Source organism: Hordeum vulgare, chromosome 2H, assembly GCF_904849725.1.
Source record: "Hordeum vulgare subsp. vulgare chromosome 2H, MorexV3_pseudomolecules_assembly, whole genome shotgun sequence".
Taxonomy (NCBI): Eukaryota; Viridiplantae; Streptophyta; class Magnoliopsida; order Poales; family Poaceae; genus Hordeum; species Hordeum vulgare.
In genome coordinates this window covers 56,465,572-56,537,660 of record NC_058519.1, presented here as the reverse complement: position 1 = coordinate 56,537,660, position 72,089 = coordinate 56,465,572, and the positions used below count along the sequence as shown (strand labels likewise).

Sequence of the window (72,089 nt, the reverse complement as noted above, 5' to 3'; positions counted from 1 at the left end):
TTTTTATAATTTAAAATATTCAAATGTAGAATGCACTATTTTAAATGTGATCTGTGAGTGTCAGTGGACGTAAAAAATGCTAGACATACAAAGAGTTAGATAAGGTTACATGCTGACTAGGTTTTTTTCTTTCTAACTAACCATTCTCCCCTGATTTTTAAGGGAGTGGGACCCTCATTCCCTTTAATCTTCAATCAAAATTTACCTTTTTATAAAACCTATGTAAACTTATGTATGTGGAGCATTGCTGCGTGGACGTATCCGGAGGACGCATCCGCGCACGGGTTTGTGACGCCGGATTTACAAGGTCCTGTAGGTGCTCTAATTGGACCTGCGTGCAAGCTCGTGCGAGTGCACCGTGTGTAGCGAGACCGTGAGGCGGTGAGGGGACATGATCTGCATGCCGCGCTTCATTTCGCGCGTTACTATCGGATATGTCCTTTGCTTAGCTAGGACCACAGACACGGGCGGAGCAACGGCGTAACTCCCCGTCGCACGTCGCACGGCGCCACGCGACGCTGCACGGTGCAGGCGGCGACACCCGGTCCCCGTCACGGGCAGCTCCAAATAACTCCGTAGCAGCTCACTCAACAAATGGATCGAGTACGGAATAGGAGTAACGTAGCAGTGGTAGCTGACATCGATCTCCCGGTAGCTATAGTCCCTCCCTGGAAGATCCACGGGACAAGCTTAATGGAGGCCTTTAAGGAATGAATGGAGGAAGGAAGGAATCCAACTTCCAAGCCAGGCCACACGAGATCAATCACCCGCATGGCCGCAGATACGTCCTACTCCCTCCGTTCTTAAATATAAGTCTTTGCAGAGATTTCATTAGTGGACTACATACGGATGTATATAGACATATTTTAGAGTGTACATTCAATCATTTTGTTTCGTATGTAGACATCTAGTGAAATCGTTTAAAAGACTTATATTTAAGAACGGAGGGAGTACTTATTATACGGCTACTGGATGCATGCATGCATGTATACGTGCGTGTGTGTATATATATAGGGACAAATTTTATCTACCATCGGTGGTAGATACCACCACTTGCGTTTTGTATGCTGTATGTAGTACTCTCTCCGTTCCATAATATAAGTCTTTGTAGAGATTTCACTAGTGGACTACATACGGATGTATATAGACATACTTTAGAGTATAGATTTACTCATTTTGCTCCGTATGTAGACCCTTAGTGAAATCGCTTAAAAGACTTATATTTAGGAACGGAGGGAGTATCTGTCAAATCGGAGAGTATGTACGCGTAGTACGTTGTACATAATAATGTTTAGGTAATATATATACTATTTTTTGGTAGTATGCATCATATTTTGTGTATGTTCTTTTTTAGTACAAAAATATATGTATTTCACAAATATAATAAAAACTATGGGCTAACTTGTATTTTTTTTTCATGTAACTCATTTAGAAAAATCTTATATATAATATATAAACATAATAAAAATAATAAATTAATATATATACTATCACATGATAGTATATGAAACATGCGGGGTAACTACCCCGGGTGGCATGTGCGTGTGCGGTGCACGGCAGATACCGAACAGGAGAGCTCTTTTTTTTAGTAAGAGGTTACCAATTTGATGCAAGGTTTTACGGATACGTATGCGCTCCGGCTACGAACATAGATCACTTGTAACCATACCATCACTGCTACGAAAACCACGTACAGGAGCGCGTGCGTTTTGTACCGGTGGCTGCAAAGTGGGGAAGAGCTAGCCGGCTCGACCGCCGCGCCATCTGCAGTGAACGACTGAGGAGAAGTCTGAAGCCATAGGCATCCAGTTCCGCGACACGTACGTGCGTCGTAAATAGTGCGAGCTTAAGTGCACGCGCCGGCCTCCGCCTTCCATCATTTACACGGCCGTGCAGCTGCCGGCCGGCCGGCCTCCCAACATATGGTAGTTATCCACCTCCATCCGACCGTTCTCCCACCTTTGCCACACTATCATACTCCCTCCGTCCGATGAAAAGTGTACATATAGACATTTTATGATAAATTATAAAGTTAAGTAAAAAATGCATTGAAAATGTGCAACACACCATCTCTTTTCTTTTTAATTACCTAACCCCCAATGAGCCAAGTGCGTCTAGAAATTAAGAAGACTATGTGTAGAATATTATTGGTTTTGATTACGGTGTGATGAGAGAGAAACATTTTTTATACTTTAAAATTCATTAAAAAGATAAAAATACACTTTTTTATAGACAAATTTTAAAATCAAATGTACACACTTCACCGGACAGACAAATTTAAAAATCAAATATACACACTTCACCGGACCGAGGGATCGCCTGTACACACCATCATACATGGCCATGCATGCACTGCAACGCCACACCCCAAACCCCATCTCCCCCAACAGTGAAGGAGGCATGGCGGCCATGCATTTCCAAAGCCCGATCTGCACAGGGGCACGTATTTTTCTCCCCATGCCCGGGAACAGCTCGCAGATCATACTACTACTGCCACACTCCACAGGAGGCGGTTGTTTTCAACGGCGCGTCTCAAAGATCAAAAGTTTCAGTTCCCAATAAGTCACTTGGCAAGATGCGGCGACAGACGACCAAGTTTACGAGCTGTTAACAAAAGGGAAAAGACGCGCCAAGCCTAGCTTGCGCGAGAAGGTCGGCGAGAGCAACGACGTTCGTGTCGGGCGGTAGTGGTTTCGTTCGAGCTAGGTAGGAACCGGGCCGTGTCCCATCCTTGCCGCCCTGTTGACTGCACTCCACGTACGTGGGATCCCTAAATTAACAAGGCCTACCATACGTGCCTGTCAACAAAGAAAACAACAACAAAAAACCCGTCGAGATCATGGTTTTAGTGGTAGGGAGAAAAATGAGGTCGGGACTTGAGAGAAACAACAAAAGGAAGAGTCATTGTGTCTGCCTCCCTGTCATGTACTCCTCCCTACATCCTTTGCTTAATTATCGGGCTAATCTTGACTCCACCACGGGGCCGGCCGGCCGGGGTCGCCGCTACGCGATAGACCACACTGTCAATGTCACCCCCATGAAGTGCCATGGAGTGTATTATATGAAAGAATATCGAGTCGTAAAAGAAGTGCGCTCGTGCAACGAACACGAGAAAATCTAGAATGCGGTCATTGTCGGTGTCCAGGAATCAGATGCAGTCGGTTTCGTCATAAACATGCTTGCACGACTTGGGGAGGTGACATGATCGTGCTGTTTTTCTAAGCAAAGTGGGCTTCTCTTCCGGATTCTCTTCATAGGCTCAGCGACAGTAATCGATGGATCGAGATTTTGCTAAGCCGAAAAAGAAAAATGCTCAGCGAAACAGCTCTCCTATTGACAATGAGTAAATTCCAATTTTACTCTTTCCTCAAAAAAATAAATTGACAATGTTTATTTCTTAGATGTGACAATGTTACCAAAACTTAGTTTCCGAACAAAAAAGTCTCTTAGTTTTTTCCTGCGAGGAAACTTTCAATCTATTCGTCATGACATGACAGCACGAATAACACGTAAATAATACTTCCTTTGTTTTTAAAAATAAGTCTTTTACAGATTCCATTACGGAACTATAATAACGATAGTAATCGATGGATCGAGATTTTGCTAAGGAGGAAAAAAAAAGCCCCGCTCCGGTACACCCCCGTAAAACATAAAAGGATAGGAAGGTTATTTTCCTTGAAATGTATTCGCACACAACATACGTACACCGCCACGTCGGCCCGCCCCGCCCCGCCTCGCCACGTCGCCACCGCTGACGTGGAAAACCGTCCCCTCGTCATGTCGCACGCCACGCCCCTGACCCGGTTGACTCGTCGTGCATGCTGGCCCAGCCCGTCGCTTGACCTAATTCAGCGTCGCACGCGGTTAACCTCGCCGCCGCCGACGCCCATCACGATCAGCCCGCCGCACCTCCTCCACATCGCCGCCGACGACACCGCCCCGTTCCCGACCACCACATCGTCGCTCCATTGCCGAACACCCCCGTCGCCGGACCGTCCACGTTCACCGCTGCCACACGTCTACCCCATCGCCGCCGACGACGCCGCCCCGTTCCCGACAACCACTTGGCCGCCCCGTTCACGATCACCATGCCGTCGACCCGTCCACGTTCACCGCTGCAGAACGTCTACCCATCGCAGCCGACGACGTCGCCCCGTTTCCGACCACCACTCCGCCGCCTCGTTCCCGATCATCACGCCACCGCCCCGTCAAGGATCATCCCCTGCCGTCGGAGTCATCGTAGGTTTGTGACCTAAGCTGTTGAAATAAAACTGAGTCTTATACAAAATTTAATTTGTAATTATATGTTTATTTTTGTATAGTGTTTGAGGTGTGTTTGAATGGTCCGGCAGGAGATTGAACTCCCGCGGAACCATTGGCGGGGCCGCCGGCGGGGCCTGGGGGACTGCCGCCCGTCTCCTCTGGCGGAGCTGGGCGATGACGGCGTTGTAGTTCTTGCCGTCCTAGAAGACATACCGTCCGCGGATGTTGTACCGGCCGCCGCGATGGGTGCGAAGCTCCTCCGCCGTCGGGGGGTCGCCCATCGTCGCGTAGCCGTCCTTGTCGATCCTCCACGGCTTCGCAAGCCGACAACCCGGCGGGACGAGGAGCCCGTAGCGGTGGAGCTCCTCCGTCGCCGGCGAGTCCAGGCTCAACGGCCAGTTGCTCTCCGGGGCACTGATACGTCTCCAACGTATCTATAATTTTTTATGGTTTCATGCTGTTATTTTATCAAACTTTGAAAGTTTTGCATGTCTTTTATTTATTTTCTGGGACTAACCTATTAACTCAATGCCAAGTGTCAGTTCCTGTTTTTTCCATGTTTTTGACCCCTTTCAAAGGAGATTTTGAAACGGAGTCCAAACGGAAGAAAATCCCCGAAAAGATTTTTTCTGGAACGGAAGAAGATCAGAGAGCTTGGGGGCCAAGTCAGAAGAGCCCCACGGGCCCCACAAGCCCCCACCCCACGGCCAGGGGGCCGCGCCATGCAGACTTGTGGGCCCCTGGAGGTCCCCTGACCTAGATCTTGCGCCTATAAATTTCCAAATATTCCCAAAAAAATCAGGGGAGCATCGTAATCACTTTTCCGCCGCCGCAAGCTTCTGTCTCCGCAAGATCCCATCTGGGGCATGTCCTGGTGCCCTGCCGGAGGGGGGATTCGGACACGGAAGGCTTCTCCATCAACACCATGACCTCTCCGATGATGCGTGAGTAATTCACCATACAAAGTTCTCCATGATCTTCATGGAGATCTATCCGATGTAATCTTCTTTTGCGGTGTGTTTGTCGAGATCCGATGAATTGTGGATTTATGATCAGATTATCTTTGAATCTTATTTGAATTTCTTCTGATCTCTCTTATGCATGATTTCATATCCTTGTAATTCTCTTCGAGTTGTGGGTTTTATTTGGCCAACTAGATCTATGATTCTTGCAATGGGAGAAATGCTTGATTTTGGGTTCATACCGTGCGGTGACCTCACCGAGTGACAGAAGGGGTAGCGAGGTACGTATCGTGTTGTTGCCATCAAGGGTAAAAAGATGGGGTTTTCATCGTTGATTTGAGATTATCCCTCTACATCATGTCATCTTGCTTAAAGCGTTACTCCGTTCGTCATGAACTCAATACACTAGATGCATGCTGGATAGCGGTCGACGTGTGAAGTAATAGTAGTAGATGCAGAAAGTATCGGTCTACTTGTCTCGGACGTGATGCCTATATGCTAGATCATTGCCTTAGATATCGTCATGACTTTGCGCGGTTCTACTCCACACCATATTTTCAGCCTTACACTTTTTACTTCGTTGCATTTTCCGCCTTCACATCTCACTATTGCAAACAATCTTGAAGGGATTGACAACCCCTTTGAAGAGTTGGGTGCAAGTTTGTTTGTGTTTGCGTTGGTACTCTGGACTTGACGAGACCCTCCTTCTGGATCGATACCTTGGTTCTCAAACTGAGGAAATACTTACTGCTCCTGTGCTGCATCACCCTTTCCACTTCAAGGGAAAAACCAACGCAAGCCCAATCTCCGTCAACGTGTCAATTTCTGGCGCCGTTGTTTGAGAAGTAGCAGGCACTGCCGGCTTAGTGGGCCATCGTCGTGCAGCGGAGCGATGGGGCAGAGGAGGAGGGAGGAGAGCGATGGGCCAAAGGGGGAGGGAGGAAAGCGACGATGGGGGGATGTGCTTGGGGGCGCCGGTTTTATAGCCCAACGGGGGGGGGGAGGGGGGGAGGCAACGAGGGTGGTTGGCCGGCGTTACTCCGGTGGAGTAAACGCGGTGCCTCGAGAGCACGGCGGCCTCGGGAGACGGCGGATACCGACGGCCCGTTGGCGGCGGCATCAGGGAACGACGCGACTGGGCACTGATGATGCTGCCGTCATTAATGGTGCCCCTCGGGAGACGGCGAAACGACGGGACGTTGGCAGCGCGACGCGATTTGGCACTCACGACGCGGTCGTCATTAATGGCGTCCCGAAACGACGGGCGAACACGCGATGCAGCCTGCGATTAAAGGCGGCGTCCTTGGGAACCGACGGGACGAACTGGAACCGTCACGACCGCGGTCAGGACGACGTGGAGGCGCCACGTCACGACGGTGGCCGAGTTGACGACATGTCACTCCGGTGCCTGTATGTCGCCCGACATTCCGTTGAACTATCCTGCCCTTTGTTATGAAGAGGTATCGGTTAATCTCGATCGTCCTTGTGTTTTGTGGGGTGTACCAAAGCAGAAGTGAAAAGAAAAATGCTCAGCGAAACAGCTCTCCTAGTGACAATGAGTAAATTCCAATTTTACTCTTTCCTCAAAAGAAATGTGACAATATTTATCTCTTAGTTGTGACAATGTTACCAAAACTTATTTTCCGAACAAAAAAGTCCCTTAGTTTTTTCCTGCGAGGAAACTTTCAATCTATTCGTCATGACATGATAGTACGAATAACACAAAAATAATACTCCCTTTGTTTTTAAAATTAATTCTTTTACAGATTCCACTATGAAACTATATATAACGAATGTACATAGACATATTTTAGAGTGTAGATTCATTTCTTTTAATTTATATGTATTCTGTGGTGAAATTACAAAAAGAAATTATATTTAAGATTGGAAGGGAGTAAAAAATACATCTATGTCCGTAGACTACCTAACGTGGTTGCAATCATCGGGTGAGCTGAAGGCGCGTCAGTGTCATCATCACTACCTCACCGGGTCCGGACCAAACTTATTGTAGTAGATAGTTGTCTTAGTTGGGACATTTTGATAATGTTTTCTCTCCTTGTAACCTTGTGTGTTATCCCTTATTATTTATTTATTTGAATTGGTAAGATAGATAACATGGCAGGCAACTAGACGGACAATTTACACTCGTCTTAACTAGTATTTGACGCAGGGGGCATGCGATGCAACTAGTCGTGACGGTGTCAAGAATCAGATCATGTGTGGTCAACTGAATATTTTCCAGTTAGGTGTATGCATTATTAAGATTTTTGGCATTATTTTCACTTATTTATGTCGTTTCTCCAAAAAGCTCCATAGTCAGTTGACTACCCAGCTCAAGTGTGGCTTCACCATTGGCTATTCGCAAAATTGATTTTTTTTCCCTCCCAAACAACTTGATAAATTTGAGGGAGGCTAACATTTATTTGGAAATACCCCTAACGCCGTGTACCCGGTTAGCTATCTCCTAATCCTTACACGTGGATGTAATTTTTCAGTTTCAAAATAATAGAATGGGATAAAAAAGTTTCGACATGTCGCGACTAAAGGTAAAACGTGACATTTATTTCCAGATGAGCTAAAAAGTTATCACAATTTTCACAACTAGAATGTACTATGAGCTAAAAAGTTGCCAACGTACCATCACTAATGTGACATCTGTTTTCAGATAAGATAAGAGTTGCCATCACAATTTGACAACTACTCCAACTGTTCCTAAATATAAGTCTTTTAAATGATTTCATTAAAGGAGTACATACAGAGCAAAATAAGCGAATCTATACTTTAAATTATGTTTATGTACATTCGTATGTAGTCCTCTAGTGAAATCTTTAAAAAGACTTATATTATGAAACGGAGCGAGTAGAAGGCACCAAGTGGACTATTTTACTAGAAAATGTTGGTTCCTTTCTTTTCCCCTCTCATGTATGATGTTCTTTTGCTGCACTTTTTTTTCTTCTGTCGAAGGCAACGCACACCATATGTTGGAAGCTACATAGGCAGAAATAGAAGTACGGAGGATGTGAGCTGGGCCCCGAGCAAAATCCTAACAGGTGGGTGCCATAAGGGCGACCAACCAACAGAGGCGACACCCGCTTAATCGCCCGTCTTTTCACGGTGATATGATAGGTAGGTCGAGGGCATCCACAATTAAGAACACGGATGACCTAATCTAAATCGTTAACCCCAAAGTAAAGCGTGATTGTAAACTACTAACCCCCATGTACTTATTTTTTTTTCTTTGGGCAAGTTGGTTACGATGGGCATGATGGCCCTAGATGACCTCTGCTGTCCATTTGCCCAGCCACGTGGGGCCTCGCCAGTCACCACGGTGCACAATTGTAACACGCCCACCTCCTCCTCTCCCTTTGTCTACTGGACTATCTTCACGCATGATGAAACTAGACTAGACTATAGTTAATTAGGTGATGGTGATGATGGTGAGAAGAAGTAGTGAGAAGAAGTTAGTGTTAACCGATCCCCAAGTGGGAAGATTTCATCACCCCTGGAAAGGAGAAGCAAAAAAGTTAACATGGTGGGAAGTGGGAGCATGATGCATGATCTGATGGCGTTCCTTGTGGCAAAGGACCAGCGTCTCGTCAAGCCAGGATTTCACTCCACTAAAAATCCATTAGGATAAGTGTTGGACTTGGGAGAGTGTTGGCGACGCTCTGGCCACTGGAGTTAGGTTATGTGATGCCAATGTCAATCACACGTTGGAATGCTGCAAAAACCCACGTGAACCCTACCTGGTGCCATGGCGCACCGCACAAACAGTTCAAGTTGCGCACTAGCCCCCGCCAAAAGGCCTCGGTTTTTTTGTGTTCGTGGACGTTAACGTACTCATCCACACCTGATTGACGTAACAGTTTCGTGTAGCCAGCCAGCCGTAGTCGACAAGATCAGCGTGCCGCCACTTGTCAACTTGCCCGATACCATGTACTACTACCACTAATCCAAAAATGCAATATAATAACCTGGCCGCGTAGGAGGCGCATGGAATGGAGAAGCTTGCGGCAAACGTTGTGCACTTTGCGGCAGCAGGCGGTGGTAGCCCGGGAGGAGGAGACGAGACGAACACGCGGTGTATCGACGGCCGGGGTCGCTGTCCGGCGGGTACGTGGTGGTGGCGCCGTCTCCTGATTAAGCAAACAGCGTGGTGGGGGCCGGGCGAAAGGAGAGGGGGGAGGCAGGAGGGGGACAGCGGGATGGCGCGGTGTAGGGCGTGGCGGCGGCAGGGGACAGACACTGCTGCTGGGCGCTACAACGCGTCGCTCCCTCTCTCCCGTCTCCGGGGCCGCTGGCAGCGATCGCCCGCCCATCATCATCGTCGCGTCCATTTTCGCCGTCTACCCTTGCCTGTTACAGGCGTACGGCAGCCCCGGGGCCGGGCCAACTTCAACGGAGCAGTTTTATATCCAGTTCTCGCACAATATAATCGTCCAAGATGAGGGTGATGGTGTACCCTAAACCAACGATTTTAGAGCACCTGAAGAACAAGTTCAAATCCTAGAAGATTAAGATGCATATGCATCAGAATCTCCGAGATAATCAGATGCATGCGTAACTATTCAATGATCTGGTTGAACATATGTAGACCTGCAATGAAAATCAAAAAGGCGATGATTAATTATGCACTTTAAATAAATTTTATGTGAACACTACTTATGTTCGATACCAACATTTATTATTTACATGTGATAATGATTTGTGTGATCGACGTGTATCATATTTCATTGATTTAAGAGTTCGGATATAAGATATGTGAATGCGGAGAGTGAAATACGAATGACTGTTCGGATGATGTATGGACGTGCTCAAACGTGTCCACGGACATATAGAGGACGGATTTACCGAATCCAGTTGTAGATGCTCTAAGATGCGACCTACCTCGTCCTACGTATGTATGTGCCCTTACATATGATGCGTGTGTGGTCCTTGACCGTTTTGGATATATTTTTGGACCTCTTGTAGAGTGTCTACCAACTACCAATTACCAAAGTATACTTGATCGTCCTGTTTGAACGTATTCTTCAAATTGAGTATAGATTTTTTATCGACCTGATCGATCTCACTATATTCTACCGCTAGTTTGCAGCTACCAAACACTGGTCCCGCTACTTAACCATTTTGCATTGTCTATTTACTACAAGTGCGGCGTTGCAGAGACCGGGCTCCAGTAAACCCGTTATATAAAAGAATAAAAATATATTTAAAAGCTTTCGAAAATATTATTTTCTTATACAAATACATATATATGATAGTCAAGTATGTACAAAAAATTATCAGATAACTCGGCTGTTTGCGTGCTACACAAAAAAATAAAAATCTGATCCAAACACAACAAAGATAAGGCTCATTTTAATTTATGAATTTATTTTTTTGTATACGCTATATAAGAGCATAAATACTTGTAGAAATTTATACGCGTGTATTATAAATATGTATCTAGGCATATACATTTTTTAGATTTTTTTAGTGTGTGAAAATAGCATTTTCGTTTAAAAAATAAAGGTCTAACTGTAGCCCGGGAGCTGCAATGCTTTATCGGTTTACTACTCGGTTTTAACCTAGCCGTCACGACGGCACACTCATCCATCATTCCTGCATCCAGTACTAGCTAGCCTGGAGACAATTTGAGCCGGGAGTCCCGCTACTCATTCTGACAAGCCAAAGGTGCGTGTCGAGTGATGCGGGAGTATACCTGTGGCAACACATGGCCTGTCTCGAAACTCGTCCGGGGAAAGCACTTCACTGTGATCGTGCGTGCGCCGTCCTCGCCAGGGATTTATTCACGCTAGCCAGCTGCTGGATCATGACCAGGGTACAAGATCCAGCAACTGCCAACAGCACGCACCACGCTTTAGATCCTTCCGCCATTGAAAGCTCTCCATGGTTGGTCCATGCTGCTGCTGCTACAAGTAAATAGTGATACTCAGCTATGGGCATTTCCAGCTGGGATTGACTTTTGCCGGTGCATGGCGATACTGCTACATGCGGGCTAGGGTGGTAGTACAAGGACGCGGAATTATCACTGACGCGTACGCTTCACTGCCCTGGTTAATGATCGGCTGCGATCGTGCTACGAATTAGCGATTCACGTGCAAGCAGGGCTACGGTCGGGACCATGCATACGCATGCATGGTGCGTGTTTTCCCGGTGCCGACAGTGGCAAAGCTAAATTCTGGTGGAGCACAGTCGGCTGTCTGTCTATGCACGGTTGGACCTTGGTCGCACGCACGCACGTACGTACGTACGTACGTTATCATCCTCAAACCATTGCATTGCATCCAGCATGAGCACCCGCGATCGAGAGGGCAATCTTCTGCCATGGTGCTGATACACATGTAGTAAATGTACATGCACTCATCTGCCTGCGGTTTCCCGAAATACAACAACGAAACCCAGGAATTAAACATGCATAGAGTAGAGTGTAGGCACGCAGGTGCTTGGATCCTCCGCATGCTAAGATTCCGACACGAGCCGAAGATATGGCAGGAACCTGCGAGCGTGTCCCGCCTTTTTTTCCCGTTTGGCCATTTCCCACGTGGCGGCAGGAGTTGGCGAGGATCCACCAAACCAGAGCCTCTGCCGCCCCATCACCGCCAAAAGGCAGCGGGACAGCGAACCCCGAACCCCACCGCAGCACACGGAGGAGCGCCACGCCACGCCCACGCCATGCCGGTCGCGGCGGATCGTTGGATCCGTCTCCCCGTATCGAACCTTCCCGATCTGCCGAGGCAGGCGGGCCAGAGCACGCTCCCGGCCCGCGGACGCCGCTCCGTTTCGGGGTCCGGGCACGGGATCGCGCGAGAAAAACGAGTGAGCGCGCACGTACGCACGCTCTCGGGGATCCGCCGACGCGATCACCCACCACCCCGACGTGCCCGGTGCGTCCGGTGCGCGCCGCAGTGCGTGCCGGCCGGGCCGAGCAGCTGGGCAGGCGGGGTCGGTGTCTCAGGGCGAGATATACGCAACGACGCGATCTGGTGGCACGCACTGTTGCTTCCCTTTCTACCTCGTGTTTTCCCCTCTTTTCTTGGACATCGACGTTTTGCCCTTTCCTTCCTCCGGATATTTCCGCGTGGGGCTACTTGCATTCAGCGGGCCGGGGTCCGATTTTCCGAGTCATCATTGGTGCTGAGACTAACAAGGAGCTGGTGTGATTTCACTGTACAGCGCGGCGCGTCGTGGCACTACCCACTATACGTCTATACCCATGGCAGGGAAATTTTTCTGGTAATGGGAACGGTTGTTGCTGTACGCTGTACCTGTGCGAGAGATGGTCCTGCCGGGGAGAACAACAAATTGAGCTGCCACCGGGATAAAGATCATCCGGGCCGCTGATAGATCATAGATATATGGCACTGAGATCTCTATTGAATATCCTTACAGGACGCGTCTCTATTATGGCCTTTTTTTGGGTACGTCCATCTCTGCCATTTGTGCCAGGATCTTCTTCCCCACAAACAAAGTTAGCACGAGGATCTCCTATTATTATGACGTTTATTGCATTGGTTTTGGGTTCACTTGGACACACATATGTCATCCGCCGAGGAACAAAAATCCACCTTAATAGGAGAGGTGATATACAAAACGTCAAGCATGGATTTTTTTATGCTTGATGGGCTAAGATATGCCTACGCCACCCCTTTTTATAAGGTGTATTAGTTTTTCAAATGTCAAAGATTCATACTTTTCAGCTAAATTTATATAAAATTTACCAATATGAATACTAAATAAAAAAATAAAAAAATATTTCATGATTAACCTAATAATAGAAATTTGGTATTGTAGATGATGATCGCTTTTCTATAAACTATGTAAAAGACATAAACATTTCACTATTAAAAGTAACTAACATACTCCTTTGTATACTAATATAAAAATCATCTAGATCACAAACAATCAAACATGTGCCAATTAATCTTTTAAAAATCTGGACTTTTCACATGCAGATATTAGAATGAATGAACAAGATTATGAGAAAAAATGTGTTGATTTACAGCTTGCATAAAAGAAAACTCGAAGAAGGAACTAGATGGTTAGTATTTTTATACTAACCTACGCCCGCATTTCCCTCGGCCGCCCTCACCTTCGCCATGGACGACCTTGTCTAGCCGCCATCCGTCATGATGATCAACCCGTCATGTGTTGCCGCTCCCCGCCCTTCCCCCCGACACTTCGCTCCCGGCCGTTCCCTCTGGCGTCACCGCTCCCGGCCCTGCGTCGCCGCTCCCCATCCTTCCCTCCAGCACTGTCTCTCCTGGCCCTTCCCTCTGACGCCCCTGGTCATCTCATCCTAGTTCGTCGCCTCCCAGTTCGCTCTCCGCATCCAGGGTGTGGCCTCCGAGATCGAGCTACGCATGGCCGAGCTCGAGCAGTGTTCTGATTAAGACAGATCATCGACGACAGACTGCATTTATTGTTGAGACTAAATATTTTTGTTAGTGTGTTTGCTTGTGTGTACTATGTGAGAATTATTTCATTCTTGTGTGTGCTATGCAAGACAATGAGCATATTTGATACAGAGTAGATTGAAAGAACGTGGATGTCGCCTAGAGGGGGGGTGAATAGGCGCTTTAAAATGATTACGGTTTAGGCTTGAACAAATACGGAATAAAACTAACGTATAATTTGTCAAACACATAACCTAAAACAACTATGCTCACCTATGTGCACCAACAACTTATGCTAAGCAGGATAAACAACTAAGTGATAGCAAGATATATGACAATAAACAATATGGCTATCACAAAGTAAAGTGCATAAGTAAAGGGTTCGGGTAAGAGATAACCGAGGCACGCGGAGACGATGATGTATCCCGAAGTTCACACCCTTGCGGATGCTAATCTCCGTTGGAGCGGTGTGGAGGCACAATGCTCCCCAAGATGCCACTAAGGCCACCGTAATCTCCTCACGCCCTTGCACAATGCAAGATGCCGTGATTCCACTAAGGGATCCTTGAGGGCGTTCACCGAACCCGTACAAATGGCAAACTCGAAGAAGGTCAAAAATGGGGGAAGAACACGAGCTTAAGAGATGGATAAAGCCAAGGGGGAAGAAGACCCCCTTTATATAGTGGGGGAAGGGATGAGGCCGTTACCCCCACTTACAGCCCGAGCCCAGCGGCAGCGGTACTACCGCTGGCTGCAGCGGTACTACCGCTGAGCCATGGTAGCGCAAAGATACTACCGAGCCAACCATCGCTAAGAAAGTCTTCGCAAAAAGTCCGACGTAGTACAGCCGCAAGGATGACGGTACTAAAGTCCTGGAGCGGTACTACCGCTGACTAGGGGCGGTACGACCGCTGGGACAGTGGTACTACCGCCAGCTCTAGCGGTACTACCGCTGGGACGCCAGCTCTAGCGGTACTACCGCTGGTGTTAGAGCATATATCTCCATATGTGATTTTGGTAATTGACGACAACTCCTATGGACTAATGGTTGCTTTAAGTTATATTTATAGGACTTGTCCATAGGCACTTCTTGAAGTCCATCTGTTGGGTTCAAGGAGTTTATATGTTGACCAAGATGTTATTCAAGTTATTATCCAAAGAATGGTCATAGAAACACTAGGTTGATCAAGATCTCAGACAAAGAGTAAATCAAGATGATCAACACACAAAGCGTATAAGATGTACCGAGAGGGATCAAGTGATCCCATGGTATGGTAAGCATTGTCCATTACGTGTTTGTGTACTAACCCATGGTCTTTGTGAGACTCCTATGTGGGGGTTAGGTGTGTTTCCATTGGGCTTGCGTCAAAAGGAAGATATCATACAACCCATGAAGGATGACGTCAAGTGGTGATCGTCATCAAGATTGTGGTGTGCAAGTTCAAGTAGATCAACACGAATATATCATTGAAACTATTGTCAATGATCATGTGTTGATAAGGACAATCTCATGTGCTAACAAGGACAAGATCAAGATAAGCATTCCTGAGCACTACATGCTTGATTCTTGTGGATGTTCACATGGTGGATAGGACAAGATCAAGATAAGCATTCTTGAGCACTACATGCTTGATTCTTGTGGATGTTCACACATGGTGGACAAATGAAGATAAATACATAAGCTAGGCTTTCCGCATTGTGTATGGGAAAGCTACTTGAAGACTTCATCATGACTTGCTTTCAACTTGAGCCAAGAAGGAACAACAACATCAAGCTCAGGTGAAAGGGCTAACTCAAAGGTATCAGTTCCTTTGACGTTAGTTGTGCGGAGTGATGATCAGCGAATAAAAGTATACACTCAAGTATGGATCATCAGTACTCTTTTATGATTCTTGAGTCCTTAGGGATCCCGCACTATTAAGAGGGGATCACAGGTTTTGCGATGAACTTGCTCAAACTACATCATCACTTTCTGCTCAGACCACATCTTCACTGTTTTCTTGTTATCTGAAAACAGAACCAGTGCCTCGGACATCCGGCTTTCTCCGGACGTCCGAGGACCGGACGACTGACTAGTTCGGAAATCCGGAATCCTATACCAGAGAAATCAGAGCCATATAACTCGGACATCCGGCTTTCTCCGGACGTCCGAGGACCGGACGACTGACTAGTTCGGAAATCCAGAATCCTATACCAGAGAAATCAGAGCCATATAACTCGGACTTCCGGCTACCTCCGGACGTTCGAGGCCCGGATGTCCGGCCAAGTCCCGGAAATCTAGAAGCCTGCACCAGTAGAAGTTGAGTTCTATATCTCGGAAATCCGGCTCCCTCCGGACGACCGAGCGCCGGACGTCCGACACCCGTCGAAAATCCGGAACCTACCACCAGTAGAAGTTGAGCTGTATAACACGGGCTTCCGGGCCACTCCGGACGTCCGTATGCTAATGAATTCAAATATGTTCAGGCACATCTACAGGCCTCGGACGACCGACCCCTGTCGGACGTCCGGCCGCTGATGAATTCAGAAGAGTTCCAGTCATGCCTAAAAGTCTCGGACGTCCGAGCCCGGTCGGACGTCCGGACCCTGTGTGACTTAAAGTGTCCCCAACGGCTCTTTTTCTCTCCCCACTATAAATACCCCCTCCCACTTCGTGAGAGGGTTGCCCAACACAGCCTTATCCTCATAAGAACACATTTCCACCTCACACACATTTGCTCACTCCAAATCTTAGATCCCAAGAGCATTTGTGAGCCCCTTTGAGAGTTGTTCCAATCAAAAGATAGATCTTCTCCCTCTCCTTCTCTCAACCCAAGCTATTTGTGATTTGAGCAAGTTTTGAGCATTCCCCGTGATCTTGTTACTCTTGGAGGTTGGAGACTCCTAGGCGGTAGGAGTTCTTCGGAGAGGAATCAATCCGTGTGATTTCCCCCGGAAAAGTTTGTGAGGGTTTGGAAGCCACCTCAAAGGCTTACCACTAGTGGTTGAGAAACGCCTTCGTGGTGTTATCTCAAAGGGAGAATAGGGTGAGCCTTCGTGGCGTTGGTGTGCCTTCGTGGTAACATCCACCTCTCTAACGGTGACTAGCTTCCCTCCAAGGAAGTGAACATCGGGATACATCTTCGTCTCAGTGACCTTGGTTATCCTTAACCCTAACTCCTTACTTGTGGTTTACTTGTGTTGTTTGAGCATACATACATTGCATATTGCTTGTGCTCATTATATTGTGTTGGCCATTTCTTGTACAAGATTAATCATTCAAGCATACCCCCTATATTCACACGTACATACCTGCAGCCCTTGATATATCGTGTGATATAGTGTGATCTAGTATCTTGTGTTGTTCACCTACTTGTCGTGTGATATAGCTCAAGTAAGTTTGTGTAACTTACTTGTGCTTGTTAGTAACTGCATTGTGTCCATCTTAGTAGATCGTGTTGTTGATACACGTTGCAGTGCCTAGTGCATTTAGGATTTGTGCTTGATAAGTGCCCTCTTAGTTTATTTCCGCATCAGGTTCAAGCCAAATGTGAAGAAGTTTTTAAATAGCCTATTCACCCCCCCCTAGACGTCATCGAGGTCTTTTCAATTGGTATCAGAGCTAGGTCTCTCCTTAATTAGGTTTCACGACCTAGAGAGTATCGATGTCGACTATTGGATTAGTGCACAATGGCATCTTTGACTTTGATGGCACAAATTATACCCTATGGAGAATTCGTATGCTTCATCACTTTCGGGCCATGGGCCCAAATACTTTACGAATTGTTCTTGTAGGGATTGCCAACAAAAAGGATGATGCATCTTCATCTACTAATGAAATGTATCTTGATTGTGAGGCCTTTCTTGCCATTCATCGAACCATAAGTCCTGAAGTGTTTAAGTCTATCTCGACTTGCAAGTCAGCTCATGAAGTTTGGATTAAACTTGAAGATATATATGGTGGGTCCAATCTTGATGAAGACGGTATTATGATGAAGGAGTTGGTGCATGAACTCTTCACTCTTTTCGATCTTAAAGAGTCCACCGCTACTTCCATATCCGATTGCTTGCACACCTCAGCATCTTCAATCTCACAAGGTAATGACATGGTGAGTGAAGAAATATATGTTGATGAAAATGTCATAGCCTCTATGGACACGAGCATATCTAGCACCACACATAGTGTAAATTATTGTGCTGATAGGTCATGCATTTCACCTAAAGATTCCTTGACAAATGTCTGTGGTGATATGCGTGCTTCCTCGTGTCCTCTTGATCAAAATATCTTGTTTCTCCCTAGTTGCTCTATGACTGATCATTTAGGAGATATCAAGAAATATGAAGTACTTTTGACTAATGAAGAATCTGATTCACCAAAAGAATCATCATCAACTCCTCCAGTTCACATGTGCCTCATGGCAAGAGGTAATAATGAGGTATCATCTTCCCTGTGCAATAACGATGATATTTGCGATGAGGATGATGATGATGAGTTGACTGAAAATATCTATGTGATCAGTAAAATTCTTCATAAAGCTAAAAATAACGCTCTTCAAAGATTCCAAGATGTTCTTGCTTACTTTGAAAATTGTAATGATTCACTTAATCATGAACAAGCTAAAAGTGAACAACTTGAACATGAACTTGAGAAGAGTCATCAAGCATGTAGAGACTTAAGATCTTTAAAAGGAGAGATTGAAGTTGCTCATGATAAACTTAAAAAGGATTTTGAGGTCCTTCTCCTTGAATGCAATAATGTCAAGGGAGAGCTCATCAAAACCTCTAAGATCTATGAGGAGCTTCAATCTACTCATGAGAAGTCTCTATTTGCTACTTACTCCTCTCATATTGTTGATGATACTTGTACATCTAACTCTACCTCATTTGAAGTATCAACATTGAAGGAGAATGTTGAGCTACGTGCTCAACTTGATTTACTAACTAGCAATTATGGGAAGTTGGAAGAAAACCATGTAATGCTCACAAGCTCTCATGCCGATCTTCTAACATCCCATAATGTGCAAAAGTTAGCTTATGAGGCTATCATCACCAAGGTAACATCAAGCGAGCCTCATGTGGACAATGGCACTACTTCTAGTCAAAGTACTATATTTCCATGTGCTAGTCCTCGTAATTCGTCTACTCATAATGTTGCTACCTCGTGTGATGAATTACTTTCCTTGCCTTGTTGCTCTAACATTGAAGCTTACACTTCCTCTAGTACTTGCATTGATACTAACCGTGCAGAGGAAATCAAAGAGCTCAAGGCCCAAGTCACTTCTTTGAAGAAAGACTTGGAACAGTGTCACAAAGGGATGCCCACACTCAACAACGTCCTGTGTGAGCAAACATCTCCGAATGACAAAAATGAGTTTGGAGTAAAGTCAAACAAGAACAAGAGGGGCCTCGAACAAGTCAAGAATTCGGCCAAAATCATTTGCTTCAAGTGCAAAGTTAAAGGGCACCATGTTAGATCTTGCCCTCTAAATAGGAAGTCTCAAAGTCACAAGCAACAAGGGAAGCGGCCACAAACTCAATCACATATTCAACTACAAGTTGAAGGAAGGCCTCTTACCAATAAGACCCAAGCCAACACTCCCCTAGGTGAGAAATCAACTCGGAAGAAAACAAAGGGTAGATGTTGCTACTTATGTCGTGAGAAGGGTCACGTCGCTTCGTCTTGCACGAAAGGTAACTTATCCAACCCAATCACTATTGATGATACATATTCCCTTGGGAAGGATAAGGTTGGCAATGTGTTTGCCAAGTTTGTTGGTACTCAAAATGGTGTCAAGAAAAGAACCAGTTGGGTTGCCAAGCCTATTGTGATTAACCTCTTAGGACCCAACGTAGTTAGGGACCAACAAGCTCGAACTTTATCAATAGGTGACCTTGGAGGACATTAGAGACTTGGATACATAATGAAGAATTAAGGGGTCTTCATCATTCATATTATCTCAAGCCAAGTCATTTGGATTATCGAGTTCCTATCTTATATCCAATGTGCCTCCTTACGGTAACTTATACTTAAACTGTTTACATTGTTAGGTGCTTGCCCCTTTGCATGTTGTGGTTTTGTACCTTGCATGCGTTTGTATATGTTGTGCTTCCAAACTTGCTTATCTTGAGTAATCGAGTATGTGTATGTTGTTTTGCACATCATGTACATGTGAGTCCTGCATTGAGCCTATTTGCATCTTGTCTGTATTTTTGTTGGCTCTTGTGAGAGATTAATAGATTATCCTATTGTGGGGGAGTGATGTGCTTTGCACACCTCACAATCCTATAAATGTGTATACATGGGGAATACCACTTAGTTTTGATGCTTCAAGATTATCTAGTGTCTATGTGGTATGTCTTACTCATGAGAAATTCAAATTATATATGGTCCATTAAGTATGTCTTGTTGGTTTTAATTTGCCACTTGTTAATGTTATTGGTTTATCACATTATGGGGGAGTAAAATGCTATGTGCATATTACAAACCTAGAAAATGTGTACATTTGACGTATTGCCACTTAGCGTTGATATCGTAAACTATCTTGTTCCTAGGTGGCATGCTAGCTCTACAAGTGTCATTTGCTTGCGTTTTATGGGTAAAGATGATCTTGGATATATTTGTGATCTACCAATGAGTATCATTTCAAAAATACTTCTTGTCCTTGACAATTGGTATTCCCATCATATGATTGGAATTGATAATCATCTTTACATTGGATTTTGTGTTTCGTTTGTCTTTCTTGCCTCTTATGAATCTATTTTTAATATGTCTAGTGTGGTTATAGATATAGAGAAAGTGATGATCCCATCGTGTGCGTTCTGTATTCAAATGCAAATTCTATATAATGCACGTCCCTTGGGGGAGCTATCCTATTCCCTTTAAAAACACTCTCTTTATTCACCCATCATAAAATCATTTGATCCTCATCAAGTGTGTGTTGATGGGAGGCAAGTCTTGCTCTTTATGATGCTTTGTGCCATCATGAAACTTTGTAGAGGGCTTTGTTTGTTGGAACCTAGCTCTCTCTTAGAAACTAGATACCTCTGTTTGTTTTCCTTCAAATGGTTTCTTGTTGCCTTCTATTTGACATGTGTCAATGGATATCTCATTCCTTGATGTATCTTTTAATTGATATCTTTCAAGTGATAGTTCTTTTGTTTTAGGATCTTATTGTCACTTGATATCTTGTCTTTTGATGACTTATCAACTTTGTGTTGAGTTGATTCTTGAGAGTTTTGAGCATGCATATCTAGCTACTATATACAACTTCTTTTGCTTGCTTTCCTCCTTTGACCCAATATATAAGGGAAACTCCACCCTGTCATAAATTGGCTAAAGTGTGCATGAAATTCAAATTCATATCTATATGCACATATGTGTGTGGAGTTTGTCCTATGTATTGTTGGTTTTCTAACTCTTTGGTCCCAATGAGTTTGGGCACCATTTTGTTTGTTTTGTTTGTTCCAGGAACAACTGGAGATGCATTGGATGCTCGGCTCACCTATAAGGAAGATGTTGAGACCATGTGATTATTGGAGCCAAGTTAGGATAATCAAAGAACAACTATCTACTACATCAATCCAATGTTGTCTCGGTAACAACTATCCACTTCATGCATTCTTTTCTTACAAGGACCCAACCTGTCTTTTCTTTTCCAGGTTGCATCATGGCATGAATCTCTTGATTTGTTCTCGTAGTACTTGTTTGCTTTCTCAAAGCATCTGAACGATGATGTCTTACTGCTAGTTGGGATGTCTTTGATGTTCGTATGTTGGAAGTTCATATTATACAATAAGAAAATATTAGGCCATGTGCTATGCTTCCAAGCAAAAGATCTCAATGATATATTTATGACTTCCCCTTTTGGATATCTAGTGTTCTTCCTTCTTGTAACCATTTCGTGTGTACATCCTTCTTTGTGGATATATATATCATCATGATTGTCTTCTACTTAGAATCTTGGTCACATGAGAGAAGTTACATCTCTAATTGATATCCTCTTTTCTTTCACGTCCACCGCTGCATTTCCTTTTTCGGTTTTGGTGACAACGTGAAAGGATTTGTTTTGAGTGCGTATCTTATTTTCCTACATCTTGGTGCACTCTTTGGCCGTGAAGATTATTTTTCCTCATGCTTGTCTTGATGAGGGTTTTGCCATTTTCAATTAGTATCCCTCCTCTTGACAAGATTCTTACTTCCTATCTTCACAATGGGTTGTCACAAGCATCGGTTCTTATTTTGTTTATTAGTAAGCTTGTGAACCCATTTTCTAGTATGTGTGTGTGGGAATGATATGTCTTGCACTTTGTATCTCATATTCATCAAGACTATGTTGATGAGCAATGCTCATCCTTATCTTAAGTCTTCTCAAGTGCTTTGCCATGACTCACACACATTACTTTGGTTGAGCTTATTCTTAAGTTGCTTCCTTTACATGTTGCTCAACCATTAGTTTTGTGCAATTGATATGCCTATTGTCTCATCTATCTTCTTGCACTCGTTGTGTGTGTCTATTAATTCTGAGGGAGCAACGATCCTATTTTGTGCACCTATGTCAAATACAAAAATCTCATATTAGTGCACAAATCATGGGGAGCTTCTCTAGTTTTTGATAAAGCACTCTGTTTCCTCTATCATAATATGTTTTATTCATGTGGTTCGAAGGACCATATGATTGTTTGTTCCATCTGGAATTCTTTGATTGCTTGCCTTCATCTTTGTATGTCTTTGTGGCATACGATCCTTTTATTTGCAACCTTTGGGTCCTCAATATAGTTTGTTTTCCTCCAACTACTTATCATTGTATTTGTGTATTTTTCTACACTCATTTGCTGAGAAGTACACACTTTTTGGAGGACCACCTACTATTTTGGCTTTCTAAACTTGTCGTCCATTTTGGCAATCGATGCCACTGGGGGAGAAGTTTAGAGAGTTTACTTTGGATATGTTTAGAGGGTTTTGCTTTTATTGCGTAAGCATTTACATCTTGCACACATGCATTATTACCTTGTATGTGTGCGCTTGGTTATGCTTATTTCTTTACATAAATTCTCTTGAAGTGGTTGTCTTCAATTACCAAAATGGGGGAGATTGTTAGAGCATATATCTCCATATGTGGTTTTGGTAATTGATGACAACTCCTATGGACTAATGGTTGCTTTAAGTTATATTTATAGGACTTGTCCATAGGCACTTCTTGAAGTCCATCTGTTGGGTTCAAGGAGTTTATATGTTGACCAAGATGTTATTCAAGTTATTATCCAAAGAATGGTCATAGAAACACTAGGTTGATCAAGATCTCAGACAAAGAGTAAATCAAGATGATCAACACACAAAGCGTATAAGATGTACCGAGAGGGATCAAGTGATCCCATGGTATGGTAAGCATTGTCCATTACGTGTTTGTGTACTAACCCATGGTCTTTGTGAGACTCCTATGTGGGGGTTAGGTGTGTTTCCATTGGGCTTGCGTCAAAAGGAAGATCTCATACAACCCATGAAGGATGACGTCAAGTGGTGATCGTCATCAAGATTGTGGTGTGCAAGTTCAAGTGGATCAACATGAATATATCATTGAAACTATTGTCAATGATCATGTGTTGATAAGGACAATCTCATGTGCTAACAAGGACAAGATCAAGATAAGCATTCCTGAGCACTACATGCTTGATTCTTGTGGATGTTCACATGGTGGATAGGACAAGATCAAGATAAGCATTCTTGAGCACTACATGCTTGATTCTTGTGGATGTTCACACATGGTGGACAAATGAAGATAAATACATAAGCTAGGCTTTCCGCATTGTGTATGGGAAAGCTACTTGAAGACTTCATCATGACTTGCTTTCAACTTGAGCCAAGAAGGAACAACAACATCAAGCTCAGGTGAAAGGGCTAACTCAAAGGTATCAGTTCCTTTGACGTTAGTTGTGCGGAGTGATGATCAGCGAATAAAAGTATACACTCAAGTATGGATCATCAGTACTCTTTTATGATTCTTGAGTCCTTAGGGATCCCGCACTATTAAGAGGGGATCACAGGTTTGCGATGAACTTGCTCAAACTACATCATCACTTTCTGCTCAGACCACATCTTCACTGTTTTCTTGTTATCTGAAAACAGAACCAGTGCCTCGGACATCCGGCTTTCTCCGGACGTCCGAGGACCGGACGACTGACTAGTTCGGAAATCCGGAATCCTATACCAGAGAAATCAAAGCCATATAACTCGGACATCCGGCTTTCTCCGGACGTCCGAGGACCGGACGACTGACTAGTTCGGAAATCCGGAATCCTATACCAGAGAAATCAGAGCCATATAACTCGGACTTCCGGCTACCTCCGGACGTCCGAGGCCCGGATGTCCGGCCAAGTCCCGGAAATCCGGAAGCCTGCACCAGTAGAAGTTGAGTTCTATATCTCGGAAATCCGGCTCCCTCCGGACGACCGAGCGCCGAACGTCCGACACCCGTCGGAAATCCGGAACCTACCACCAGTAGAAGTTGAGCTGTATAACACGGGCTTCTGGGCCACTCCGGACGTCCGTATGCTGATGAATTCAAATATGTTCAGGCACATCTACAGGCCTCGGATGACCGACCCCTGTCGGACGTCCGGCCGCTGATGAATTCAGAAGAGTTCCAGTCATGCCTAAAAGTCTCGGACGTCCGACCCCGGTCGGACGTCCGGCCCCTCACGGACGCCCGGACTTCCGACAACTGTCGGACGCCCGGACTTCCGACAACTGTCGGACATCCGGATCCTGTGTGACTTAAAGTGTCCCCAACGGCTCTTTTTCTCTCCCCACTATAAATACCCCCTCCCACTTCGTGAGAGGGTTGCCCAACACAGCCTTATCCTCATAAGAACACATTTCCACCTCACACACATTTGCTCACTCCAAATCTTAGATCCCAAGAGCATTTGTGAGCCCCTTTGAGAGTTGTTCCAATCAAAAGATAGATCTTCTCCCTCTCCTTCTCTCAACCCAAGCTATTTGTGATTTGAGCAAGTTTTGAGCATTCCCCGTGATCTTGTTACTCTTGGAGGTTGGAGACTCCTAGGCGGTAGGAGTTCTTCGGAGAGGAATCAATCCGTGTGATTTCCCCCGGAAAAGTTTGTGAGGGTTTGGAAGCCACCTCAAAGGCTTACCACTAGTGGTTGAGAAACGCCTTCGTGGTGTTATCTCAAAGGGAGAATAGGGTGAGCCTTCGTGGCGTTGGTGTGCCTTCGTGGTAACATCCACCTCTCTAACGGTGACTAGCTTCCCTCCAAGGAAGTGAACATCGGGATACATCTTCGTCTCAGTGACCTTGGTTATCCTTAACCCTAACTCCTTACTTGTGGTTTACTTGTGTTGTTTGAGCATACATACATTGCATATTGCTTGTGCTCATTATATTGTGTTGGCCATTTCTTGTACAAGATTAATCATTCAAGCATACCCCCTATATTCACACGTACATACCTGCAGCCCTTGATATATCGTGTGATATAGTGTGATCTAGTATCTTGTGTTGTTCACCTACTTGTCGTGTGATATAGCTCAAGTAAGTTTGTGTAACTTACTTGTGCTTGTTAGTAACTGCATTGTGTCCATCTTAGTAGATCGTGTTGTTGATACACGTTGCAGTGCCTAGTGCATTTAGGATTTGTGCTTGACAAGTACCCTCTTAGTTTATTTCTGCATCAGGTTCAAGCCAAATCTGAAGAAGTTTTTAAATAGCCTATTCACCCCCTCTAGGCGTCATCGAGGTCTTTTCAGCTGGGCCAGCGGTACTACCGCCAGCTCTAGCGGTACTACCGCTAGGGCCAGCCGTACTACCGCCAGCTCGAGCGGTACTACCGCTAGGGCCAGCGGTAATACCGCTAGGTCTAGCGGTACTACTGCTCGCCACTGAAACCGTCATAACTTTCGCATACGAGCTCCGAATTGAGCAAACCCAAACTTGTTGGATTCAGGATGACAAGAGCTATCCAAACAGTGACCATGCAGATATGAAAACGCCAATGATATAGAGATGTGAGACCTCTATGAATGAAGAACCTGCAAAAACTCCAACATCGAAAACATCATAGTAGATGCATATGGACTCCGTTTTCGATGAACTCGAGCTTGTCATGAAGATGACCATAAGCTCTAAAACTCACAAAGAGAAACACCAAATAAGAACCAAGAAGTATGATGCAAGGATGCAAATGGTTTGAGCTCTCAACGGACGATATGATCAAGCTACTCACTTGAGAGCCCCCCCCCCTTGACAGTACAACAATCTATCCTAAAACAGAAATCTATCAAGGGCAAACCTATACCTTGCACCTCGACATCTTGAGCTAGATGATGATGATCTTGGCTTTCTCAAGATGGACCACCTTTCTTGATTGCGTTGGCTTGATGAAGACTAGTTGATTGCTCCCCTATACTCACTATGGGTGAGCCACTCTTCAACATATCTTCACAAGTTCACTGCCACCATAATGGACGGCAAGCTTCAAGCATGATATATTCGTGCTGATCTACTTGAACTTGCACACCGCAATCTTGATGACGATCACCACTTGACGTCATCCTTCATGGGTTGTATGAGATCTTCCTTTTGACGCAAGCCCATGGAAACACACATAACCCCCACATAGAACTCTCATGAAGACCATGGGATAGTACACAAACACGCAATGGACATTGCTTACCATACCATGGATCACTTGATCCCTCTCGGTACATCTTGTATGCTCTGTGTGTTGATCATCTTCATTTACTCTTTGTCTCAGATCTTGATCAACCTGGTGTCTCTATGACAATTCTTTGGATAATACCTTGAATACCATCTTGGTCATTATATAAACTCCTTGAACCCAACAGATGGACTTCAAGAAGTGCCTATGGACAAATCCTATAAATATAACTTAAAGGCAACCATTAGTCCATAGGAATTGTCATCAATTACCAAAACCACATATGGAGATATATGCTCTAACAATAATTGCGACTGAACATATCTGATAGTTGTACACAGTAAGCATTTTGTTTGTGAACATAGTATGTAACAGTAGAGAGTTAGCATTCTGTTTATACGTGTGACAATGATTGTTGTTGATATTTGTTAGTCTAAATTTTGCTACGAGGTGCTTTGGGCAGATTGTGTAAGTTTGATTATAACATATTGTGGTGTTTGGAAGTCAAATTTATGTTCATATGAACAACAAATTGATACAAAATGACACATCTCATTTAATCGTATCAATGATATAGTCCAAGGGCATTACAGACTTTTCACATACCATAGCACACACAAGCTAAAAAACATGCATTAAAAAGAACTCGTTGGCTTATTATCTAGAGCTTATTTACAACTTATTTTCACAACATGCATCAAAACAAGTGTCCCTAAGATCTATTGCGTTGGCATTGGGGCCACTTATAGACATGTACCGTCTTCCACCAAGGACCCCCCCCCCCCCGCCCCGCCTTAGTTGAACATGGAGTTCTTGCAAGGAAAAAAAAGCCTTAATAAGAGTTGAGATATATTTCCTCCGTACCTAAATAATTATAGTTGGGAAGAACTAGACTAGTCCTTCTCAACTATCATTGTCTAGAAACGGAGGGAGTATAAAATGTCATAAGTATTTTGATTTTTATTCATGATGGGTTAGAGATATGCCTACTCCAACTTATTTTATACGGTGTGTTAGTTTTATATTTTATATTTTTAGCTAAGCTTATATAAAATCTATCAATATCCACAATGCTAAATAAATAAATTTCAAGAACATATTTCATGATGAATCTATATAATACTAATTTGGCATTATAGATGTTGATCGCTTTCCTACAATGCCAAATGTTTCAACTAAATCACAGCTAGAAACATTTGGACTTTAAAAATAACTAATATACCTCATAAAAACGAACAGGGAGGTAGTAATATTTGTTAGATTGATCTCTTTCTCAATGGGCCCAACGGCCCATTGGACCTTGACTCACGCCCTGATCGGGGGCATCCAGCCCAAGCAAGGCTGGTGGGCCCCTGTCGCGCAGTGCTATAAAGAGGAGGTGGGGACCGTGGCACAAGTTACGAGGTTCGCCGCCGCCACTGGTTCCCCACTCCTAACCCTAATCCGATCCAGAGGGTAGCACTGAAGCGATGGGAAGTCCATCACCGTCACTACCGGATCTCTCTCCTTCCCCACCGTCGTCACCACCTCACGATGGACGCCGGAGGGAGCTCATCGAGCACGCTACAAGGTAATAATTTAGCCTTGACGATCCACGGGATCTATCAAGGGTATCATGAGCCACAAGGCTTTAGATGAGTTTCGGTTGAAACATGTACAAGAAAAGATTTCCCCATCCCCGATATGAACCCGAGAAGGGCAAAGTTCTAAGAAGAGAAAAGTTTCACCGGAGTCTTCTTCGGCAAAGAAGCGCCGCCGCAAGGCCGCGCCTGTTCCTCTCGATCCCCACACACATCGGCAAGCCGAGGTGTGGGGAAGAAGAACCTACCTTTGTGGAGGCAAAGTATGGATCTAGATCCAGCATGAAAACGAAGAAGTGAATCAGATCCGATCCAAAAAAGGCAAAAAAAAGGGAGGAAGGGAACATGCAAACCAAGAATAACAAAGATTCCCACGAGGCATAGGACTTCATCACCAAATTCCTCGACGGTGGCGCGCCCACCGCAAGGCGGACGCACCACCGGCGAGGGGGATGGCAACAAAGATGATTTTCGCCCGGGTTATGCTAGCTCTCTCTTGAGACAAGAAAAGAAAACGAAGGGGCCGCAACCGACCGCTCGACGGCGGCGCACCGACCGCAAGGTGTGTGCGCAGCCGGCGAGAGGAAGGCCATGACCCCGGAAAGGAATCGCGACGGGAAGAAGGTTAAGTGCAAGGCACGCACGGCACAGAACCCATGGTCGCTGCGGCCGGTGCTTACCTCCACCTCGTCGCCGCTACGGTTAGAGAGAGAGCACGTGGAAAAGGGGGCCGAAGGCCCAATCGTACTGAGGCCGGCTCCTCACCTCCGAAGCATCTCGCGGGAGGAAGGACCGCAGGCACACGCGGCGGCAGATCGACAGATCTTGCCACCGGCGGCCGGTACCTCACCTGCCATGTGACGCTCGGGAATCAAGGGGCCGGCGCCAGAGGAAAAAGAGATCGACGGCGCGCGGCGTGGGGATTTCCGCCGCCACGGCCGGCGGCCACCCGAGGGCCTCTCTCGGCTGGGCGCCGCAGCCACCGCACGAGGAAAGGAGCCCCTGCTCCGGCGGCCCAGGGGCGCGCGAGGTTGAGAGCCTCGGCTCCGGCGGCGCCGAGAGGAGAGATGAGGAGAACGGCGCGAGAGGAGGAGAATGGACTTAGGGTTTCCCTCATGTCGGTTCATCCACCTTTTTGTTCCATCGATGTGCGCGGGGGGCCGTGGGATCAAAAGGGACAGCTAGGATTGAAACCCTAGCCGCCAGCAGGCCGAGTCGGGCTAAAGGAAGCCTCTCGGCCGCGAAGGGTCAGGCCAGCCCAGGCCGAATGCCACAGAAACCAGGGCGGCCACAGGAGCCAGGGTGTCTCGGGCCGAAAGGCCCCAAGCCGGCTCGGCCGGCCTAGGCCGGCCCATTTTTCCTTTTTTAAGCAGTTTTAGTTTCCTGCTTATTAGAGGAAGGGAAAAATAGGTTTTTCTAGGCATTTTTTCTATGAAACTATGTTTTGAAAAATAGAAATTAAAAATGTTCAAAGTTTCTGTGATTTTATGCAGAATTGCAACATTATTTTTTTTTGAAAATAAAAATAAAAGATTGTGAAAATAAAAGGAGATTTTCAGAAAAAGAAAAGTTCATGAATTTTATAAAAAGGATTATAAAGTTCATGAATTTTTAATTATGACAGAATATTTTTCTCTAATAGTAACATGTTTTTTCTGCAAAGAAAAATAAAAGGTTCTGAAAATAAAAGAAATATTTCCAGAAAGAGAAAAGTTCATGGATTTTATAAATGGAAAATAAAGTCATGAATTATTATTTTGAACAGAATATTTTTCTGGAAAGGCGCATGAATTTAATATTCACGCTTTTCCGCTACAAAGTAAATGTTTAATCCTCCAATTAAATTGGAACCAACGGGAAAATTTAATTGGAAGAACTGTTATTAGCAAAGTTTTTCCGTGTGGGTGAAATGAGATTCAAACAATTTCCGCTATGACAATAGAATGAACTTTGTTTTCAAGTTAAAATATGGTATTGTTGTTTTCTGACCCACGTTGATGACAACAATGCTATAATTGTATGAGTCATCTTATGTTCAAAACTTAAATCTCTCATAAATTTTGTATCAAAGTGATCAATTTTCAGAGCACAGATAAAGAAATGTTTATTTCTTTTTTCTGTTGCAATATGGTTAACGATGATGATTATTTCTTACAAATACTATCATCACATTGTTTATAAGTTATATGCATTATTTCCATTTCTGCCCAACGGTGATATGGAATTAATATAGTAGGATGATGTTTTATTCTAATTCTGCCCAACGGTGATTTAGAATATAAAAGAAAGTCTTACAAGGTTTAATGTGCATGATTTTAATCAGACCAACGTAGGATTATTTTTATGCTCATTACCGTTGTTTATTGGCTAAGTTTTCTCAGACTAAAAGTTATTTAAGCTTTCACTCATGAAAGCGAATGTTTTGGGTACTAGTGACCCGAAAGATGGAAAAGAAAGGTCATAACTTGAGGGAATAAATTCTCTCTAAAGAATGGCTTCACAAGAAAAGAACTCTTGGATATTAATTCAAGAAAAGAAAAGAGATAGATCATTGAGAGTCTTGGTTGACGAATGTCTTTCATGTACTCTCAATGATGAAGTCTCCTTTTTCAGTCAACATGATTGAAATGAAACAAGCAGCATGCATGTTTAATTTGACCAACGTCGGATCAAACATGTGTATCAAGGATAATTCAGATTTATTTCTGAATTTGATACAGTCAAAAGAGTCAATTATGGCATTTATGTCCCTTACAGGGAATTACCAGCATGGCGGGAAAAGTCTGGGAAGAATGCGTCCGTAACCGGGTAAAGTTGATATTGTATTATGTCAACAATCCGTGTATGGCGGGAGAAATCTTGGCAAAGGCCTTATCCTGTATGACAGGAGAAAGTTATGATGACTCATGTGCGGTTAATGTGTCCCACTATGGGAGAAAAGTATGGAGTAGCTATTAAGCTTTCCTAGTATCGACCGTACACCTTATGTGTAACGGTCATTATGCAATCACTAAATCCAGAAAGGGTAAAAGTAACAGACGAACCTAAAGACAAGAATGATATGCAAGTGTGACTTGCAAAAGAAACAATGATATAGAACTCTGTTGAGTTTCTGAAATGAAATGAGGAAAAAGTACTCCCATACTAGCTAACTTATAACTTCATTTTACATGAAGTGATAAGATGAATGAGCTAGATAATCAAAGTTTCCTCATTTCACAAGAGCTATGAATGGGTTTCGAAATTGTGGCAGAAAAGTTCTTGCCACATTTCGAGGGGGAGAAAGAGACATGAAATACATTGTAGTGTATTTCATGACTCCTCTGTACTTTAGATGATGTAATGCACATTATGCATCTAAAGTGATCCATTAATGAAGAATGTGATTGTCAAGGGGAGTACGACAGTCATCTGAATACCGTCATTATGATACCCCTAAAGAAAAGAAACAGTTGTACTTTCGAATATTTTATAGTTCCGAAAGCAGACTAAGGAATACAATGGTGGTGCTTAAAGTGCCATAAAGAAGAAAGTTTAAAGATACGCCATTTCTTCAGTGAAGATGGAGTAATCTGGGGGAGCATGTTGTATGACCTATACAACACCTGTTGTTAGCTCTACAAGGGATCTTGTGATACAGGTCCCTCTAAAACCTATTGCCTTTTGGAAATGGGTGACTATAGAATTAATTTGCCTTTTGGCAATGACAGAGCAACGACAACCCCATATGAAAGAAGTGCCAGTACTTGATATTTTAATGGTCTCTAGGAATGTGAAAATTAGATACTTGTGATTACTATAAAGTCTATGTTAGTGAAATTCCACCATTTGAATTTCACTAACATAGACTTTATGAAGGGTCTACAAGGAAAATGTGACTCCAAAGGAAATATGTAAATGTGTAAAACATGACTTAAATCGAAAGATTTTGTGCAAAGAAAATGAGAGGACAATTGCATCCATGCAAAGTTATAGAATGGGAAATTCGTTTCCCAATTCCTATGCATGTGGATGATGTCCTACTTGCTAGTGGTGATGTCAATCTACTGCAGGAGGAGAAAAGAAGTTCTTGTCCTCAAAGTTCAGAAGAATAAAAGGGGGTATTAGGAATGTCGCATGGACATGCTAAGAAAGATCTCTAAAGTATGCATACGAGAAAACCTACGCCTGTTCTTATAGTCAAGGGTAATGGAAGTGGAAACTACGGTGTTCCAAAAGTTAATAAGAAAAGATTGTAAACGGATATGGTACCATATGCTTCAGTTGTTGGAAGCTCAAGATATTACTCTCACACAGTTCACGTATATATCCGGGTTGTTTTGGCAATGTCCAGTCCATAGATAAATCAATGGAATGGATTCAAAGATATCGGCCTCATGCTGAAAGAAATAAGTGCTCTCAAAACATTGTGAGTACAAAGGAGGACTTGTGAAATGTATAGCGAAATCCACAATTGTCGCTAACTTTCATACTCAGAGTTTTGTGTGGAAAATATCCAAATGAGTGAAATTATTGTCATCAATGTGACGCAATGATATGTTATAGCTTGATATGAGGCTGAGGGATAGGCGGAATGGTTAATGGCTACCTATACCCGGAGTTGATAATGGTTGACAACAACGATAACCATTTTAAATTCTTTCGCTCCTGCCACAACGAGTCAAGTGTTGATGCCAAACACACTGAGAAAGAGTTACGTGTTGTGAAGGAGAAAGTCCGGAATTATGAAAAAATGCTTGAAGCATAAAAGCAACAAACAAGTGTTTGCAGATCTGCTTATCAAAGGCTTACCGCCCAGTGTGTTCGGAGAACACACAGTCGACATGAGTTTCATGGTATAGTCTAATATTTTCGGACAACAAAGGGCCCAAGGTTAAAGAATATGTCTCAAAATAGAGAGGTACATTGTGGCTGTCTGATTCCATCGGCAATTGAGCTGTGACGATGAAACATGCCCTATGTATTGATCTGTTACGAAACGGGTAAAGTTAAAAGTATATGATGAGATCAAGGGGGAGAATGTTAGATTGATCTCTTTCCCAATGGGCCCAACGGCCCATTGGACCTTGACTCACGCCCTGATCGGGGGCGTCCAGCCCAAGCAAGGCTGGTGGGCCCCTGTCACGCAGTGCTATAAAGAGGAGGTGGGGACCGTGGCACAAGTTACGAGGTTCGCAGTCGCCACACGTTCCCCACTCCTAACCCTAATTCGATCCAGAGGGTAGCAATGAAGCGATGGGAAGTCCATCACCGCCACTACCAGATCTCTCTCCTTCCCCACCGTCGTCACCACCTCACGATGGACGCCGGAGGGAGCTCATCGAGCACGCTACAAGGTAATAATCCAGCCTTGACGATCCACGGGATCTATCAATATTTTCAACAATTGTGGGCCCAAAAGGGAGGTGAATCTATTGAACCTAAGCACATTTATTTCTTATTTACAATTTTTTATTTAAATATTGAAATGTACGGACAAGATTATGAGAGAAGTATGTAATTTTTTTTGCAGGGCAAGTGTGTTGATTTGTATCTTGCATAAAAAGCGGAAGACATGAAACTTTTAGCATTTATCTTCTTGGATTTTTCTACAGATTGAACGTCAGATTTTTAAGCATTGGCAAGTCGAACGTTCGAGATGACAAAATATGTTGTCGCCAGGGAGGCTATTTCTTTAAGAAAGCACGGTAAATTCTTGCCATGTTCAGTTTTTGCGAGGAAGCCACGCTTGCGAAAATGAATTGTCATCCTAGCAACAACATAAATTTCGATTCTCCATGTGAGATTTCTGTTTTTTTCCACGCCAACTGCAAGAATACAAGACATTGCACGAAACTTCAAATACTTAAATAATACCAAGTTATCTACAGGTATGGATTATGATTTTTCATTATTAGAATGAGCATTTTCTATGTTTTTTTCTTAATCACCTAGCATGTGCGAGCATGCTCACATAGAAGTAGCCATTCCACATGGATCGATAAGCCAATTGTAATTTGGTAACATCGTAGAATTTCAATACAAGGACCATGAATAAGACATGTGTGTCTGGAAATTTGTCTCGTTCAAGACTAAAATGATTGAAAACCATGATAATAAGGTCAATGCACTGTATTCTATGAGCACACACCAGCAATCCTCAGACGTTTCTTTTAAAACTGGGCAACCCTCCGATTTCTCCAATTGGAAAGCAATCTTGAACTGGAACCATTTTTATTTTTTAAACTCATAATTGGTTCAATGTATCACATTGTTTTGACAGATATACAGTGGACCCTGCCTATTTAAAATACGGTCAACGCATTTCATAAAACATATTTATCCTCGTCTAACAAAAGAAACATATTTATCCTGTTTTCTTTCGCCTGAATATTCATTCCCTTGATAGGTCGTCGTGTGCCAGAACCGGTCAGTCGCCGCTCTGCGACGACGTGTATGGCATGAGTCGTTTTCCTGTACATTTTCTCCTCCCTCGCTCTCCAGCAGACACGTCCTGTTCCTCCATTCATTCCATTATCATTTTTTTGCAACTTTTTTTTTTGAGAAAGGATCTTTCCACAGTGCGTGACAAAAACCATCCAAATCCCTTGCAGCAGGTCTCCATTATATATACATATATTCCATTGATTGTTGGCGGGTGTGCAACAAGGAGAGAAGTGCATTGGCCTGGCCCCTGGGCCTGGGCTCTGCTCACCACCAGCTGATTGGACTGGAACCGCCGGATTAGTATATCCCAACAGCTAAACGATGGACACAGAGCGAGAGCAAGCACCGCAGCTGTGCGAGAGCAATGCCGCGGTTGACCTCGCAATACGTCCAACACTATTTTTTTGGGCCCTCGAGCACCCGTCTCCTTGCACGTTGGAACGGCCATTGCAGACGTGATTAAGTTCAGCGCATTAAGAAATGGGTCAAGACAAGATCGGGATCGGATGGATCACTTGCTTGCACGCACGACGGCCATGGCTATGTTATGTATGCCATCTTTTATTTATTCCAGGGGCGGTGCGGTGCAGGACATGAGGAACTACACCGGCCATTGTTTGTTCAGATTTGTTATTAGGTCGTCGATGCACTTTTGGTGGCACGGCGATGCTGCCGGTGGCGTCGGATTTTCTGCAGAAAAATCAGGTTGGAACGGGCAGGAGAAGGCCATGGCAAACCAGATCTTCTTTCGTCTTCTAACTTTCTTGGGAAGCCGGACTGGGTTCATCCGTGCCGTTAACGTGGCCATGTTTCGAGGGGTTTTGCTGATGCTTTGCGCAACCAGATCCAGGCCGCTTCAGCTTCACTGATTTAGAGCCATTGATCTCCAACGTACCACGGTAGCACTCCCGGGACCTGGGTGGCATGTCCTAAAGTCAGCTCAATCTTAAAACACATGTCCATCTTTAAATGGCAACGTAGGAGTACAAATACAGACTACTGCTACATGGCTCGCATGACAGTGGAACAACCACCGGCAGGGGCAGGGATCAGGGGCAGGACCAGCTCTGCCGCTCTCAACTCTCAAGAGAAAGAAGATGGCATGCATGTCTATCTATCTAGCAGGAGTATCTCCTGCTGATCCGCTTTATCAGATACTGTCACCTCTCTCTCTCTCTTTTCTCCCTCTGATCCGAAACCGACCTTCACACAAAGTGCTTGGCTTCAACTTTCAAGCAAGATTTGGGCTATGTGGTTTCAGGCATAATTGATTGGGTACCCTTTGATTAATGACCTGACCGACCGATGAACCGACTGGTTAGACCTAACAGTCAAGAGATTAGGACCATACATACATGGTAGCATGGTGCTAGGAGTGTAGGGCCGCAGATTGCCGGATGAGGCATTGACAGGGGAGGTTTATTACTCCTCCTAAACACTACTATAATTAGCAGCGGCTGAATGCACCAGCCAGCTAGGCCGGTCCTGCAGGTATGCTAGGTACAGAGACAAGGCACCACGCACCATGCACGAGTCACAGTCACGCACCCCCCAAATGGAGGCTGCAAGACAGAACAACTTTTATTTTCATTTCTTGAGCAACGACATGTCAAGTACTCTGGGAGGAGGAAGAGGTTGAATTGTCAAGTAAACTCGGATTCTTCTTTCTCTAATTTTAGAATGATGTTTAATCTCTGTAATAAAAACTGGTTCGTGTTGCACTGTTGGGCGTCCACGTCGTCAAGGGAATACGTCGTGCGTTTACTGCTGCTGATGGATATGGCTGAGCACTGTGCAATGGCAAACCTAGGAGAAAGACGTGGAGGCTCATGGGCAGACAAGCCCCTAAATCAAGCCACGGATTGGTTGATTAGTTGGCTAGCACGTACTGTATACTGTATGCTAACCAAACCAGAGGTTAGCTTAGCTTATTAGGGACAGCACTAGAACCCACGCATTAACCTAGCTAGCTAAGCTAAGTAGGCTAGATAGATACTCCTAGAGAGGAACAAAGACAAGCACCCGCACTAACCACCACAATAACCACCAACAAGACGGCCCTGTCTGCAAAATCATACGGAGTACCCCTACTACCACTGTAATCAAGGTTGCTAGATTTATTATGTAATCCGTTGGAATTTGACGAAGAAATTTGGTTAACCTAACGGTGAAATGAAACAGACAAAAACCAAGACCGGTTGAGGATGGGCGGAGGCCGTCACGGGGGCCATGGGATGGGAGTAGCGAGTTTGTGAGATGGGATGGGATGCTGCATCAAAAAGGGCAGAGGAAAACAAAGCGCAAAGAGAGACGGACTGACAGACAGACACCGCTTCCTTCCACCTCCCCTGTCTTCTTCCCTCTCCACCTCGCCCCCCCTTCCAAAGCGCATTTCTTTCCCTCTCGGCTCTCGCTTGCGTGCGTCTCCATTAACTCCTCGCTCGCCATTACCCGCCTCACGCCCCCAGCAATGCCGCCGTGGAGCGTGCGCGCGCGCGCGGTGCTAGCCTGCTAGATCCACCGCCGGGCGGAGGAAAGCCTGGTGAGGAGGGTGAGCTTGAAGGACGGCGGCGGCGGCGGGACGAGGAGGGAGAAGCGACGGGTGTGGTGGCAGGGAGAGGCGGGAGCGCCCAATGCACGAGCACACCCTGGCCAGGGCGTGGGAGGCGACGGTGCGCAAGGTGCAGCCGCATCCGCAGCCCGGGGGCAGGCGCCGGGTGGCCCCCATGCTGCCCGCCGACGACTCCGAGACGGCCTCCTCCTCGGCCTCCTCCTCCGCGGGCGTCGACGATGCCGACCACCACGGCCAGGAGGAGGAGGAGTACGTCGAGCGCGGCCTCCCCAACGGGGACTTCTACACGGGGCGGTGGCGCGCCGGCGCGCCGCACGGCGCCGGGAAGTACCTGTGGACGGACGGGTGCATGTACGAGGGGGAGTGGCGGAACGGCAAGGCCACGGGCCGGGGCAAGTTCTCCTGGCCCTCCGGCGCCACCTACGAGGGCGAGTTCAAGGACGGCTTCATGGACGGCCACGGCACCTACACCGGCGCCGCCGGGGACACCTACAAGGGGGCCTGGTCCATGAACCTCAAGCACGGCGACGGCAGGAAGAGCTACGCCAACGGCGACCAGTACGACGGCCACTGGCGCTCCGGCCTGCAGGACGGCGCCGGCCGCTACATCTGGCGCAACGGGACCGAGTACACCGGGGAGTGGCGGGCCGGGCTCATCCACGGCCGCGGCGAGCTCGCCTGGGCCAACGGCAACCGCTACGACGGCGGCTGGGAGGACGGCTGCCCGCGCGGCCAGGGCACCTTCCGATGGGCCGACGGCAGCGCCTACGTCGGCTTCTGGACGCGCGACGGCCCGGGTGGCATTGTCCAGCAGAAGGGCGTCTACTACCCGTCTCCTGCGGCGTCGTCCCCGACGGCGCGCGACCCCCGCGACGTGTTCGCGAGGGAATTGCCGGGGTTCACGGGCGGCGGCGGCGCCACCGAGTCCACGCCGCTGCAGCGGCCGCTCAACAATTCGGGCAACCGGACGGCCAATGGCCGGGCGAGCTCCGTGTCCGGGATGAGCAATTGCTCCGGCGGCGACCGGAAGTACGACAAGATTTGCATCTGGGAGTCGGACGGCGACATCACCTGCGACATTGTGGACGGGGCCGCCCTGGTGGACGACGCGCGGAGGAGCGTCAGGACGGAGGACGGCGCGGTGGGCGGGGACCTTCTGCCGCCGCCGTCCCCGGCGCCGCGCATCGCCAAGTGGGTGTCCCCGCGGCAGGCGAAGCAGCAGGGGGAGACCATCGTCAAGGGGCACAAGCACTACGAGCTCATGCTCAACTTGCAGCTCGGGATCAGGTTGGTTGTCTCGCTCATCTGCCTTCATTAGCGAGTAGAGTATGAATTATGAAGATTTTAGAACCCTGGTTCTGGAATCTGATCAACCGAAGAAATTTGCATTTGCTTTCAGTACCTTTGCCGATTTACAAGTCTGAATTAGGGGATACAGTAGTACCCTGTCAACAGTGAATTAGCAAAGAGTTTGCTTCGAATCATGCTATGGTTAGGAAATGAAAAAGTATTGTGGGTTTGGCCAATCCAATTTCGATACATGGCCAAGGCTTGTACCTTATGGATTCTCAATCAACATGACAGCCATTAGTCATTTTCTAATCCATGATAGTTAAGTTTATCTCTGCCTTAACAATGATGTGTTGCCACAGGCATGCAGTTGGGAAGCAAGGTCCGGTTACGCTTGAGCTGAAATCATCGGCGTTCGATCCCAAGGAAAAAGTGTGGACAAAGTTCCCTCAGGAAGGCTCGAAACACACTCCGCGGCACAATTCTTGCGACTTCAGATGGAAGGATTACTGCCCACAGGTGTTCCGGTTGGTCATCGCTCACCACTCCCCATTTCAAAGCTATATATATGATGTATGTTCCTTCTGGTGTCATTATGCTGATCAACATACCATTTGCTCTGAATTGAATCGCAGGACATTGCGCAAGCTGTTCAAGGTGGATGCTGCTGACTACATGTTATCCCTCTGTGGAAGTGAGGCTCTCCGGGAGCTCTCATCTCCTGGTAAGAGTGGAAGCTTCTTCTACCTAACAAACGATGACCGGTACATGATAAAGACGATGAAGAAATCAGAAGTGAAGGTTTGTTCTTTGTGGTTCCCTCTGTCTCTAGGCTTTCTAAGCTTCGTAAATAATTCCAGAAGCTTTATTCTGAACTCAAGAAACACTTGTTATCGTTACAGATGCTTTTGAAGATGCTTCCAGCTTACTACAATCATGTCCGTGCGTTTGAGGATACTCTAGTGACCAAATTTTTTGGTCTACATTGTGTGAAGTTAGCTGGTGCAAATCAGAAGAAGGTTAGTGATGAATGCAACTTTATATTTCTTCTCCATACTTGGCACCATCTGTATTGTATGATTTGTATCCACTATGGCCAATGTTCAAAGCTTGCACCCTAACTGTTTGCTGTTGCACTACTACCCAGGTTCGCTTTGTCATAATGGGGAATCTATTCTGCTCTCATAATTCTATCCATAGGCGCTTTGATCTGAAAGGCTCGTCTCTTGGCCGCACAACTGATAAGCCACAAACTGAAATTGACCAGTATACAACTCTGAAAGACCTTGATCTGAATTTCATATTTAGATTAAAGAAGCAATGGTTTCAGGAGTTCCAAAGGTGCAACTATCTTTCTTTTCATATTCTAGTTTATGTTTGAGTTTATTACTAGTAGCAATTTGTGCATTTAGTCCATAATGTTAATAAAGAATTTAACTGTATCAAAGCAGGCAAGTGGACAGGGATTGTGATTTCCTTGAGCAGGAGAAGATTATGGATTACAGTCTCCTGGTGGGTGTACATTTTAGGCATAATGGAGAGAAGCTTCTGACTGAAGGTTGGTTGGATAACTCATAACACATTTGCAAACTTATCAAAGAACAATCAGTTGGTTGTTTATACCTTACACTGTGCACTGTTTTATTGAAGGTTGCATGGACAGTGGTACCAACACAGTATCAACACTTCGGCTTTCAAGAGGGTACACGGATCAACTTCTTGCTGATCCAAATGGGTAAGCTAGATATTTTATCACCCTTATCTGTTACAGCATGTACTTACGTTGTACTGGAATGCAATTTTGTTTCGAATAATCATACTTCTATATATCTCTGTGTTTGATCCTTGTATAGTATTGGTATTAGGTGGCTTCATACTAGCAAATTATCAAATATTGCTAGACATTTGTCTATGGATCCCTTTGTTTATATATGGCTGAAAGTTGGTGGTTTGTTTGCTTGGTACTTCTTTCTTAAGCAGCATTTTAATTCTAAGTCAATAGGGACGTCTAATTATAAAATTTAATAATCAACAGTCATAACAACTGAAATGAAATAATTTTAAATGCCATCAATGTGATCATTCTTCTTTGACCTATTCAATTTAAAAATCTAGAATGTTTCGAGTTCTTTTGTGCCTGCCATGGCTTCTTTCTACACCTAAACCATAGCTGTTCGCACCTTTCCGTTCATATTTTTTAAGCTGTCTTTGATACTGTTTTATGTGCTGTCAACTAGCTGAACAGTAGATTGTAAATATCTGGAGAACTTAAATTTCAAGACAGGGCTACAGATTTCTTCTTCTTCATAGATTCCTGATTTGTGCTGAGATATTAATCTGAATATTTGTTATGAACAGGTCGCCTAAAATCAAACTTGGGACAAGTATGCCTGCAAGAGCAGAACTTACAGCTAGGAAGAATGATTGCGAGCCGCAGCTCATTGGAGAGCCAACCGGGGAATACTACGATGTTATACTGTATTTTGGGATCATAGACATACTCCAAGATTATGATATCAGCAAAAGGCTTGAGCACGCGTACAAATCGTTCCAGTATGACCCGACCTCGATATCGGCAGTGGATCCAAGGCAGTACTCGAGACGTTTTAAGGATTTCATATACAAAGCATTTCAAGAGGACAGCTGAAAAGATCCTGAAGCTTGACAACGAAGCCAGCCCCCCCGATGCAGATGAACTTTGAGATGTCAATGGAAAGCTCAGCCTCTGTACAGCGAAGTGGGGTGTCCAAACTTGGTCGTCATTTTTGGTACAAGGATGGGTGAGTGCAGCTTCAGCAGAAGCCTTTTGGATATGATAGAGTTGCTCCAGAAATGGTCCGGCTCTCGCGTAAATATGAATAGCTATATTAATATCTATTATACATACAATACATAGGGCTCACTGATATTTGTAGGGTAGGAGATGGAGATGGAGGTGTTAACTTAGTGATTCAAGTTAAAGATAGAAGAGTTGTAACCAAGCGCGCAAGCCGGTCCGGGAGTTGTAAATGGTTCTTCTTTTTTTCACCTGATGAGGGTGCTAGGTTTTTTGGTGGGGTAAAAATTTGTTGATTGATATACGCTTGTCGACATACTACTACATGCCCATAGGAGGGACATGCTTGGATTTGTGCCTCCACATTGTACATTGTTTTCCGTTCGGGACCTGGCATTGCAGGCATAGAGAGTACCGGTGACAGGTCAGTTTTGTTCTCCTTTTCCTGGGCTGAATGATCGTGTCTCGTCCATTTGCCAAGTCCCAACGAATGATGCTGCACCCAAATGGGTCCAGGCCAACTGAACTTGGTGAGTGGCCGCTGAGGCATCAGCATTTCGTGTGTGCAATCGGGGTCGGGCCTGTGATGATGGCTTATCTGCAATCTGCAAAAAGTCGCGGGAAATTGGGTGCTATGTTTGTTTGCACATCTGGTGCAACTTGCCCTCCCCTCCCTTCCCCTGCCATGAGAGGGACAGGTTCATCGGCTAGCTAGGTGAGTGTTCAAGTTTAACCTAAATCAAATGAGCATGTAACTAAAACTAGAAGGAACTGCAGCAGTGTATCTGATAACAACACCACATGTATCTGTCTGTCAGTCTAAATCAGATCAGGGCCACTGTTTTCGGCAGAGATTTGTTAGATAAAACGGGATCAACGAGACACGAGAGACACGGATTTTTACGTGGAAACCCTTGCGGGAGAAAACCACGGACGCACGAAGGCGCAATCACTATGAGGAGGAGTATTACAAGCACGAGACGACAGGCCGTCTTTAGGTGCGACTACATGGAGTATATATGAGGGGCAATACATAAGAGTCCTTGGAGGACAAGTAAACGAGTTGTACTCGTACGCGTCGGTACCAACGCAAAAGCCCACACCGTTTGTACTACGTCTAGTCCAATACGGTAGAATTTGGATCACAATTTAACAATCTCCACCTTGAGCCAAATTCCCTCCAGTAGTCGAAGAAAGTGAATAACTCCATCCAAATCAGCTTAAACACCTCATGCGTCAAAGTCCATAGGACTAGTGAGAAATACCAACTAAGCCTGAGCAAAGCTCAAACTTATTGGTAGGAACTGGCTTTGTCATCATATCAGCTGGATTATCATGAGTACTTATCTTGCATACCTTCAAATCACCTTTAGCAACAACATCTCGAACATAGTGAAATCTGACATCAATGTGTTTTGTTCTCTCGTGATACATTGGATTCTTTGTAAGATATATAGCACTTTGACTGTCAGAAAATATGGTAGGGCAAGATGAATCTCCACAAAGCTCAGTGTACAAACCTTTCAACCAGACAGCTTCTTTGCATGCCTCAGAAATAGCCATATACTCGGCATCAGTAGTGGAACAAGCCACAATAGACTGCAAAGTTGCTCTCCAACTCACAGCACAACCACCAATGGTGAAAACATAACCTGTGAGCGATCTTCTCTTATCCAAATCACCAGCAAAATCAGAATCAACAAAACCAACAAGTCCATCTCCAGTTTTCCCAAACTGTAAATAAGCATTAGAAGTACCTCGCAGGTATCTGAAAATCCACTGAACTGCATTCCAATGCTCTTTTCCAGGATTAGCCATGTATCTACTAACAACACTCAGTGCATAAGATAAATTCGGACGAGAACAAACCATGGCATACATAAGTGAACCAACTGCACTCGAATAGGGAACTCTAGACATGTACTCAATATCTGCATCTGACTCAGGACATAAGGCTGATGATAATTTAAAGTGTGCAGCTAACGGAGTACTTACTGGCTTGGCATTATGCATATTAAAACGACGAAGAACTCTATCAATATATCCCTTCTGACTGAGATATAATTTTCCAGACGGTCTATCTCTGGATATTTCCATGCCAAGTATTTTCTTTGCTGCACCCAAATCCTTCATCTCAAATTCATTACTCAATTGCTTCTTTAGTTCATCAATCTCTGACATGCTCTTTGCAGCAATTAACATATCATCAACATAAAGGAGCAAATAAATAGCTGAACCATTGACAGTTTTCAAGTAAACACAACTATCATAATTAGACCGTTTGAAACCTTGAGAGAGCATAAAGGTGTCAAATCTCTTGTACCACTGTCGAGGGGATTGCTTCAATCCATAAAGAGATTTCTTTAACTTACAGACAAGCTTTTCTTTTCCAGGAATAACAAAACCTTCAGGTTGTTCCATATAAATATCCTCTTCTAATTCTCCATGTAAGAATGCAGTTTTAACATCCAATTGTTCAAGCTCAAAATCATTCATGGCAACAATACTAAGTAAAGTGCGAATAGAGCTATGCTTCACAACAGGAGAAAAGACTTCGTTATAGTCAATACCTGGAATTTGGCTATAACCTTTAGCAACCAACCTTGCTTTATATCTTGCCTCATCATTAGGAGAAACACCTTCCTTTATTTTGAAAACCCACTTGCAACGAATAGGTTTCTTCTCTCTAGGTAATCTTATCAAATCCCAAGTGCCATTCTTTTCAAGTGATTCCATCTCATCATGCATAGCAGTCATCCACTTATTACTATCACCGGAAATAATAGCCTCGGAATATGAAGAAGGCTCAGCATTACCTTCAATTTCTTCTGCAACAGATAAAGCAAAAGAAACAATATTGCACTCCTCAATTAACCTCTCAGGTGCATTAATACCCCGCCTAACTCTGTCACGTGCGAGATTCCAACTAGGTGGAACAATAGGCTGATTTGGAGTGACATGTTCATCATCAAAGACGGGTTCATCATGTGCATCAACATTTTCCTTATCAGAAGTATCACCTGAATCAATAACATGCTCCACCTGAACAGTAGGCTGCTGAACAGTAGACTGCTGTTCACTCTCAATTGGAACATTAGTAGATGCAACATCATGTAACATAGCAGATTCATTAAAGATAACGCTCCTGCTAATAACAATCTTTTGTGTTTCAGGATTCCACAATTTAAAACCTTTAACACCAGATTTGTAACCAAGAAAGATGCACTTAATAGCCCTAGGCTCCAACTTCCCATTATCAACATGAGCATAAGCAGTGCAACCAAAAACTCTCAACTGTGAATAATCAGCAGGTGAACCAGACCATACCTCAATTGGAGTTTTCTTATTAAGAGGAATAGATGGTGAACGGTTGATGAGATAACAAGCAGTGGAAGCGGCCTCAGCCCAAAAACGCCTATGCAAACCTGCATTGGACAACATGCAACGGGCTCTGGAAATAATGGTCCTGTTCATACGCTCAGCAACACCGTTTTGTTGAGGAGTATAAGGAACGGTGTGGTGTCTGACAATGCCTTCAGACTTGCAATAATTCCCAAATTGCTTAGAACAGAATTCCATACCATTATCAGTGCGAAGTATTTTTACCTTCTTTTCAGTTTGTCTCTCAATCATAATCTTCCACTCCTTAAAAGCTGAGAAAGCTTGCCATTTATGCTTCAAGAAATAAGGCCAAACCTTTCTCGAATAATCATCAATAATAGTCAACATGTAACGAGCACCACCTAATGACCTTTTGCGAGATGGTCCCCATAAATCAGAATGCACATAATCAAGAATACCTTCAGTTGTATGAGTCGAAGTGTTGAACTTCACCCTCTTGTGCTTGCCGAAGATACAATGCTCACAAAATTTCAATTTACCAGTTTGGTATCCTTTAAGAAGACCTCTCTTATTTAACTCTGCCAAACCAAGTTCACTCATATGTCCAAGACGCATATGCCAAAGGTTAGAAGCATCACAACCAGAATTCTTTGAAACAGCTGGAGTAGCGTTACCTGAAACGGTAGAACCTCGAAGGTAATAAAGACCATTGGTCGAACTTAAGTCACCTTTCATCACAATGAGAGAACCTTTGGTGACCTTCAAAACGCTATCTCCACCTGAATACTTGTAGCCCTTTGCATCAAGGGCACTCACAGAGATAAGATTTCTCTTCATCTTCGGAATATACCGAACATCTGTCAAAGTTCTGATTGTGCCATCAAACATCTTGATACGAATGGAACCTATGCCTTCAATCTTGCATGGTGAATTATCAAAACCCAAAACGGAACCAGCGGCAGTAGTAGAATCAAAAGTAGTAAACCAATCTCTATGCGGGCACATATGAAAAGTACACGCAGTGTCAAGTACCCACTCATCATTGGTCTCAGCACATCCAGCAATAACAACAAGAGCATCATCTGAACTTTCATCACGAGCAACATTAGCAGAATTTTCACCTTGTTTGTTACCTTTCGGTTTATATGTACCATTCCTCTTTTCCTTGTTCTGCAACTTGAAACATTCTGAGATGTCATGCCCGTCTCTCTTGCAATACCTGCAAGACTGCTTCTTGTCTTTAGATTGCGACCGGCCCCTCTGGCCGTTCTTACTTTTGCCACGGTTTCCATTGTGTGAGTTCTTCTCCTTTGTCCTGCCACGAACAGATAATCCCTCGGCTTGGGATGAACTCGAACCATCATGAGGCACCATTAATTTCATCTTCTCCTTAGAGTTCAAAGCTTCATAAACTTCATTAAGCGTGAGAGTATCACGACTGTATAATATGGTGTCTCGAAAATTGGTATAAGAACTTGGCAGCGAACAAAGTAACATTAAAGCAGTATCTTCTTCATCATACGTAACCTCCATTGCAGCTAGATCGGATATGATCTCTTTAAATTCTGAAATATGATTCAAAACGTTACCTCCCTCGGGTAACCTGTGCATGAATAATTTTTGCTTCAGATGCATCTTGCTGGTGAGATCTTTAGTCATGCAAATCCCTTCCAGCTTTAACCATAGAGCGGCGGCAGTTTTCTCGCTCAAAACTTCCTGCAAAATATTATTATGCAAATGGAGTTGAATTTGTGACAAAGCCTTACGATCCCTTCTTTTCTCCTCAGCAGTCCAATCCTCAATTCTATTCTTCCCAAAACTATCCAGTGCATCATCGTAGTCGGCCTGCGCCAACAACGCCCGCATCTTGACTTGCCATAGGGTAAACCTTGTGTCACGGTCCAGCAGCGGAAGATCGTACTTCATGGATGCCATGAGTAGATAAATCTGTGTACACAAAGTAGTACAAGCCGGCAGAAAAATTCTTGATGAAATTAATATGCGGATGAAACGAAATAGAATAAATAGCACCTGGTAGCTCTTGGGTAGATGTAGCAAAAGATGGCAAAGTCCAAAAAAAAACTGAACTAGCACTCAGCCTGCTCCTCCACGTGAGTAGTACTTTGTACTAGCTGCAGCCTTGGCCCTGTAGCGCTTCGATCTTCACTGTGGGCAGCAGCAGCAACTTGCGTTAACAGCGGCACCAGCAGGACGTAAGCGGAAAAACTCAGTGGATTGGACAAGTCGACGCAGCGGGCCGAGCGCGGCAACAGGGGTGCGACTTGGAGACAGCAGCTGCAGCGGCTCGGCGCGATTTGTACGCGTGCGTGCGTACGAACAGAACTTCAGTCGGACTCGGTGTCTTGCTCGATCTGGCGTCGGATCGCCGGATCGCGTGTCGGCGGCAGTGCACGCGACGTACAACCGCTGTAGCAGAAATCGTGTCGAACTCGGCTCCTGTATTGATCCGGATCAGCGGATCGCCCGACGTGGCGGCGGCGAGGAAAACCCTAGCTCTCGTCTGAAATCTCGTATACGTAGAACCTCAGCTCTGTATACCACTTGTTAGATAAAACGGGATCAACGAGACACGAGAGACACGGATTTTTACGTGGAAACCCTTGCGGGAGAAAACCACGGACGCACGAAGGCGCAATCACTATGAGGAGGAGTATTACAAGCACGAGACGACAGGCCGTCTTTAGGTGCGACTACATGGAGTATATATGAGGGGCAATACATAAGAGTCCTTGGAGGACAAGTAAACGAGTTGTACTCGTACGCGTCGGTACCAACGCAAAAGCCCACACCGTTTGTACTACGTCTAGTCCAATACGGTAGAATTTGGATCACAATTTAACAAGATTAATTGTGGATGCGTTGCTGGTGCCATGTATAGTATGGCTGGTTGTTGTTTTGTGCTGGATTGAGATCTTTGATACGCATGTCTGCCCGACTGCTTGGCCGCACCTTTCAGTCGCGGTCATCAACTCATGCATGCATGGCATAAGTAGTGCCTGCATCTGGATCTTGATATTTTTCACCTTCTTCTGCTGGCTGCTGCACCTTTGATCTGGAACTAGCAACGATTGGACGGTGTTAGGTTAGGTCCATACGCGACGTGGATCCGAGTTCGTGGATGGATGGAAGACGTTCAAATCTTCTAAAAGCATTTCCTGCCAGGTGCAAACAGCTCTGGAAAGTCGAGAAGGAAGGCTTGTAGCTGGTGTGAGCTTGCTTTTTGGTGTCTGAATTTGTCTTCATAGAATATACTACTTGTGATTTCTGATCTTGTTGACATGATAATTGTATTCTATGGTGTTTGTGCTGATGGATGTGAGCATAGAAAATTTGACGAGGAGGGGGGTTGGAACTTGGAAGATGAGACAGTTGTGAGACGTGTTCCCGTTGTTTTTTAATTTATATATATGCGTCTGATGAGGGAGAGAGGAGATCGTGGCCGGCAACTGCCGACACCGAACCTTCTCTTTGCACGCTGATTGGACGCCGGCGATTCTGTCAACTCATGTAGAAACACAGAAAGGGGGGAGAAAGCAGGAGAAAAGTCGTTGCATGCATCCGGGAAAAATGGCGTCCAGTGAACCATCGAGCATGCCATGTATACCAAAAACCAATAATAAAAACTGCACCATTTTTTCTTATGGAGGACAGGACATACTACGTGATAATCTTTGTTTGTGGACGGCATATGATAATATGGAGTCATGATTGCCAGCATGTACGTACTTATATTTGGCTGAACCCGAATCGGCAATGATGGTGTTGCCTGCATGTTCTCGCCACTTGCAAATTGCAATACCATATAGTAATACCTCATATAAATACCAATCAAATCATCCATCTAATTTTGGCTTTCCCCTGATTAAGCTAGAGTCAGAGCGCATCTGCTGCATAATTGAGTGCAGATATACCACCTTGCCTGTGCTGTTATACTTATACGTGTCACATTGGGCGTCGGTTCCACAAACTCAGGGTTCGTGCCAAAAGGCAGGCCGGGCAAGCGAGGAACACATATAAATTCGATGGTGATGATGCCCCCAGATAACGGACGCTGTCTTCAACTCTGAAGTAGTACTGCCGGTGTATTACCTTTTCCTGAAAGAAAGCGCTCTCAGGAGGTTGATCAAGTCCCATGATTCTATCTTTGCCGTTAGCACACACCTCGAGACCAGGGAAAATGTACGATCTGGTTGATCATAATACTGATATCCATGCTGCATGCCTGGCTCTGTGAGGACGCGCGTTGCCGGCCCAAATTGGGAGCCTACGAAATACGGCGTCGGAAAGTGACGCTGTCTATATACTGTATGTCTGCTGCCTCTTCTTCTGCCGACGACGACGAAAGCCTTTTTTTCCTTTTGACTCCAACCGCTGCCGCTTCTGGAGTATGGTCTCAGTATCATACATGCATGCATACCCATCAGGAGCAGGAGCAGTGCAATGTGCATGGCAATGCAGCAGCTGCTGCCTGCTTTGTGCGGCCGGCGCCTTCATTCAGACAAAAAGGGCAAAGCGAGTCGAGTTCTGGCGGTTGCCCTCCCTTGATTTGATTGGTTCCAACGGGGCGGCAAAGCGGAGGACGGTTGGTCGGTTCTTGTGTTGCCCTTTGCTTTTGCGACCGGGGTGAGTGAGAGTGAGCTCCTGCTCCTGCTCCTGCTCCTGCGCCTCGCGACATGCAGCGGGTTAAAGTCGGGAGCAACATCGGTGAAAGCTGTGAACGAGCTAAAGATGAGAGAGAGATGATGGCAGGCAGGCAGGCTGAGCGAGCGTACATGTGGTGCGATATCATGCAGCGCGGTGGCGTGGGTGAAAGTTGAAGCCCAAGCCCGCCCCCTGCTGCTGCTGGTGGTGGTGCTTTTGAATGGCTTTTCGTCGGTTTGAGTTCGCTTCTTTGTGTGGCAATGTGGCATGCTCCTCCTCACCGCGATATAAGCAGGAATTTCTCCTTTTCTTTTCGGATCTTGTGTAGTACAGTATGTTGGGGCTTTGTTTGGAGAGGAAAAAAGAACAGGCACACGCGAGCGGTTCGATTTGATTTTCTAATTCGAATACATGTCGAATTTTTCAATACACGTCAACCATTTTTTCTGATACATGTAGAATATTTTTCATATGCATATTTGATTTTTTAACTTAAATGTTAAACATTGTCTACGTATTGAACATTTTTGAATGGTGTGAAACACTTCTCTAAAAACTATGTGAACATCTCTTTACATTGCATAAACGTTTTTTTAAATGTCACGAACCACTTGGAACAAGCGAACATTTTTTTCAATGGTACGATTTTTTTATACTGTGTAAGCATTCTTTTACATTGCATATTGTTTTTTTTAATCATGATGAACATATTTTTTGATGCCAGTGTTTTTTTAATGACACTAAGTAGTTTTGAAATTACGTAAACATGTTTCCACAATGTAAATGCTTTTCCATGCTCAAAGGCGACCACTAGTAGATCCGGGGGTAGAAAGCGAACAAATGTTTCCATGGTCATGATTGTTGATCAAAAAGGCAATCAAAAAGGAACTTGAGTTTTTGACAAATTGCCGAGGAATTTAGAAAACTGAATTTTACCAAACTAGTTTCATTTTGTGGCTTTATGCCCTTTCTACTTGCATCGATAATAGTGAATTTAGCAGGAACTTAAACAACTCATCATTCATTTCTCGATCAATTTGAAACCTTAAAGTCAAAATGATTAAGAATAGGCATCCTTAACTTTTCAAGGAATCCTTCATCGGTCTTTTCGGCAAATTTCTAAACGGACAATTCCAAAAACATTCAAATGGCAAAACAATCAGGTTCGGTGAAATTCCACAAAAAATTAAAAAGCCCCTCTTCCTCGAATTGAGAATTCGAGGTAATTCCACCAGCAAGACACCATAATCAACACATTGATGGGTGTTAAGGGCCCATATTGACTATTAAAAAAAGACTCATTTGGAGGGTGTGCAATGGCACTCAGATTCGTACTCTGCGTGACCCATTGATTGCTTGTGGTCCTAATTTCAAATTAGTCACTCCGAAGAGGAACTGCCGATTGAATCGGGTCTCTAACTTCATGCAAGACAATGACACTTGGAATACACATTTACTTAACACAAACTTTTGGCCTATGGATGTGCTGCACATTTGAAATTTTTGTACGTCACCAAGTGAGTGTGATGATTTTGATTTCTTAGCATGGCAACCAGAGAAAAGTGGTCATTTTACTATGAGAAGTGCATATCATTTGGCAAAATCACGAGAAAGCCAAAGCCCCGCCCCGGTTGGTGGTGCTTTTGAATGGCTTTTCGTGCGTTTGAGTTTGCTTCTTTGTGTGGCATACTTGTCACGGCGGAATAAGCAGGACCCCCTTTTTTGGATCTTGTGTGTGTTGAAACTTTGGAAGAAAAATAAGAACAAGCACAAGCTTGACGGATTAGCATGGGCCTTTCGTACCGAGTGATTCGATTCGATAATTCCCATTGGGATACACAATCCAGGTAGAGACCGAGTTATTGTGTTTCTTGGGTTTGATTCGCACTCAACTCAGAGCATATGGACAAATAATTGGGAACCGCTAGGCATCAGACTACTGATGCCTAGCATTCTATCAGACTAGTAGGAAGCCCTTGGATTGGATCCCATGCATCCGTTGGATAAGCAGCACACCTTCCTTTGAGTGCTCCCAAAACAAAAAATAATTAATGTTGATTAGCTGTGATTCCGCTGTTGTGTTTTAGCAAGTTGATTACTAGTCCTTTCAACGTAGGTCTCATTAGTATCTTGCTTTTCCTGTGAATAACAACTCCCTATAGTCACGCTTATTAAATTTAAATTCCCTTTAATTGACACTCTTTTTTTCCGGGAATTTCCACCAAACCAAACAAAAAAATGTTTCTAGTGTTTCTGTCCAACAGAAAAAAAATCCAACGTAGTAACAAATTCGCTATGTTTCCAATGTGCCAAACAAATGCTTTCATTGTTTATGAAATGTTCATCCAATACACCTGATATTTGCCTCAATGTAAGAATTATGTTTCGACGTCCGAGGCAATATTTGCTTACCTTGGGAGAAAACTTATTTCTACGCAGTCATAGCACGTTAACCAGTTATGGTACCACAACCAATGCTTCATTTTTATTTCAGTCAGAAGGAATTGATGCTTCCGGCAACACAAATTACAAATTATGCTTTATAATCCATAGTCATTGTTTCTCCAAACATTGTCATGATGTGCTTCCTTTATTTTTGCATATGATTTCATATGTTATGATTGTACTTTTTTGGTTTATTAGCAGTTGCGGTTCCATCATTCTCTCTCCTTGCTCTACTTCGTCCACTATGTCCGACCTAGTCTTGAAGAGCTCCATTTCCCCCACAAGTCAGCAGGTGACGGTATCGTCGTGGCACAAGAGTGGATGGGGAGCAGCGATGATGGCATCATGGAGGGGCAACATTCTTAACCCATGGTAGCCGAGGGCGCATCTTCCTAGTTCGCTTCCAAGCCGATGACGAGAACACTAGCCACTGAGATTGTCGATCTTATTCCACATGTCTTTCCACCATCGACCACCAGCCATGCTCATCATCTGCAAAACATCTTCTCCCGCGGTGGTCGGTCTTGCAGAACTTCAGGAAGCATGGGTTATTGGATTTGACTACAAATAGGAAGTACAGAAACGAAGCAACCTGAAAACTATAGAAGCACAAGTGTTAAACATATGAAGCAAATTGTTGAAGAAATAGAACTCGGGAGCTTATGAAGCAAACTAATTAAACGTATGAATCGGTAAATTTTGGATCCATCATATGCGTGCAATCCAACATAATATGCATGGTGGAAACATAGATTTCTAAAAGTGGAAATAACAAAAGATTTTTACATGGTCATTCAGACTCATATCATGAAGATATGCATCTTGTCCACAATAATACGTGAAGTTTAGGAAGGATGAGGGCGCAGTATGAAGCATATCTTTACCTACTAATAAAACACCTATTGCTTCTGTGGTACGTCATTAAATTTGCCCCTAAAGTTCATCAAAATTACCCACCAATGCCATCCGTAAGTGACAAAAACGATTCGTTTTTTGCACTTCGATTCGGCTCTTCCCTTCTGATTCTAAAGACCGTGGTTCCGTATTTTATCACAAGAACAGGCTAGCCCAACCGGTTGGGTGCGCCTCCTCCCACCCAGGAGACCCAGGTTCGATCCTCATTGTCGACTACAACCATTTTTGTTCTTCTTTTTCTATTTTTTTTCTCTTTTGCCTTTATTTCGACAAACTTTACACACATGTTAATCATGGATTAAATAAATGTCAAATTTGTAGACAAATAAGTTCCCATATATACAAAAAAAAATATAGTCCGTATGGACAATAAATAATATATTTTTCTTTTATTTTGAAAAATATTGATCTTGTATTTAAAAAACTTTAAATGTGCGTAGGAAAATGTTTCCGGTGTATCAGAAAACATATACAAAAATATATAATGTGTATGGAACAAAGTAGACATAAAAATAGAACTTTTCAAAAATGTGAATCGTGTATTTAAATAATGTAAAACATGTATATAAAAAATATTCATGATGCATACAAAATATGTAAAATGCGTATTAAAGAAATTAGACATCAAAACTCAATAATGTTTGTGATGTCACACGCAAAAAAAAGTTTTTAATGTATAAAAAATATACAATGTTGTTTATACAAGCTTTACGTAAACAAATGGCTGAGCTTTAATTTTTCATATATATAAACTGTTTTGCTAATTATTTTTTTAAAAATATCGATATTGATATGCAACCTAGAACATTTGGTATGCATGTACTTACAAATTGATTATTTCCGATGGAGCTGTCTAATATGTTTGCAACCAAATTAAGACTTCACTTAGATTACAAATGCAAACACATATATCAGCAAGATAAAAATAATGTTCTTATGCATATGCTATCATTAATTAACAAAACATACTTTGCCATTTTCATCATAATTCAAATAATGTTCGTGCATTTCAAGAATTCCCAGCGATGACCGCCGGCCCTCTGTTGACCACAGACTGGACCGGAGGCGGAGGAGCCGGAGTCGGAGCACGAGCAGGAGCAGGAGCCGGAGCAGAACAAGGCCGAGGAACTCTTACAGTGGCAGCCGGAGGGATTCAGACTGGCGACCACGGGGTGGTGATTTCGATCAGCCACGCAGTGGCGATCTAGATCAGAGCAAGGTGCCAGCAGAGTCTAGAACTGCTGCCGGCCGTGACGGTGAAGTGGACCGCGATGATGTCGATAAATTGCCGAGGGATCCGAAGATTCTTCACTCCGAGGTGGTAATGGTGGAGGACGGCGCCAGCCATGAAGACGAAGATGCGGTGGAACCAGAGCGCGATGGTGCAAGGCCTGAAGATGAAGATGCAGAGTATGAATATGAAGAGGTGGTGGAATCAGATGAACATGGTGAAGATGATGATGGTGTCACCTATGAATATGAAGAGATGGAAATAGAGGACAATGGTCAGGACGATGAAGCTGCTGCTGTTGCTGGCTTGAATGATGCAGATGCTGTTGAAATAAATGCCAACCACCAACTGCCCATGGTGGATGTTCATCCATCAGAGCCTGCTGAGGAACCGGCGCACACGCAGCCCTAGCTCAGCGACGTGGAGGAGGACACGGAGGCGGGCGTTGTGCGTGTGGATGCATGCCTGATTGAACCAGTGGCTGAAAACAGTGATTGTTCTGAAGTTAGAGGTGAAAAGGAGGCTCCGCAAAGTCAACCTGAAACTGAGCTTGAAGTTAGAGGTGAAATGGACGCTCTCCAGAGTGAACTTGGAACTGAACTTCAAGTTAGAGCTGAATTGAAGGCTCCGCAGAGTGAACGTGAGGACATAAAAAATAATGTATAATGACACATGAAGCATGTTGTGTTCTTTTTTTTTACCCGGTGCAACGCACGGGTATTTGTACCAGTGAAAGAAAAAGTGAACAAACTGAATTACGAAGGTCCCGGGAGGATATTCTCACAGAATATACATGAACTGCGGATGCAAAAGCACGACATGTACGTAGCATCACTTATTGACTAAAGATGATCCTTTCGTTGTGACAAAGAAGGGGCGCCGGAGCCAACCACCGGCAACAACGACCTCCTCTGCAGCATTGGCGCGGCTCCCGGCCACCTCCTCGGCAGTATAAAAAAGACTGACATGAACTAGAACGTACATGAGGAAGGAATCTACTAGTTGATTCCCACACTTACCTGCATCAACGTTTTCATGCCTATTGAGACAATCCCCCGCTTGTCATAGGCACCGCGGTCACCTGTTGAGGCGACTGCACCCCGGTGTGGTGAGACGGGAGATGCCTTGGACGGGGACGTTGGAGAAAGCTGACGGTTCGTCGAGGTGGAGGCCATTCATGGGAGAATAGCTGACCGTCGCTATGGATCGTGAGAATTGTAGATGAGGCTGTGGATAACGACTTCGTGAGAAGTGGGGGTATGTGGGTTGATAAAACGGGAAGAATGTAGCTTCCATAATTAGTGGAGAGATTAGAGGAGACGTGGGTGCATGAAAAATCGGAATGTTGGAACAAAATTTGATGGAATCTCGCTAAGCCGTCGGATTAAACAAAGAATCAAAGATGCAACATTAGTCTGATGGTTTTCATGTATCAGACGCCAGACGCAAAGTGTTTCCCATAATTTTTACAAACTCATTGAGATCCCGTCTCCCGGGGTGGCTATGTCTTGCTTTTATGAAGACAACCTCATGGTTGTATGACGTGTACTAAGATATCTTTTGATTTAGCCTCATGCACGAGGTTAGTGGGCTGGATTGTTACTGTAGCTACCAAGAATGGTTTAAAGAAGCTTTTATGAACTGGTTCTGTTCGGTACAAAACTCCCGTTTGGTTTCTTCTTCTTCCTTTTTCTTTGAGTGTTTCTTTTGGATTTTATGGTTTTCATTGATTTTGTTTGTTCCTTCACTCTTTTGTCGTTTTCCATAGGTTTTGCTAACCTTTTATTTTCCTTTCTGTTTTTTTTCTCAAATACATGTCCAATTTTCCAATACACGTCACACATTTCTCTTATACACATGTAACATTTTTTCCCTTACATGTTGAATATTTTCTAATTAAATATTTGATTTTTCCCATATATATTAGACATTTCCTAATATCTATTGGATATTATGTCACTGGTATAACACATATTTTTTAAAACTATGTGACATTTCTTTACAATGAATAACCATGATTTTGGAGGTCAATTTTTTTTTTGGGAAAACATGAACATTTTTTCAAACGTCAGTTTATGAAATGTTAGTTTATATTTTGGTTGAAGTTTTGTAAATATAATTTATGCTACTTTTAAATCAAGTTTGAATCAAGTTTGATGGACTAGTTTCAATCAAATTTGCATGAATTTGTGTTCAAATTTTCGAAGGAGTGAAGTGTTATGGGTTTGGTTAGAAATCACAATTTGTTTAGGGGAGAAAATTTGGGGAGTTATTAGGGGCCGGTTAGAGATGCTTTAATAGCGTCATTCTACACGCTCCTGATGTTGGAAAGTCCATGACCTCCTAATCGCAGACGAGCCAAAGTGAGTTGCTAGTCTAGGATATTAAATGACAAGGTTTAAGCTGATGTTCAACACACAAACATATCATTATAATATTTCACTCAATGGATACAACCACATAATTTTTTTGGAGGACGATAACACACTTAAAATATAAAATTTCAAAAAATTAACATGCTACTAAAGAGAGACATGGTTTGCAAGATAAAGTAAATATGCATGTACGAGGCAAACCTCCACCAAGCTTGGGAGGTGCCGAATCCCATAAATTACTCTTAATCCTTGGATTGTAATGGCAGTGCAGAGTTGGTGACAACTTGACCTACATGCTTGCTTCGGAGGCCCAGACACTTTACATTCTGGTCGATGTAACTCATCGGGGAAGTTCTCCATATATTGCCACTCTACTTTCTTATTTTTGACGGCTTCACAAAGCACCATGAATTTTTTCTCGAGATCCTCGAGCTTCTCGTCATAATCTCTCTTAAAGTGGCATAGCATGTCCACATTGCGGTAGAGATCCATGATGGATGCCTTGTGATCTTCACTGGTTGTTGTTGCTACTTTATATTCTTGCGAAGGAGATGGAAGTACATGCTTGATAGATAGTGCTGAAGAGGATGATCCTTGTCCTGATATTTTGTCATGCTGGCATGCTTGCTTCTGTAGCCCAGCCACTTTACAGTCTGGTCCAAGGAACTCATCGGTGGAGTTCTCCACATATTTCCACTCTACTTTCTTCTTCTTGGATAATGGAGTTACCTTTGTCGGAGGCTCCCATAGCTTATCCAAGATCTCCTCATCGGTGGACCATCCATTACCGTACTCTTTTTCCCTGTGCCATAGAAATTCAAGGCTGGCTGATGAAGTCTGCGAAGAATACAAGGGGGGGGGGGGGTACCTATTTTGTTGAATTCAGATTATGAGGGTTGTCATTCAATGAAATTTCAACAAAGATCTGGAGATTATAACATTAAATAAGGTATTAATATTCAATCGCCAATGAATATGAGCTCAGGTAAAAAGAAACGAAAAATCATGTAAAATATCAACAAACTTGGATGACTTCCAATCAAAACTAAAGCATGAGTTATGGTCATTTTTCCTGTTAAAATATACAACCAAAATTTGGGAATTTGAGCAATTAATGTGTATGAGTATGGCCAAAACATCCGTAGAAATAAAATTTAATCATGTCTGCAACAAATCAATGTTTTTATTGATTCTTTGGATTCCTTCCCTTAAAAAGGCAATTATTTAGTTGAGTTGTCCATGAATGTTTTTGCTGATAAATTTGAAGAACCAAAGTAAAGTAGACTCTTCTTAACTTCAAAAAACAAATTGATGCCAGAAAATTCATGTCATTTGTTTCATAAGCAGTGTATTTATATGTGATTATGTGACAGATTTAAGCATTAAAAATTACGCATTTCATGACTAAGTTGAATGCAGCGCTCATAGCAATATGAATAACATGAGTCAAAACACATATCAAGAACATGATCTCGAATTAACGCATTACATCTATTAACACATTTCATATGCGAGAAGCCTTCCATGCACCAAAATGAGTTATTTAGTGTATGTGTTTCCTATAAACTGTTTTGTGCACTTTCCATGTGTGACAAGCATTCTACGAGTGACTATAATGTACTATAACCTTTTAAGGTTTCTATTGATCTACTAACGAGTTTTGGCGTTAATAACCCATGCAATTTAGATGCAAAAAATGCATTTGAAGTTAGCAAAGCTCTTCGCCTAGTTAGTGGTTACCAGGGTATACATTAACATGGCATTAAAATCGAATGTGTCCACACTTTTTCGATAGAAAGGGGGCTTCATCATTCAAGAAATTTCTCTCAGCAATTCAAAAAGTACTGCTTTTGTTTTGCAGGTATTCTTAACAGTTATTGAAACTGCACATGGATTATCAAAACTGTACAAATTATCAAATGGATGCCCCATTTTATATATACTCCCTCCATCCCTAATTATTTATCTCATGGTTGTCTAGATACAGATATATTCAGACACGTTTCAGTGTGTTAGATACATTTGTACCTAGACAAATCTAAGAAGTAATTTAGGACGGAAGTAATACTACTTAACATGTACTCCTTCGGTCCTAAATTATTTGTTTAAGTTATGTCCGTACTTTTCTAACCTCGGGAAAATTCAGATCTGACTACTGGTCCAATAAGAAGAAATTACATCGGGAAAGTGTGCGTGTAGCAAGCAAAGAACAAGAAAAAGATGGGAGTACCTTAGGCGTTGTGTTCCTCCCTGTCGCTGCACCCAAGTTGTCCAACTGGTCTTCGCTCGGGCCACATGACCAGTCCTTCGCCGCCGCCGTGGTCTTGTTATCCATATCCTTTGTCCCTCGGAGCGTCGGGGATAAGCGGATCTGTAAGAAGAGAGAGCAAGTAATTTGTGTCTCTGTGTGAAGAGGGGAAGGGGGCGGGGGACGAGATTTGATAGCGCGTTTCGGCAGCGCGTTGTTCACAGCGCGTGGCGATTTAATTCCCAGCTCTAGTCAGTTTTCAGAGTGGACATCTGAAGGTTCTATTTCAGAGTGGTCCCAATAAAAAAAAACTGCGAGTCGTCGCTTCGGTCAGCCTTCCCAGGCACCGAATCTAACTCACAAGAAATTAGAGCAGTCTATTGCCACGCATCCAAACACTTTTCGTACGCCCAAACGTTATAAAAACGCGATTCAGACGAATGACTCAAATCGGTCTTAAACGTACAAACAAACCGACACCCCTTATATCGAGCTTGAATATGGGGTGGTTATGGAGAGGTCCGGAGTCGACCAGGGTCCTCCTTCATGTTGGACCCGACCCACGCTGGCCCATCCGACCTGACTTATATTCGTTTCCAACCCTAGCCACTCCAATTCCCCCCCCCCCCTCCACTCCGTCCTCCAAGCTTTGATCCGGCGATCTCCGGCTTTCTTCGCCATGACGGGCAACGGATTCGAGTCCTACATTTTTAGATCTGTTGACCATGAGCTCATCCCACGCAGCTTTGTGGTGTAGATCATCGTCCAACTTGCACTCTCGCAGTCCGTGGAGGAGGCTACCGATGCCAACTCTCGGACTCCACCCATTGGGAATCCCTTGCGTCCTCCCAAACGGCGCATGGATGTGTGGGTCCTTGACGGTTGCTGGAGGTGGGCACTGCTTCGGGGGAAACCCTAAGATCTGGCCTTACAGATCGGACGATGACGGTACTGCGGTGCCGTTTCTCTCTTGGGAGCATCGTTTGTGGAGCAGTGCTGGATGACAGAGGTTGGAGATGGAGTGGCTTCGTCTTGCCCGTAGATTTGGTGGAGCTGTCAAGTCATGCCTGGCCGACAGGTGCTACGCTGAGTCATGCCTGCTTGGCAGGTGCTACGCACGACAGTTCTTCTAGAACCTTCGTGTCTAGACGGATGAGCACAGGGCGGTGGCGCTGTTTGGCGCCGTGGTGGCGTCGACGGATGTTCGGACTGGCAAAGATGATACAGATCTCTCTCCTGAAGATGAATCAGTGGACCGATGATGATGGCGGCTTCTAACGTGTGCATGTCGTGTGCGTTTTAAGTCCGCTGCACCGGCTGTTGGTCTTGATACGTTATGTGAATGGATTGACGACAACACCGGTTTTAGATATGTGAAGCGAGAGCACTCGACATTATCGAGTCTGTAGGTGCGAATGGTGGCTTCGGGTGGTGTGTTGTATATCTTTGTCAGACCTTCGTGAAATAATTAATAAAGATGACTGTATGCATCGATTGATGCAGAGGCCGGGGGTCGAACCTCCTTTTCTAAAAAAAGTTTGGCGTCTCAACGCGATGTGTGACGCACAAACCATTTGTTGGCGCGCTGACCTAGAGGACGCAACATGGGTGTCGTCCGACGCAACCATGCCGTGGCGTGCCTGTCATGCAAGGCAACGAACGCATGAGGCGGTGGCAACCCTCACGGCGGTGGACATTGGTGAGCCGGAGTCGCATTATTCGACGTCCCGTATGATGGACATGTGTGGGTGCTGCAACCGCGTCGCAGTGGACGTCGCGGGCTCCTCCCATGAGGATCCATCAATGATCTCATGTCCTCCAGCAAGGTCAGGGATCCGGGCTCAGGCGAGGAACTATAGGGCATGTGAGACGGCGGCGACTCGAGTCCTGTAAGCTGGCTGGTGTTTCATGTCCTACTCTACCTCGCGCGACGACCGGACGAACAATCTGGGGAGTGCAACGGGCCGTTGGTCATGCACACAAAAGAACCAAAGGGGCTTCACTTAATATTAGATTTATGTTGCATGTAATAGTATGGATTCGAGATTTCTAATTTAAGGTATCCGACTGTAACATGAATTATTATAGGTTTACCGGTCACTATCCGCGGACGAGCCCCGGCGTGTCCGCAAACGTTTGATGGGTCAGAATTGATAAGTCCGGCTATAGATATTCTTAGTTGGACATATAAAAAATAGACTCGAGTGCTTGCTCGAAACCGGCTTTCTTCGCCTCCTTTATATAAATACCAAAGTCACAAATGGAAAAAAAATCCTCGTAAAAGTATGTAAAAAAATGCCATACCAAGGCTATTAACCCAGCAACGAACATTTTTCGAATGGTATGAAACATTTTTAAAACGTCCCAACCAAATTGCTGGGAACCTTAACATTTTTACCAAATGTCAGAAACACTTTTTTGAATGGTATAAAACATTTTTCTAAACTATGGAAACATTTTTTTGAATGGTATAATACATTTCTTTTAAGAATGCAAACATTTTTTTACATTGCATAAACATTTGGTAGAAATGTGATGAACATATTTTTGAAACACCACAACATTTTACTTGAATGGTAGGAAACATTTTCTTAAATTCCACATACATTTTTATTATGTAAACATGTTTCCAAAATGTCGCAAATATTTTTTCTAAACTTGCAAACATTTTTAAATGTCATGAAACATTTTCTGAGTTCTATCAATATTTCTTAAAATTTGCATGAGCAAACTTTTACACTGATTTTTTTATTCACGAAAGTCATTTTAACGCCATTAGATAATTTAATTTTCTCTATATATTTATTCAAAATGTCACAAAATAAAAAGAAAAAGAAAAAATAACTATCTAAAAAAAGATGTGCGAGGGGATGCTCCGCTCGCTGCGAGAGCAGAGGCTAATTGCTGAGCACAACATTACAGCAAATCACGTGTTTTATTCGTTTTTTTTATCCAATTTTCCCCACTTGCAGAATCGATTTTTTTTTGAATTTTCTCTGGTTTTCTTGTATTTATTGTCTTATTTTCCGATTTTCTTATTATTTTAATCTATTTCCTTCAGTTTTATTTGTTTCTTTATTCTGTTTTCATTCGCTATCTTTGTTTTTTCAACGTATATATGTTTTTAAATACATATTATACATTTTTATTCTACATTAGGAACATTTTTATAAACATTTTTACATTTTTGAAATACATGAATCACATTTTTTATAAAATATGTTATCTACTGTTTTTAATATACATCTAAAATGTTTTCTTATATATGCCAACACTTTTCTTTAAATACTTGGTTTTAATATTTTTTAATACACGTTGAAACATATTTTTGAACGATACTAAACATTATTATTAAACTATGTGACTCTTTTTATTTACCTGATAAAGATATTTTTTAAATGTGACTTATATTTTGATTGAAACGCGTGAACATTCATTAAAACTGTACGTTACATTTTGGAATTGTAGTACCAAACATGTTTTTGAGTTACACAAACAGTTTTCTATATGTACACCATCTTTTTCTAGTTACGCGTATATATTTTTCTAATTTTACTGTCATATATTTGGAGTGGTAGAAAATGTTTTAAAAAGCTGAGTGATTTTTACTTGTTTAATATTTGTGAAGAACACATTTGACAAATCATTTACTTTATTTTTTCACTATATATGCATCTATTTTTTTTCAAAAATAAACAAAAGTAAAGAATCTCGTGACGTCAGTGTGTTGACAGCATGACGGTAACACATGGTTACTGGGCCGGTCAAGTACCGGCTCCCGGCAGGAGACACAACGGGGCGATACATAGTGCGACTGTAGCTGGGCTGGCCTGATCTCAAGTGGAGTCCATAGTGGAAGGCCTACTTTGGAGCCACTCTAGCCAGTAGAAGCTACTTTCATTTGTTTGTTTCCTTTTATTTTTCCCTTCCTCTTTTTTTATATTCCAAAATATTTGAACACATGTTTTCTTTTAAATTTCACCATGAATTAATGTTCATATAATGTTAAATTTTTAGCTTGGTTTATAACGGAAATCTATATTATTCGAAATATATTTGATCACATTTAATAATTGTTCACACATTGAGAAATACATTTTGATATTTTAATAAAATCTTCACACATTATAAAAATTTGTTCTCATAATTATGGAATAATTTTTAGTACTATTAAAAAAATGCCCTTGATATTCAAAATGCTTGTTCCACATAAAAAATGGTGCCACATTTGAAAAATAATGGTCATGACATTTGTAAAAAATGCTGAATTCGTACTTTAGAAACGTTCACCGTTTATGTAAAAAAAGCTAAGTGTGCATTTGACAAATGTTGAACTTATAATATGAAAATGTTCAACAAAGTATGTGAAATCGGCCAACTTTTATGTGAAATACATTCAACGTGCATTTGAACAATGTTCAAAATGTATAAAAAAATGTTCATCTTGTTTTCAGAAAAGTTGACATTTATTTGGAAAAAACAAAAAAAAAACAAAAAGGAAAAGTAAACCCAAAAATAGAAAAAAATAAATTAATGAAAAAAGGGAAAATAATAATCGAGTAGTCTGGATGGCGGGTCGCCGATGTGGCACTCATGATGGGTAAGGCGCGGTGGGAAATCGAGCATCGCCCAAACAATCACAGGTGATTGATAAATAGCCGTGCCGACCCTAGATTGTTTTAATAGAGGTTAGTTTAGGTGATACTAAGTTTAATGATATATTTTCTTATTTGAAAATTATGTACGTTAAGGCTTGATTTAAAAGAAAGTAATTTTGTTTTTTAAGGAAGATGGTAGGCATGTAAATGTTTGTATGGCGAATTGCAGGTTGTCGGGACATGAGATCTAGCGAATACGAAACTAGCTTGGTGAAGATCTTGTAGGTAGCCAAAATTGGCAACCATGCGTAATTGCCATATCTGATCCGTGATACCATATATTGTCACTACTGCAGGAATGATTAGCAATGACGGGTGCAAAATGACCATCAATGACGGGTTACAGGCCCAATCAAGCCCGCCACTGACCTCCCGTCACTTGTAAAAGGCCACGAGTGGCGAGCGAGCCATCTCTGCCACTGTTAATCAGTTAGCAGTGGCGGGCGCAAAAGCTTGCCCGTCACTACTAACTCGAATACCACTAGCGATTTTATTATATACCAGTGGCGTGAACCTAGTCTTGTCCACCACTACTAGTTATTTTAGGATTTTTAAAAAATGTACTTGTACTATGATGTATAGAGTACAATTCTGTAATACATAGTATTATCAGATCTACATATACATAACATATTGGCTGCATGAAGTATATAAATTTGCTTTCATCATTATTGGTATACGAACTTACATAGGTTAGCATGGAGGGCACAAACATATCATCAATGTTCTAATCGACAAGAAATAAAATGGGAAGAACGAAAGGCCCGCGAACAAGATGTGTGCTCCTCCTCCTAGTAGCCTTTTGCTTACTAGTTCTTTCCTGGTTGAATCTCACCTGCAATTTTCTTTTGAATATGAAGCCATGAAGCTACGAATGCATGAACCAGATAAAAAATGAGCATCAACAGGTGAGAAATCATGCTACTATGTGTAAGATATGCGATGCAAAAATCATGCTGCTATATGTAGGTCACCATGCTATAACATCATGCATATTAGTACGACGATATCCACACAAAAGAGATTTTTTTAATTGACAGTGATATGTCAAGATTATAAATGATATTTTGTAAGTGAGATTGACATATAGATTTTATCTACCAAGCATCTATATGTCAGGATACAGATCATGTCTGTTCTTAGAGGAACAGAAGACAAACAATTTCAACACTTCATCTAATAGTTCCTAAGTATCTGTATGTAGTTAAGGGACACAGATATATAATATTTAATCAATTTATACATGATAAATACATCTGTATGTGGTCAAGTGACGCTGGTCTTTTGTATTATTTTTGGGGCCCATTTTACTCCTCCCAAGCATCGGTGTGTACATGAATTAGTACATGATCATGAAGAACTGAAAGAGATAAAGAAACAATTGTGTGTTGTGTTCTCTTTATCTCCATCTATTTACTTTCTATAAATACAGTTTTGGCTAAATATCTCTATAATCATTCTTATCATAACGAGTGCACTAGTCTCAGCTCAGGTTCCATAGCAAAAAATTTGGATTGCCATTGGCAGCGCAATTACGACTCGAGCTATCAAGTATATGGATATATCACTGTTGAAGAATTCATCCGATTAATCAGTTAATGAGCCAGTTAATCGCTACTCATTGGATGACCGATTCGAATAACACCTATTCACCGCTTAACTTGTCGGGCCGATTAAATGGTTTGTCAAGCCGATTAAATGGCATATTAAACCGACTAATAGGTTGTCAGACCGATTAATCTTAGTTGGCCTACAAACTTATGGGCCAAAAAGGCCAAATTTTTTGGCATGTAACCTCTCCCGTCCTCCTCTAGCTCCTCAATAGCTAGGATTTGATCAAACAGTACCTTATTATGGTATATCTCATAGCTGAGAGGATGAGAGTAGGGTATAATGCATAAAAAACTAGAATATGTTTACATGTTCCTATTTAATCTACCGATTAATCACCAACCAATTAATCCAGTTAATAGGACGATTCATCGATTAATCGCTACTCCCAAGCCGACCGAGCAGCTACGAGTTACCGGTTTCCTTAACAATGGTATATATGTCCTCAACAGATAAATAATTGCAGCTCAAGAGTCCATAACGTATTATGCATGGAGATCCAATTCTGATGGCTTTGAAATATTAAAGAACTTGCCTTCAGAAGGATGCGCAAACCCAATCACACGAAGTAGTTCTCGCTTAAGCAGGAAGTCCCTAAACCCTGAGCTGTGGATTCTCACGTACCCCTGTCACAACACCACAAACCATACCAAGTGAGATGAGGTCCCTTGACCGCGAACCCTAGCAAGAAAAGTAGAAACTAGAAGCATCGGCAACACACACTTCTTGACGACGTCGACGGAAGGGTTGGCGGTTGCGCCGTCAACAATGTTCTCCACCTCCTCATCATAGTCCACGAGATCATCCTCGTACACCTCGTTATTCTTGCCTCAGACACAGAGTTTAAAAAGTACCAAGGAGCAATAGTTTGTTCTAGCATTTCATTTCTGATCTTGCATATATTCATATTCAATCAACAAGAAGCGTTTACGGGCAATAAACAAAAGAACAAGCTACGAGGCACTATACTAGAAATAACAGGCAATGATTATGAGGTGGGATTCTTACTGCAAGATGTCGGTGAAGAGATGGCATGCCATAACAGACGTAGACGTCACCAAGGAGGCCCAGCCGAGCTCGTTTCACCGTGCTGCTCCTGGTGTATACTCTGTACATTTTATCTATCAAGCCTCTATAGATTTCATAAATAAATAAAACAAAACCTACTACACCGTCTGCTGCTTTCTCACAGCAAAATCGAAACGGCTTTGCTCATTATTGAACACTGCAAATCCACAGTGGATCAAACTAACATCATATACACTACAAATCACATGCTTTACACTAAATCATGTAGAAATCTAGACGAGATTGCCAAGCGAATACCAGACCACTAGTATGACAACTACAAAGGGACCATGATGAAATAACTAACATCTCCATGGGCTAGCATACCCGAATTCCAGCTTGGGGTCAAAGCGGGCCGGTGAAGTCGATGGTCCCTTGGGAGATGAGGCGCTCGACGACGATGTTGGTGTCCATGGCGCTGTAGCCAAGCATGGCGTAGATCACGGCCTCGATGTGGTCGGACATGACACCCTTGAGGCCGTGCACACGCTTTCGCCAGGCCGACAAAATCCGCGCGATGTTCCCCACAGCCGCCGTGCCACGTGTTTGCTACTGCAACGAGATCCTGTCTCCTCCTCCACTTCATCGTCCACTGCCCCCTCATCGTGTTGTTCCCTCCACTGCCGCCTCCTTCCGGATCTGATGGCTACCCGCTACGCGCGGGAGGACATGGTAGGCGATAGAGAGGACCATCCAAGGTCGTTGGAGTCGCGCTGGCGTCCGAGTGTCAGGACCCAAAGCATTCTAAGCAAGAATAGGGCACTGATCACAACAAACCCGTAGTAGATCGGGGAATTTGAGCTGGGGTTTATATTGTCATGAAAAGGGAAAGTGGTGTAGCACGCCCACCGGCGGCTAGGGTAAACATTACATGCCTCCATCGAGAGGGCTGGGTAGGCTTATAAAGCCATTAAAGGTAAAAGCGAAGCAAAAGCAGAGGAGCCACATGCTCGTGCTGTAAAGCTAGAAGAGACTCATCAGCCGTCGGATGAATGATCAACGGCTAGTGGCACGGACCGTTATGCATGCACGTAGGCCGTTGGATGGATGATGAAGGCACCAGATTAGAAGGGTGGACTATGCAACCTCACAATACCCCTTGAAGAATACACAGCTTGCCCTCAAGCTTGAAATGATGGAAAAACCTTTTGGATGAACGCTGAATCTTCCCACGTCATTGTTTCTGGTGGTAGATTCACCCACTTGACCAGCCACCTTACCACTGGGATGCTGATATTGCCTTGAGGCATGGGGACTAACTTCCTCTCTAGCATTGCTTCCGGTTCCATTTTGATGCAGCCATACAAATCAACGAGAGGCAGATGTTTTGAAGGAACCACCTCGGGCCCCAGATGCTGTTTAAGCTGGCTCACATGGAAACTGTCATGCATTTGACACCCTTCCGGCAATAGAAACTGATAGGCCACTTGGCCAACTTTCTTTAGAATTCTAAAAGGACCATAGAATCTGGAGTAGAGCTTCAAATGTTTGTGCAACCTCAGGGAAGTGTGCCTGTAAGGCTGAAGCTTCAAGTACACCATGTCACCCACCTCAAAAGTTCTTTCATGTCTCTTTTTGTTTGCATAATGTTTCATCCTGGACTAGGTTTTTAACAGATTTTGCTTGATCACCTCCAAAGCTAGCTCTCTGTTCTGAAGTAGATCTTTAGTGCCATCTAAAATGGAATCAGGAAGGGCAGACTCTGCTATCATAGGTGGAGGAAAACCAAATAGTGCTTGAAAGGGTGTCATGTTGAGTGCTGTATGGAAACCGGTATTGTACCACCACTCAGCCAAAGCCAACCACCCATGCCACTTCTTAGGTTGCCTGAAACACATGCATCTCAGGTAGTTCTCCCTGCATTGGTTAACTCGCTCAGTTTGACCACCTTTTTGGGGGTGATAACTGGTGCTCATGTGGAGTTTGATATTGAGGGAGTTGAACAACTGCTGCCACAGGTTGCTTGTGAAGATCCTATCCCTGTCTGTAACAATCACCAATGGCATCCCATGCATCTTAAAGATTCTATCAGAGAATGCTCTAGCCACAGACTGAACAATAATGGGTGTTGCATTGCTATGAAGTGTGCATACTTAGTGAATCTATCCACTACTACTAGTATCACATTCCTATTCTCAGACATAGGTAGGCCCTCCACAAAGTCCATACTGATACAGACCCAGGAAAAATCAGGCACTGGCAGGGGTTCCAACAACCCTGGGTAGGGAGTATGTTCAGACTTATTGAGTTGGCACACTGGGCATTGTTTGATGAATTCACTAACTTCTTGCTTCATGCGAGGCCAGTGAAATATCAGCTTAATTCTTTGATAAGTTGCTCTTTCCCTAGAATGACCTCCCAACTTAGAAGTATGAAATGTTTTGAGGATATCTAGTTTTAAAAGCAGTGGTCTTTCCAATCACAATCTTGTTGTGAAACCCGAGGATTCCATTCTTGAATGTGTAAGAGGAGTCACCATTTTTGCTCACAGCACATTCAATAATTAGATCTTGCACTTTGTAGTCATTTTGGTAACTTTTCACCACGTGTGTGACCCAGACAGGAGTTGAGGCACTAGCAGTCAGAGCAGAGACCATATACTTCACTCTAGAGAGAGCATCAACAACTTTTTTTCCTTTCCTTTCTTGTACTCAATTGTGAAATTGTACCCCAACAGCTTCAGCAATAGTTTATGCTAAACCCCTTTAGTTAACTTCTGCTCTTGTATGTATTTCGAGCTTTCTTGATCAGTTCTAATCACCAAATATGTAGCAGCAAAGTAATGCTTCCACTTCTACACAGCTTCAATAATGGCGAGGGGTTCCTTATCATAAGTGGATAAAGCAGTTGTAATAGGACAGGGGCCTGCCTTCTTGCATTAGAACAACTCCCAGACCATAACCACAAGCATCAACTTCTAGAATAAAAGGTTTTGTGAAATCAGGCAGGGCTAGAACAGGAGCATTTGTTAGCTTGTTCTTGAGATTCTCAAAGGCCAGCTGCTGATTGTTGGACCATATAAAGGAGTCCTTCTTTAAGCTATCAAATAGGGGTCTGCAGATTATTCCATATCACTGAATGAACCTCCTATAGTAGCCACTTAATCCCAAGAAACTTCTTAGTTCAGTAACATTAGTAGGTGCTGGCCAATTTCTGGTAGCAGCCAGTTTAGTTGGGTCAGTAGCTACTCCCTCTTGGTTAATCACATGTCCCAGATATTCCACCTCAGGTTGTCCAAATGAGCACTTGTCCAACCTAGAAAATAACTTGTTGTCAGCTAATATGCCCAAAACTTGAGTAAGATGCTCTTTGTGGTCTTCCCAAGATATGATGAGCACTAGGATATCACTTAAAAATACCACAACACACTTCAAGTGATTAAACAAGAAATTTATGAGAGCTTGAAAGGAAGGGGGTCCATTACACAACCCAAATGAAATAACCAAATACTCATAATGGCCCATGTGAGTTGAAAATGCAATTTTATGAATATCGTCTTCATCCATCCCGTCGTGGGTATAAGTCTGACAGTAGATGTGTAGGGTACGAAAGGATGGGCAGAGCCTTAGCTACGGCGAGGTTGTATGAGTTCAGGCCCCTCTATGGTGGAGGTAAAAGCCCTATGTCTCAATGCTCTTGGGAGCTTAGTGTCGAGTGGAATATAGGATTACAGTAAATGCCAACCCCTACACCAGTGGGGAAGAGCGGCTTATATAGAGTGCGCTGCCCTCCACAACGGCCCGATAGACAGGGGTGGAATAGTGGTGAATAAATGCCTACGTTACAGGTAACGTATGCCTTAAATGCTAATAATGGTGTATGAAAACGTATGACCGTTGCCCTCCTAGGAGGTTACAATGTACAGAGTGGAATTCAGTCGGTACGTTAAACACGCTCCGAATGCTCGTCACCGACTGGATGATGGGGGAGTCCTTAGTTCAGTCGGAACTATCTAAGGGCCTTGTCCTCCATGAAGGGTAGTCCTTGGGTAGGACCTATAGGGCAGGCCTATGACCCTACCCTGGGACTATAACCCCATCATTAGTCCCCGAATGGATCGGGGTTGGAATGACGAAGTGATGCCTGAAGTACGGATCCGACTGGTATGGATGTGACTTTGGCGTTGTTTGCCTCGATCCATTTTATCCTTTTGACCAGTGATCCGAGTGAATATACCAGTGAAACGAACCATCAGGGACCGAGTGCTTCCGCGGAATCTTTCGATGTGACCGGTCAAACTAACAGCGGCGGATTTTCTGGGATCCTCAAATTCGGTTGCCGCGCGCTGAGCGGGGATGTCGACATCGCCATCGAGTAGTTTCTGCCGCCTCGATTACCGCGCCATTATCTTCTCCACTAACATCGCAACAGCCGATCGGGGGATAAGATTTTGGGGCCACCTGTTAGTGACCCAGTCGGAAGCTTATTTAAGCCTCTCCGGCGGGGGTTTCTTGTTGCGCTGCCCTTGTTACTCGCATTCACTCCGCTCCTCCCGTAGCTCCATGCGCGCTCCAAACCTCCTCCTTCCTCTCCTCCTCGCCGGATCTGTTGCCTTCACCATGACGAAGGGGCAGACCAGCAAACTTGAGTCGCAGAAGAAGAAGAAGAAGGGGGTGGCCCCTGCTCAGCGGCGACATCGGGCACTGCCGGCGGGATGGATCCAGGGGATTTCCTCCCCTCCACGGTGACGGCGGACGACTTGCTGGAGCTAGTGGAGCACGACATGATCGCCAACAAGTCATGGAGGCTGCCGGCGGAGGGCGAGACGGAGCCGGCGCCGCAGGAGGGGGAGCGCGTCCTGCTGCTCAGCCACGTGTTCAGGGGCTTCTCCTTGCCTCCCCACCCCTTCTTTAGAGGTATTATGAATCACTTCGGGGCGCAGCTCCATCATTTTCCTCCAAACGCGATAGCCCATCTTGCCGCATTCGTCACCCTTTGCGAGTGCTTTATTGGATGTCCCCCCCATTGGGGGCTCTTTAAGTACATCTTCTCCGCTAGGTCTCAGACTGTCAAAAAGCTTAGCCAGTCGGATGATAAAACCCATCTCCTCTAGCTCTGCGGGGGCTTAGGCTTCCAGAAGAAAACGAAGAGTAGCTACCCTCCTCTCCAGTTGTCCGAGTCAGTTAGGAACTGACAGTCTACCTGGTTCTACTGCCAGGACATCGCTTGTCCGAATGCCGCGACTGGGTTGCCACCCTTTAGCTTAGACCGTCCGACCCCTTCTAGGCAGCTTGCGCTCTCAAAGGTGGAAAAGATCCAGATCCAACCTCTGGTCGACGCGCTGATAGCTGTCGTTCGCAAGGGAGTCACCGACACAGATTTGCTAGAGACTTTTTTGGGTCGGCGCATCCAGCCGCTGCAAGCCCGACACCACACCATGTGGCACTACACGGGGCCCGAGGATTCCACTCGGACTCATCCAGAATGCGTGACCGGGGAAGTTGTGACGGCGTGGGTCCGCGGCATCACAGGCGCATGCGGCAACCCCAGAGGAGCCCGGCGGGTGAAGCCCTTCCGCGCTGATGATCCTCCTCTGAATGAGGTGAGCACCTCTTGTCGAGTGCTTTCAATCTTCTTAGATTTATCGCTTTTCTTGTACCGCCGCCTGACGTCTGACGTTGCTGACTGTGTTTTGTGCAGGAGTGGACCAACTGGTATTCTCCCGTCTCGAACGGGAATCCAGCTGAGGAAGAGGAGGGCAGCCAGGAAGGCAGTGTGGATAGCGCCGAGTACGTCTCCGACAGTGGGGAGACGGAGGAGGAGACTGAGGAGGAGGAGGGAGAGGTTGGGGAGCAGAGCTCGCCACCTCCACCATCAGAGCCTCGAACTAAGCACCGTCACGAACCTACGGCTCCGCCGGCTCCTCCAGCGGTCCCGAGTGCTCCGCCAGCCTCTCCCGTGGCTCCGAGTGCTCGGAGCGTGAAGAGGACTAGGGACGCTGCTGCCGAGCCCACGGAACAGCCATCCAAGGTGGCAAAACCTAGCGGGCCCAAGCCTCGGAAAGCTTTTCCTCGGATGAGGATCGCTGTTCCAGTCGCCTTAGCGTAAGTGTCTTGTTCTCCCATCTTGCTTGAGTATCTAGTTGAACTCATGCTTACCCGTCGAGTGGATTTTACTCGACAGAGCTGTTACCTACGCCACCTCTCTGCCGCGCCAAGGCGATGATCCCATGGACACGGATAACGCTGCCACATCTCAGCAAGGTACGCCGTCACGACTCCGAGAGTTTGTATTATTGTCTCGCGAGTGCTATCTTTAATCTTGCCCTTTTTCTGTAATTTCATGTTGTTCAGTCGGGCTTCCTTCGGAGGTGATTCACCTGGAGGACAACGACCAAAGGGGGTCAGGGCCCTCTTTGGCGCCTGTCCTTGAGGTTGTCCCATCTGCTGCTGCTCCCACCATGGACGTGCCGTCGACCGAGACGATGCCGCCGACTGAAATGGTGCCCCTCGCGGCGGAACCGACTGGAGCGGAACTTGGGATGCCCAAGGAGTCTTCTGTCGTGCCGGGTCCGTCGACCGTCCAGTACGACGCCCGACACCTCCCGGAAGACCAAGTGGGGGCCGCCAAGGAGGCCATGGTGCAGGTGGAGCTGATGGTGGGTGACGCCAAGGG

At 44.2% G+C, this 72,089-nt stretch overlaps 1 protein-coding gene across 1 annotated transcript; it reads left to right on the top strand.

The window, feature by feature from the left end:
• The first annotated feature begins 36,567 nt into the window (after positions 1–36,567).
• Positions 36,568–41,272, top strand: LOC123424917 (phosphatidylinositol 4-phosphate 5-kinase 6-like). Its single transcript, XM_045108603.1, has 8 exons — positions 36,568–38,140; positions 38,506–38,670; positions 38,779–38,944; positions 39,046–39,162; positions 39,291–39,484; positions 39,595–39,701; positions 39,794–39,878; positions 40,502–41,272. The coding sequence occupies exons 1-8, from the start codon at positions 36,915–36,917 to the stop codon at positions 40,788–40,790; spliced, it is 2,349 nt and encodes a 782-aa protein (XP_044964538.1). The 5' UTR covers positions 36,568–36,914; the 3' UTR covers positions 40,791–41,272.
• The last annotated feature ends 30,817 nt before the right edge of the window (positions 41,273–72,089 follow it).

Excerpts from the sequence above, each read along its gene's own strand:
- LOC123424917 (XM_045108603.1), top strand. The coding sequence starts at position 36,915 with ATGCACGAGCACACCCTGGCCAGGGCGTGGGAGGCGACGGTGCGCAAG. Across the intron at positions 38,945-39,045 it reads TGAAGAAATCAGAAGTGAAG|ATGCTTTTGAAGATGCTTCC; the intron begins GTTTGTTCTTTG and ends TTATCGTTACAG. Across the intron at positions 39,879-40,501 it reads CTTCTTGCTGATCCAAATGG|GTCGCCTAAAATCAAACTTG; the intron begins GTAAGCTAGATA and ends TGTTATGAACAG.